This window comes from Galeopterus variegatus, unplaced genomic scaffold (genome assembly GCF_000696425.1).
Source record: "Galeopterus variegatus unplaced genomic scaffold, G_variegatus-3.0.2 Scaffold6, whole genome shotgun sequence".
Lineage (NCBI taxonomy): Eukaryota > Metazoa > Chordata > Mammalia > Dermoptera > Cynocephalidae > Galeopterus > Galeopterus variegatus.
In genome coordinates, this window is record NW_007726117.1 from 1151195 (window position 1) to 1221549 (window position 70355).

Sequence of the window (70355 nt, forward strand, 5' to 3'; positions counted from 1 at the left end):
TTCCAGGAAAGGAGTGAGAGGAGCTAAGGCTGGTATGAACACAGAAGTCTCCATTCATGACAACCCTGCCTTCCTGCTGCTTTGGGGCAGTGGTGGTTGTCTTAGGTAAGTCTTACAAAAAGTGATATATAAATCTAGGTAAGCATCAGTGCTCTGACTGAAGTAGAGATGAAAAACCTAGAGTTCTGCCCACTCAGTTTTACCCTCAATCTCCATGGCAGCTCCTAGAAGAAGGAGCAGCCTGAAAGTCACTGAGCCCAAACCCTCTCTTCACAGATGGCCCGGAGAGAGGTGGATGACTGTGTGTGGAGAATCAAGACTAGAACCCAGACCAAGTGTTCCTTCCCACCCACCATATTACCTAACCCTCCTCCTGGACAGGTGCAAAGCAGAGCAACAGGCCCAAGAAGTCTGACCATTCTCCATGGGGCCAAGACAGACTGCACCCCAGTTAAGAACAACTCCTGCAGGCGGGCAGCGGGTAGGCTGTAGTGGGGAAAGCTCCAGCCTACAACGGCATCGGTAAGGGCCTGGTCCTAGCTTTGCCAGAGATTCACTGTATGAATTACTAACCTCCCTTTCCTCTCTGGCCTAAGTTTCCTCATCTGTCAGAGTTAAGCTCTTAAGAGTCCCTGCCTGTGCAATCCTATGAGTTCATGGAAGCTTAAGGAGCTATCTGGGGGCCGATTCCTGAGCACAAACTAGCTGTATTCTGGTGGGTCACTGATTCTGAAATACCTCATCAATTTTAGGTCTGAAGCTTGTTCCATTTCATCATGCTGTCAGACAACTGTCCTAACCATAACCCCGCCCCCAGAAACCTAGGCATCTGTGTGCCAAGCTGAGAAGTGATCAGACCCCTCAAAGGTCTTGTCTCATCCATCACCCTTGGGAACTTTTTAGTGGCCCAGAGTGTTATGAAAAGAATATAGCTACTATGAAATTTTCTCAAACCTTCTGAACCTCTTCTTCTGTGAAATGGGGATACCACCTGCTCTATCTACAGCACACTATGGACAACTTTAAATTAAGTAATGGACACAAAAACCTACAATAGAGACTGGGATTCAGTGAATATTGGCACTTCTCTTACCAAGTCTTCTGCCTTGCCCACCCCTTGGGCCCTACCTCCACAATCTCTCTGATCTCACACTCATTCTCCAGCCGCTCCAGTTTCAGGTGTGCTGTGCCAACAAGCTTGTCACTTCTGAAGAAGGATCTGGGGAGACAGGAGGCAGCAGAGGACTGGACTGGGCAGGGAAGGCAGGAATGAACTGGCTGAACCCAGTGCAGGAAACCTGAGTAGTAGCAGGGGCAGCCGCAGTGACAGAAATGCTATTCCTTTCTCCCAGGCCACATTGGCATTGTGACTGACAGGAGCCTTACCCTTTGTGGAAGATTTCAAACTTGATTCCTTTGCTTTGAATCACCCTTCTGAAGCCCCGGTGATTTCGGTTGATGTTTAGTTTGAAGAGTTGATCAAATTCTGTAAGAGGCAGAGAAGGCAAGGAAGTGCTTGGCTTCCAGGGACTTCCTGTGGAAGTGGAAATGGAGGCCCTGGGCTCACTTCCCCTCTCAATTTCTCTGCCTGCAATTCAGGGTGACTGCCACCAGAGGAGAAGAGAGCATCTAAGGCCTGGCCTTGGAAGCAGAGTGCATTTGTACTCTTGTTACACACAGTTTATAACCAAGTGGGAAGGACTTGGAATTTGGAGTAAGGATTCTTGGGTTCAAGTCCCATTTCTACCACCTCTTCACTATAAGCCCCTAGGTAAGTCCTTTTACATCTCTAAGCCTCAGTTTCCCCAACTATATATTAGAAGTGTTAATAGTACCTGCCTCTATCTCCCAAGTTGAGTGGACCAAGTAAGATAATATACCTGACAGCACTTTGGAAACACAAGTCCTGCCCACATAAACAGAGTGATACGGAGGAGAACGGGGCCCTCATGTGGTCCTCACCTGGAGAGTTTGTGTTCTTCACCACAGCTGTTTTGCTTTTTTGAGCCTGGTCCTAAAGCAGTGAGAAGGGAGAGAAGTCAGGACAGCTTATAAAAACAGAGATACATAGGTCCAGGAACTCTGGCCTAAGTCACTGTTGAGGAAAGGGACCCCTGTAGAAAATGGGTCTGAGGGCCTTCAAACCTCTCCCTATAGCCAGTCCTCCCAGCGATGGGGAGAAATTGAGCACAAGATCCTGAAACTAAAGATGGGGTTCAGAGGATCCTACCTCTACCTGAACCTCACCGAGTTAGGGTAGTGAAATTCAAACCGCACAAAAGCATCCAAGTCATCGGGGGTCACCCCTGTGAGGGAGAAAAGGGAGTCGAGTTAGAGTGGACAGGAGCCCAGTGCTTGGAGTAGAGTGTCTGGGCAAGAGCCTCCTTGTGTAGGGGTGGCCCTAGGGTTACCTGGAGGGGCTGGCAGGTTCATTCCCCGGACAATGATCAGATGCATTTCTGTGCTGTTGAGTTCTGAGAAGATCCTATAGCCAAGGAGAAAGCAGAAGAACTCAAAATGGAGGACAGTAGTGGAACAAGGTCCTCTCTTCCAGTGCCTGCCTGCCTGCCCAGCTGAGCGCTGACCAGGAGAGAGGGCCCAGGGAGGAAAATCTTGTCTCAGCTAAAAGCGGCATAGCTCGTATGCAGACCTTGGTCTCTGACTCCTGGTCCAGAGCTCTTCCCACAGCAACCACATAGCTCTGGGCTCCTCACCAGCAGGTGCCGTGTCCTACTCTTCACTGGCCCCAGTGCCTACAGCAGGGCCAAGCCTGGGAAGTCTCACTAAAGGGACAGAAGCCTCCAGCCTCAACTCCCAGATCCTTGCCCCATCCCTGCATAGAGCCACTGTTTCCCTTCAGCTTTGGCACCTCACAGTCTGGAATGTCTTCAACTCAAAGTGGTGGCTGGGAGGGTCGAGGCCCTGGGCCTGGGCCAGCTGTAGGATCTCAAGCTGTTTCTTGCGGTCCTGAGCAAGTTTCTCAAACCTGACAGGGATGCGTACACACGTCAGCATGGCAGGACTTGTTTTCTGCTCCCCATCTCACAAACCCCAGCCCCAGCCCTGCACTTACCGGGTAGTCTCAGCCACATTGCCCTGGTGCATGAACTGCTTGGAGAACAGCAGGCACTTCTGAAAATAGGAGCCCAGAGTGACTTCAGAACCCAGAGCAGGACCCGCCTCACTTGGCACTTAAAGCCTGACTTCTCAAGCTCCAACCTTCCTTTGTAGCCTCACCTCTCTCCTTCCCCAACACATACCCCAGGGACACACTGTTCCCAAGCCCCACCACACTTTTCTGCCTAAACTTTTGCTCTTTCCTCTCCTCAGAATAGTCATTCCACAGAATTCACTTATCAAACTTCTATTCTTCTTCAAAACCTAATTCAAACATCACCTCAGAAGTCAGACTTTCTAGAAGAACAAGCAGCAGTTCAGACAGATGCATACATAAGTATACATGTATATCTATCTCCCCTCCCATCTACTAAGTCCTTTCCCTTCCACTCGGTTTGAACTTTGTAACCACCCTGAAAGAAAGGTATTATCATCCCATTTTACAAATGAGGAAAATGTGAATCAGAGAGAAGTAACCTTCCTAAGTTTACACAACCATTAAGTGGAGAATTTGAATCTAGGCCTGTCTGGTCAGAGCCCCACACTTTTCCCCACAGGAGGCAGTGGGCACTGAAAGGGGAGGAATGGACAAGTGACCAACTGACCTCATGTTGCTCCATAAGCATTTTTTGTAACTGGGCATACACCTCATCAGCCTTCTGGCAGTGTCGTAGGTCTTCATGGTGGATGAGGATGAAGTCACCCTCCTCATCCGTTAAAGGTGAAGGCACCTGCCCAGGTCACAAGGCCCCTCGGGCCCCAAGAGTCAGATTATTCCTCTACTGAGCCCCAAAATTCAGGAATCCAAACTAAGTATTTCTTCAGTGATGGGAACTAATCTCCAGTGATGGGAACTCACACCTTCTACTCTATCACAGGCTGCTGGAACACTCTGCCTCCCACTGGCCTTGCCGTCTCTGACCACAGCAGCCCACCCTCCCTTCCCCTGGTCTCTCTTGGGGCCATAATGCAGAGAGAGGCATAAGCAAAAGGCTCTCTCCCAGATGACACTACATCCTATCCAAATCCCACCTCCTCCCAGACGCTGCCTTAGTTCACAGACCTGCCTGTGAAGCCTGCCACCATCTCCTCTGCCTAATGTTTAACCATGTACAACTCACCTTGGAAAGGTCAACAGGTCGGCCAGCTCGGGCCTGGGTGATCTGAGCCTCAAGACATTTAGCTACCCGCAGATGGGCTTTGGCCTGCTCCAGGTCCTGGCCCCGTTTGGCCTGCAGGGCTGCCCGCTGGTACTGTAGTTTCCGTGCCTCTAGCAGTGCCAGCTGCTCCCGCACTGAAGAGAGAGGGCCACTGGTTAGGGCCATGACTGCCCCTCTCTAGACCCTCCACTTCTCCATCCTGTTTGTCCCCAACTCACCAGATGGACTCAGTGACTCCTTAGAACTCAAGGCCTTGGGCTCAGTCAGGGGCCGGGATGAAGGGACCAGAGGCTGCACCGGCTTCTTGGCCTCTGGGGCCTGTGCTGGGGGCTCACCCTGCAGGTGCCCAGGAGGCTGTCACAGGGGATCTGTTCCCCACCCTGGCCGTAGCAATTCCCAGACTTGGGTGCTCTTCCTAACGCTGCACTAACCATGTGACCTGAATGGCTTTCTCTCCTGGGCCGTAAAAGATCTGAGGTAGAAGCCACCTGAAAAGCTCTCTGATCTAATCTTCCCAATAGGAGAGAGCAGGGTAATGGGGATGAAACCTGGGCTCTGAAGTCAGAAAGGCCTTGGTTTGAATCTTAACTCTGCTATCTCCTAGCTGGGTGACCGTGGCCAAGTTTTTCCGCTGTTAAGTGGAGAAAAGAATACGTACCTCACTTGCTTATTAGTATGGACAACAACAGGGTCTGGGTTTACCCCTCATCTGCTGTTTCCCCCACCAACCCCTGGAGTCTTGGGCCCTCAGCCAAACCTCATCCTCATCCTGGTCTTCATCTGCCAGGACTGTATCCTCTGAGGAGACTAGTTTCTGGGCAGCTGCCAAAGTCAGAGCCACTGCATCATCCTTGGTGCCCACAGTGGGTTCCAAGCCAGGGATGGGGGGAAATCCTGGGGAAGAGAGAGACAAAGCTGGGAGGGGGTGGAGTAGCCTCAGGGAGGCACAAGACTGCCATGGGCCCTGTCTGGCTCTGCCTGGGCATGGCCAGGATGGGTGGCTTCCACAGGGTAGAGGTAGACACTTGAAAATCATTTCCCCAACCCTCCCTTCTTGTTCAGAAACCTCCTCATAGAGCCCCACTCACCTGGAGGCACTGGCAACGCAGCAAAGTCAACTTTCAGTCCTGCTTGGTGTGCTCGAATAGCATCTTGATATTGCTGCAAGGGAAGGAAGGGGGAACCTGTGGTGGGCAGCAGTCCACAAGCTCTGTGCCCTCCATGACACGGAGAGGCAGGGAGAGGAAGACTGACGGACAGATGGCAGGTCTTTGAGAAAAAAGAGCCCCGAGACAGCAAGAGCTCCACGGAGAGAGAGGAACAGACAGACAGATGAAGACTCAGAAATGACCAGGGATAGCTAGAGGAGCCGAGAGAGAGTAGCAAGCTTGGGAAAGGGGCAAACACAGGCCAGGGGGTGGCACGGCCATGGGCCCACCTTGGCAATGCGCTCATGCATCCGGGCCTTGCGCTCATCCCCACTGCCCCGGGCCTGGGTGCCCGCCTCACGGTACTTGTTCAACCTCTGCTGCAGGGCATCCAGCACCGTCTGTGGCTCTGTCGGGGCCACTTGAAGTAGGGGGAGGAGAGGGAGTCAGCTCTGCCTGCTCCTCCCCTGGTCCCCCCTCCACAGTACCCCCCGTCCTGTCCTACCTGGAGTTGCTGGGATATCAGAGGCCATCACTGGCTGCACTCGCTCCACTGCTGGGAGTATAACTGAGGATGCTGTGGGGGCCTTCGAAGCCTGTGGAAGGAGCTTCAGATCTGGGAACCCAGAGCAGAGGTGCAGGTGGAGGTGCCTGGCCAGGCTCAGGCCTGATACTCCTCCCTAACCCCAACCCCAACCCCAGCCTGAGCAGAACCCCTGCCAATTCCCAGACTTACCTTCAGGTGCCGGGGGCATGGCACTCAGGTCCACAGGCTGCCCCTTTTGCAGGGCCTCCAGGACAGCACCAAATCTCTGCAGTAGTAAGAAAACCAAGTGTGGATGTAGCCAGGGAACCCCAAAACCATGGGCTGAATCAACTCCCCCTCAGGCCAATTCATTCAAGCCAAATCCAGCTCCCTCTCTGAATCTTAGTTTTCCCCATCTGTAAAATGAGGGGTGGGCACAGGACTTCTGAGCCAGATGTCATACCTTCCCAATCCTCATGAGCTCTTGCGCACGGTCCAGATCTCCAGCCCGCTTGGCACTGAGGGCAGCCACTTTGTACTCTCTCTGTCTGACCAGCAACAGGTCCCGTGGGTCTGGGTCTGAATCAGGCAGGGCAGAAACACAAGGACTGCCCAGGAGGCTTGTCTCACATTGGGAGGGGTTATCTACAGGGAAACAAAAGCCTACAGAGAGGGCATGAGGATCAAAGAAGAAGATGCCTGCTTTGGGTTCCCAGTACCCACAGGCCTTGCTGGCTGGAAGAACTGTTGTGGGAGGTGTGGCTGGTGACAGTGGATAGTTGCAGTCCAGGGAGGCAAGCCATGGGCTCTGACCCTGGGAACTAGGACAGGATGTGGATGTCCCCAGATACCTGACTCCATGGCAGGGGGAGCAGGGGGTTCTGCCTCAGGGCTCCTGTCGGCTGTTTCCTGGGAGGTCGGGGGCCTCTTGCCCAAGGCCACTGGAGGTGGTATCTCATCCTCATTGATCCTCCTGCCTTTCCTTACAGCGGCTAGCTGGGACTCCAGAGTCTGAGGGAGAGAACTAGTCCAGAGACCCAGCCAGCCATCTCGGCCCGGACCCTGCTCTAAGACAGGCCGGGGATTCATCACCTCCACAAGTCTAGTGGGGAGGCCACCCCCAACTGGTGCAACCTCCTCCTGCTGCCTGTCCCCCAGCCCCATAAGCCCCGCTGCCCCCAGCCCTGCCCTCCGGCCCAGCCTGACTCACCTTCAGGCCACGCTCACAGCGCCTGGCTTTGGCTGCTTCACCTGCCTCCTTGGCACTGGCCGCAGCCTCCCGGTAGTTGTGGATCCGTTCCTCCAGCAAAGCCTGCAGCCCCCAAGGCCCTCCAGCCTGCAGATACTTCAGCTCAGGGCCTGGCCACTCGAGGGCCACTGAGGCCCTTGGAATTCCCTCCCTGTGAGGAAGCTGCCCCAGAAGATGAAGCTAAAGAGCCTAAAAGCCTCAAGGTGGGAAGCAAAGACTCATTGGAGAGGCCAGAGGCCATGTCACAAGCAAATACAGAGGCCCAGTAAATGGCTTTGAGGGGGGCCTGGGAGAACAGAGAGGTCTTTGAGGCCCGCCCGCCCGCCACAGAGGAGATTTTCATGCTCAGTTTCTGCTTGGGGCAGCTGCTGGGGGAAGAGTCCTGGAAATGGTTACTGCAGTCTTGCTGGGCAAGCCATGCTACATGCATGTTACACATGGACATGCAGGAGCACGGAAGGCCCACAGGACCCTCCTACAGAACCTACCTGAGCCACTGGGACTGAAGCCGTTAGGAGGGCTGTCTGCACTGGAGGGTCAATGTTTTCCTGTCCCTTCTCCTTCTCAGAGACGCCTGGGCTAGCTGCCTCATCGCCATCCAGGGGCCCAGCCTCCTCATCTGCACCCAGGACCTCCTGCAGCTCAGTCTGGGGAGACACAAGTCTCAGGAGCTTGGGGGCTTCATGGCCATACCTATGATAGGACCTGAGAATTAAGTACCCTCTCCCCACAGCAATATTTCAGTCACTGTGCCTGAAAGTCCTCTTTACCAAAACACTTCTTTAATCTGGCCACGGATAGCCTTGAAAACAGTGAAGACTCCAAATCTGAGAATCCCCAACTGCAGAGCTCAGACCAGATGTCAAAGGAGACGTCTCACTATACAGTCAGGAAGACAGGCCCAGGAAGGGCAAGGCACTCACACAAAGTCAGAGAACACAGAAGGACAAACCCCAGGCCTCCTCTCCACAGGCCCAAGCTTGACCGCAGAGCCCTTGGAAACCAGCCTGGAAGACGCACCAGTAGGTCTGCATCCTCCTCCAGCTGTTCTTCCTCCTCCTCCTCCTCCTCCTCCACATCCTGCATACAGTCTGCTGCCAACTTCTCAATGTGAGCCATGGGCAGGGGGGCTGGGGGAAGAGGGTCACAGAGGGTCAGTGTAACTCAGATAAGGTCCAGAACGAATAAAGGAGGGTCTTCAATCCATTGTATCAGGGGATACACCCAGGCAGAAATCCCCCTTCCCTCCCATAGCAAAATCCCACCTGGAAAACTGCTCTTCCTTTATGACCCAGCTCAAAAGACCCTTGTCAGGGAAACCTTCCTGGGCCCAAAAAGAAACAATCTGCTGCTTTCTCTGCACTTCTGCCTATAGGAGTTATTCACAGACATATCCTTCCATTCCCCCCAACCACACCTTCCACCTCTCTAAAGATTTCTAAATCCCAACTGACCTTCACAACAGTTCTGCAAGATGGATAATGTTATCCCCATTTGATTTGATTTGATTGATAGACTGATTGATTTTGGCAGCTGGCCGGTGGAGAGATCCCAACCCTTGAACTTGGTGTTATCAGCACCACACAATAATAACCAAGTGAGCTAGCCAGCCACCCATCCCCATTTTATATATTGAGTAAACTGAGAACTACCAACATTCATTTTCCTACCACTACAATCCTAGTCTAACCCCAAAACAGGGCCAGACCAGTGAGCCCTTTCCCAGGTCTTCCCACTGTCCTCAGCTCAGGGGCACATGGGATGGGTGATGGTTCTCTCTGAGGGTTCCTGGTGGGAAAAGAGTAAGATTTAGACCCCCTGATCCTCCCAGGCCTAAGGTCTCTGTCCTCGTCCAGGCTGTGGAGGTAGATTTCACATATTCATTTGACACAATTTCTGTGCACTTACTACGTGCCCAATTCAATCCATGCTAACCAGGCCCCTACTCTACACCAGGCCCTGGTTAGGGCTAAGGACAGAGGCTGAGTCAGCCTGAGAATCAGACTTGCCCACAATGGTGATGGGGCAGCCTGGGGTGGGGGAAGGGGGGTAATGGGGGGAGTGAGCTCCCCTCACACAGGGTTACATGTAAGTAGGGTGAGATGGCCTCTTGGAGGAGTGCTGCAGAGGGACATAGATGTTAGAAGGACCAGGGGATCTGGCTGGCTCCTCCCAGCTGCCAGGCAAGGACCCTCTTGAGCCTTCACTCATCTGGTCCCAGCACCAAGCTCAGCCCAGTGTTGCAAACTGACCTTGCCCGTTGGGTGCTGGCTTCCTGCCTGTGGTCCCTGCTTCCCCAGTAAGAGTCAGCAGCTCAGCCTCCAGGTCCCCATCATCTTCAGTCTCATCAATCCCTAGCAGCATGTCCTCAGGGCTGAACTCCACAAACAGCCCCAGCTGAGAGCAGAGAAGGATTCTTAGGAACCACACAGTAAAGCAGGATGGAGCCAGCCCCAGAGCCAGACGTGCGGATTCCAATGCCCCAGTCATTAGCCTCTTTAGTCTATTAGGCCCGATGTGCAGAAAGGGAAACTGAGGCCTGCAGCATTACCCCTTGGTACACTTATCTCCCTGGGGACTCTACGAAGAACCCAAAAGATTACACTGCTTTTATTATAACTAATAATAACAAGCAATAGCTGCCAGGCACCGTCCTTGACATTCTACATGATTATCGTAGTCCCACAATCTGTGAGGTAGGCCTTACTTTTTTTTTTAAACTGCGGTAAAACACACATAACATGAAATTTACCATCTTAACCATTTTTAAGTGTAGAGTTCAGTGACATTAAATACATTCACATCATCATGGTACCATCACCATCCACAGAACTCTTCATGTTGCAAAACAAACTCTCTACCCCGTAAACACTAACTCCCCATTCTTCCCTCCCTTCACCTCTGGTAACCACCAGTCTACTTTCTGTCTCTATGAATTTGACTGCTCTAGGTAGAGGTAGTTCCTATTTTTATCCCAATATTCAGATGAAACTGAGACAGCCTTGTAAGTGACAGAGCCAGAATTTAAGGTCTTTGTGACTTGAGTCTGTGCCCTTTACCCTACCACCTCCCTTAATAGACTAAGAAGTCTTAGGACTTAGGATCAGAAGAAATAAAGGGAGAAAATTAGAGGACAGACCCCTTTAGTCTCCCACTTGGGCCACAGCCCTCAAGCCCTGGCATCCTTAGCAGGTGAGCAAAGCTGTGACCCTAAATGAGGAACCCATGAGAGCACTGAAGTCCCATCAGAACACTAAACTTTAGTGGCTCTGGAACCCTCCAGATCATTCACGTGGAGTGATCATGGCAGAAGCCTGGGTTGAAACACAGGAGGGAAGTTCAGGCCTCCTCTCCTGTGTTTGGCAGGGGATAGTTAGAGCCTCTAAGGGCTCTGCCACCTCCAGGAGGTACTGCTCAAAATCTCTGTACTCATGGGGAAACCACACAGGTGACCCAGTTTACCCAAGCTGTCTACAGATCCCCCCCATCCCCAAATTGGCCCAGGGGTATAGGAGGCTATGTCCATACCTGCTTGGCAGCTGCCACACCCTGGCCACTGGCCTGAGGGGACTTCCGAGGTCTTGGCCTTGGCATCTTGGCAGCCTAGATACCTGTCCAGTGGGGAGTTGAAGAGACTCAGACTGGAGTAGCCTATAAGCCCCGCCCCCAACGGTGCTACCTGTGGTAAGGTGTGGTTAGTAAACTCCCAAAGAAGGCAATGCTTAACACCAAAGGATATAATACTAATTTTGGAATTACAGCACTGAAGCAAGTAACGTGGGAGATAGAAGGGATGGTACTGCCTGTTAATGGGTTTAATGGGAAGTGTGGACACACAATATAAAGTTATTGAACTGACAAATTTGGAAGGCAGATTAGGGGAAGTAACTCTAGGTACAGGATGGGTACAAGGCTGGAAAGGATTCAGAAAGGCTCTAAAGCAGCGCTGTCCATTATGGAAGCCACATGTGGCTATTCGAGTTTAAGTTAATTAAAATTAAAATTTTAAATCCAGCTCCTCGGCCACACTATTTCAAGTGCTCAATAGCCATATGTGGCTAGTGGCTACCACTGCACACACTTCATCGTCACAGAAAGTTCTATTGGACAACTCTGCTCTAGAGAAACCTGACTCGGCATTCTGATTCCCTCCGAGATCTCACACTCATTCACAGGACCTACTATGTGTCGGACCCTGTGCTGGGCACTGGGAGTGCAGAAATGAATCTGACATGGTCTCAGACCTCCAGGAACATTTACATGGTGGAGACAGATCCATGAACCACACAGGGTTGCTCCAGGGGTTATGGGTGCCCAAAGGTGGCCCTTTATCCAGCCCCGAGAAAAGGCTTCTTGGAGATGTTGCCTCTGCTGAGTCATGGAGAAACTGAGGGGAAGACAGGGGAATAGGATTCCACGCAGAGGGAACAACCTGATCATGGTTCTGAGGTGACAAACAGCTTGGCCTGCACAAGGAAACTAAAGGCTGGTGTTACTGGGGCATAAAATGTGAGATCAGAAATGGTACGAGAAGATGGAAATGTGAACAAGGGGCAAAGTAGAAAAACCATTAAGACTAAAGGAGTTGGGGCATATTCTGAGAGCAATGGGGAGAGACGTGAAGGGAACACGTCGGCGTTTCAGAAACATCACTCTGGATGCAGAAGGGTAGGTGCACAGGAAGAAGGAGGAGGAATAAGACAAGAAGCAATCTCGGTACTGAGCATCTTGCAACAGTCCAGGCGAAGGAGTTGGTTGATGGAGCGTGGGGGTGGCAGAGGGGATGGAGAGAAGTGGACGGATTCCAGAATTAGGAGGAAAAATCAACAGGGCTCCGAGGTTAACTGGATGTGGTCGCATGGGAGCGGGGGCTCAGGATGATTCCAGGTGTCAGATTTCGGTGACTCGGGTGAATGGTGGGGACGTCAACTGAGCTAGGGCCACGGGAGTGCCCAGCTCCGGGGAAGGACGAGGTCAGTCAGACACTCCAAACCTGCGGCTCCGATGCTGGACCCAGGCTCAGGAGAGAGGTGGGCAGCGGAGTCCGCAGGGGGAGGCGAAGCCCTCCACTCCTGCACGACCGGACGCGCCGCCTTGCCCTGCCCTGCCCTGCCCAAGACGCCTCCATCGGCCCCGCCGTCCCCCCTTCTCCCCACGCCGGGGGGCAGGTACGCGGCATACCTCGCAGCGGATCCGAACCAAATCCGGACCTTCCCTCGCCCGGCACCGCCCTGGGCTCCGTGGCCCCCGGCCGGCAGCAGCGGCAGCGACAGGAAGCGCCCGCCCGGGAGGCGGCTCGCGCGCGACACGTGACTCCCTCGCCCGGGTGCCTCTCAGTGCGCTTGTGCGGGGCGAAGTGGGCGGGGCGCTTCGACAGGTGACCCCAAGGGTGGAGTTCGCAGCGCGCAGGAGCCATCGGGCAGGTAGCGCGAGACTCGCTGACAGGAGCGTTGGGCGGTCCCACGGCGGCGTCCGGCTGCTTGCGCAAATGCAGTAGGTGCGCCCCGCCCTCGCCCATTTGCCACTCCTCCGCCAAGCCTACCTCACTCTCAGCCCGAGGGATTGGGCGTCTGCTCGCCGGACCTACCGGGCCTCACGACGTCGCCCCGCCCCTCTGGGTCGGTGGGCGTGACAGGACCAGGCTCCGCCCTGGAAGCGGGTCAGGGCGGGGCTTCTCCGCTCACCTCCTTCTTCGTCCGAGTCCTTCCCAACTAAGTCTCCGGGAAAGTGAAGTGGAGCTCACGGTTTTTCTTAATAATTCCGCACCTGAAGATACCCCTTTTCCAGTCACAAGGCGATTGAAAACTTCAGGTAAGACAAGCAGAGCTCGTGGCGTTTCTTGAAGACATTTAACGCTAAGTTCTTACTCCTACCCCGCAGGGCAGTTGAATGGGGTCGGAGGGTGGGCGGGGGTGGTGGTGAATAGAGAAATGGAGAATGTGACTGTTTTCTGCCAAGCTTGTTCCAGTCACTCTTCATAATGGATCTTATCCAATGCACAATCTGTCTGTAAGGAGCTTTTTCATCTCCTTATTGCTTTGGGGTGATTTCCCAGAGAAGAAGACTGTACCATTTTAAAATTGAGGTTTCACTTAAATATTTCTCATTCTTTTTAAAATTCTTTTTAAATTTTATAATGAAACATTTAAGATATATATTCAGTATTTCGCATTTCCTAGAATGCAAGCTCCACAAAGGCAGGAATTTGTTTCTTCTCTCAGGTATCTCCAGTGTCTAGAGAAGTGCATGGTACATAGTACCTCAGTAATTCCTATTTTTTTGTGAGAATTAACATAACAACTACATGGTCACCTGTTAGAGTTTTAAGAACAAACATTACAATACACCTCCCACTTCTTTCCTAAAGAGGTACCCACTATCCTAAATTTGGTGTTTTTTATTCCTAAGAATTTCTATTTCTGGGCCGGCCCGTGGCGTACTAGGGAGAGTGCGGCGCTGGGAGCGCAGCGACACTCCCGCTGTGGGTTCGGATCCTATATAGGAATGGCCGGTGCGCTCACTGGCTGAGCAAGGTGCGGGCGATAGCACACCACGGGTTGTGATCCCCTTACCGGTCACGAAAAAGACAAAAAAATAAATAAAAAAGAATTTCTATTTCTACTATGTATTTACGTATCCTTAAGCAATACATAGTATTTGTTTGCAAGCTTGTAAACATTATATCATTGGTATCATACTGTGTAATTCTTCTTCAGCTTCTTTTCCTATTCAACCCTATGTTTGTAAGTTTCATCCAAATTGATATCTGTACTTTATCTAGTTGGTTTTTCCTTTCTGTATGGTAATACATACTATGAAAATAAACAAGTCACTTTTCCAGTGGCTTGCCATTACAAACAATGCTATGAACATTCTTGTATTCAACTCCTGGTGTACCTATGTAAATTTCTCCAGGGTATATACCTAGGAATGGCATTGCTGGCTCACAGGATTTCTTGCCCATAGGATTTTCTTTTCTGGACTAAATATTACCAAATTTTCTCCAAAGTAGTCATTCCAAGTTCCATTCCCATCAGTGGGGAATTTGGGTTCCAACTGTTCCATACCATCATGGAACGGTTTTCTAAGAGATGTGAGATGGTTTTGATTTGCATGCCTTTTACTATGTTTCCATTTTGTTGGTCATTTGTCTTTCTTCGCTGGGTTTTCTTTCTTTTAATTATACAAGTCTATAAAATAGCCTGATATTTACACTCAGTCATTATATTTAGTTATAAATATATACATGAATATATACATATCTTTGCTGAACTACTTGAGAATTAGTTGCAGATATTATAATTCTTCACTCATAAATATAAGGGTACTTCAGAAAGTTTGTGTGAAGATTCATATTATTTAATTCTTTTTTTCCACAAACTTTTTGAAGTACTCCCATATTTAATCATGAATCTAAAAAAGTATTCTACATAAGCACAGATTTATCATGAAATTTTAACACATAATACCATTATCTAGTATGAATATAGTTCATAATGTTTATAATTGTTTGTATTTCTTAAATCCAGGACCCAATCAAGGTTCATACATCGCATATAGTTTTCATGTCTCCATTCTCCTTTTGTTTATGGCCAGCTGCACATCTCCCCTCCCACCCCCCAAATCTATCCTCCTTTCATCTAGAATAGTTCCTCCATGTTTTGGGCTTTTTGTGTGTGTGTGTGTGTGTGTGTGTTGTGATAATATTCTCACTTAGAGCATGGTGTTGATAACACCAAGGTCACCAGGTTCGGATCCCCCCATACCGGCCAGCCGCCAAAATTAAATAAGCAAATAAATAAATAAAAATTTCAGTGAGTGGAGCAGTGGCTTTGCAGAATATTTCTGCCACAATTTGGATTTGATAATTTCCTCATCTACAGATTCAGACCAAACACTTCTGGCAGGACAAATTACATGAGTGAGGTTGTGTTTTTTTCAGTGCCTCTCTAGGCTTTAGATGTCAGTTTGTACTGTTGTTGGTTTCTATATAAATATTAGAATTAACTAACTAGAAACCCTGTCAGTGTTCTGATTGGGATTGATTTGTACCTAGAGATTAATTTTATATTTCTATTAGATTTATTCCTGGGTACCTTAGTTTTACTGTGCCATATAAATCTTTATGTATTTTATATTTAAAGATTTTTTTAATAATAAATGGTACCTTTTTAAAATTACATTTTCTAGCTATTTGTTGCTGGAGATTACTTGTCACTGTTATTTCCAGCAGTTCTTTTTTATAAACAAATTATTTCATATTGTTCACAATTTAAAAGATACGTAATGACATATAGTGCAAAGACCTCCTCTAACCCCTGACCCTAGCCATCCAGTGCTTTCCTGGAGGTAACCAAAGTCTTACATATTTTTCCAGAACTATTTCATACAGATAAAAGTGTATTGTGTACATATATTCATATACATGGTATGCTACAATTAAATAAATGGCAGGGCTAGTAACAGAAATAAAAGTCAGAGGGAGGGCCTATTGTAGAAGTTTGGTTTTACAGTTTGATATCTGTCATGACTATAAACTTTCCAAACATTCTGGAAAAAGAAAATTATTTAATGGAAAATCCCAAAATGCATGACAACCATTTCCATTCCGTATACTTTGCTACAACAATTCCAGTGCTTAGAAAAAGGAAATTAGGTTCTTAAAAAAACAGCAGACCCCAGTTCTTTTCTGGAAGCCCTTTCACTCTTCTTTCAGGGCATACAGCACATCATCCTGGCTGACATTGAGCCGCACACGAAGGAGCAGGTCGTTCCTGCTGGGCTCCACGAGGAGGAGGCGGCAGGACCCCAGGCGAGAACACACAGCCATGGTCTCTGACATGGTGGGGTATGGCAGTCCCTCCATTCTGCACAGTGCCACATGTTGGCTGTATATCTAGACACGAAAAGCAAAACAAAGGTTAAGAGGAAAGGCAGTCCTGGGTATGTATCTGATCACCTATTTCTTCTTTTGGGAAAATCAGATACTTGGTACCCAGAGTATCAAACACTACAGAAGGCATCAATGGGTGCCCCAATGATGCACGAATGCAGAGGCAGAGTGGAATACTAGTCCTGGAATCAGAAAACAGCAGGTTTGGGAATCCTGGTTCTACCATTTACCCAAATATGCAGCCCTGGACAAGTTACTTCATTTTGAGCTTCAATTTTATCTACAAAATGTACTGCACATTCCTCCTGAGTTAATGGATAAAAAATGATTAGTAACTGTTACTGTTTTTTTTTTTTTTTTTGTCTTTTTCGTGACCGGTAATGGGATTGCAACCCTTGGTGTGCTGTTGCCCACACCGTGCTCAGCCAGTGAGCGCACCAGCCATTCCTATATAGGATCAGAACCCGCGGCGGGAGCGTCGCCGGGCTCCCAGCGCCGCACTCTTCCGAGTGCGCCACAGGCTCGGTCCTAACTGTCACTGTTATACAAAGAGTCCTGGTCTTCAGGGGCTGAGAGTTCCACAATTGAGACTATCAGAATTCAAGTCAGATTTTGTTACCAAGGCACTTTCATTATCAGATACAGTGAGCAGATACCAAAGCACGATGCTTGGAAAAGCACAAAGGCCCAGAGAGAAAACTGAATAAAGGAATAAAGGGAGGCAGGAGGACAGCTGAAAACACATATTCCTACCCTAAGGTTCCCCAAGAGGCCAGGCAAATCTGTACAACTTCTGGTTACTCTCTATTCTACATATTTTTGAGTCTGTCCTCCCAACCAAGATTGGGAGGCTGTCAGGAACAGGGATATTAACCAATTCAGCTCGGGGTTCATGGCGCTGATGGCACACTGGATGTTCAGGAAATGTTTACAAAGTAAAATGAAAGTCATTCTTTGTGAAGAGCTGTCTTGGTTCAAAAAGGAGAACAATAATGGGCAAAATGTGACCAGCAACCAAATGTTTATAAAAGATCTTAGGACCAACCCATTAAAGAAGAAGCTGAAAGGAGAAAATGTTTTCCTGACCCCTCTATGTTAGTTAAATAAGGTTGTCTAAAACAGACACACAGTTTCAGGTACACATGCATAAACACCTTTAACGATTCATCTTCTAAGGCAGCCAATACCTATTGACACCAGTCTTAAGTGAACTACTAAGACACAAGCCCTAATGATTCCTTTTACTTGATCTAATTGAAACTATGCTGAAATAGTGTTCGGGTTGATCTGTGTTTTGTTTTGAAACATGGCCTCCTTCTGAAAGCCTCGTTCCCACTGCAACACTAGCTGGGGAATTACTTTGTCTTGTTTGTCCCACACCTTGAACAGTGCCTGGCACATAGTAGATCTTCAATCCAACATGCAGAAACCAGTTGCTAAGGTCTCTTCTGCAACTCAATAAAATATCACATAAAAGTAGGTGCTAGTCTGATATTCTTTAACATGGTCAGGGTGACAACAAGAGAGACAAATTGTTACACAGATTGAAATTTCTACATATTTTAAAAGCCCCAGACCAGAATCTACAAGGATTTGAAAAAAGGAGATCATTACCTGCTGAAATGTTGCTTCCTCCAGTCCCGATCGATGGAACTCTGCAAGGATGGCTCTCAGGAAGCCCTGTTCCAGAATGGAGGCATTTCTTAAAGGAAATGAGGAGATGTGAGTTCTTATAAGTGGCTGTACCACCAACCCAGAGGAAAGCCAAACTAAGCTTTTCTGCATCTTTAGGGAAAACAGAAAAAATGGGAAAATACTTTGTTGTATATTATTTGGCAAGGTTCTTCTCTCACCCGAGTCTCAAGCTGATATAGAAAATGCCACTTTGGAAGTGAGAGAACATAGCAACTACATCTGGAAATATACCAGTACTTCAGAAATACCTGCACCCTCATTTCATGAACTGAGTGCATCATTCAGTGTGGGAGAAGTAGCTGCCTCCTTCTTGTTCCCATAGCACTGTTACTCACAAAATACCTACCATATAGCTCAATAAATGGCATATATTCTCCTATTAACCTAGGTTTATGGTTCTGTCTCCCTGACTAGACTATGACCTTAAGAAAAAGAACTGTGTCTTTAGTAAGTGCAGGTTGAATGAGTAATAGCTTAGAAACGGAGGTGTTTCCATGGCCTTCCCAGGCTGTGGACCTCTCCATTGGTCTTCTGGAAAGGTTCAGGAAGCGGAGCATCTTACTTGATGGCAGTGATGTATGACGATGAAAACATCTCATCCACAGCTTCCATTAAGTGGGCTACAGTGACCAGGCCAGGGGAATCAGGCTTCTGGTAGGAGAACTCGCAGATTTCTGTGGCACGCCTGCAAACGTCCAGGCAGCGTCGTGCGTCTCCAGAGAGGGCTGCTACCTACAAGAGGGAATATTTTATTCCTGAGATCCCCTTGCCATCTTAGTCTAGGTGACAAACCAATAGATTCTGTATTCAGCTAAAAAACAAAGACAGTGATGGGAGTGAATTTGAGCCTAAAGTCGAGTACTTAGCCTTGGGCAGGAACCTTTTGTAAGTGGAGGAATAAATTATATATTATGCATGGAATTCTAATCTTTAAGTCCAGACCTTTGTCTTGGTTTTATGGATAACTCCGCAATGGAAAAGATAGAAATTCTCAGCTTTATTTATTATTCAGGAAATGAAATCTAAAAGAGATCCTTCACCCAAGATTATTGTTGAACCATCTGGAAACACAGGGGTTCTCGTTCCTTCCATGGAGGGAGAAGTGTGCCCCCAGAAGCAGCCAGCCAAGGCCAAGAGGCTAAGGTGGAGCCTATCTGCAGAGACAAAAGAAAAAGCTAGGGCCCACCTAAAATGGATTCTAATAGGAGACCCTGCATGAACTTGGAACTACAAGTTCCTCCACTACAGCCTCAGTACGCAGAGGAATGGGACTCTTCACGCAGAAGGGAGAGCAGGAAAAATTGCCTGTTTTGACCTTGGTGCTAGGTGGGTTTGGGGTTAAAAAAAAGCAACTCTCTGAGTTCTTGCAACCACAAGCCCTCACATGGATTTGTGGCCCAAATTTATATTGTGTCTCCTAAAATCCTCAAGTGGAAAATTTTATTTTAAAAATGGTAATAGATGGCAGTGCCTCTAAGTAACTGACAGAAGCCAAAACAAATCCTAAATGAACTCAGTTCAACCCAGGCCTTGATTAATTTTCAGATAAAGGAAAATGATCATATACTAAAAATAAAATAAGAATCAAGACACAAAAACAAGAAAACAAGGCCATATATATGCATGGGAACCAGCAGAATCAAACAGATATCAGAATTAGACCCACAGGGCCGGCACTGTAGCAGTGCGCCACTTGGGAGCGCGGCAGCGCTCCCGCCGAGGGTTCGGATCCCACATACAGACCAGCCACTCACTGGCTGAGCGAGGTGCGGGCACAACACCGAGGGTTGCGATCCCGTTGCTGGTCCCGGTCCGGTACGGGTGCAACACTGAGGGTTGCGATCCGATGCCGGTCACGAAAAAAGACAAAAAAAAGAATTAGACCCACAAAGACTTCAGATATAATATACAGAATATAAACTAGGTATGTTTTCTTATATGTAAAGAAATAAAAGAGAGGTTTGATATTATAAGCAAGAGTTTTAAGTAAAAATGCCATTCAAATTTGATGCCTTCTGAATCTCATTAAAAAACCAAGAATGCCTAAAAGGAAGGGAAGCGTCTAGAGAAGAGTAAACAATTCTGGAGTTGGATAGAGGTAGAAGAGTAATGGTGACTTAGCAGACTAGAGAAAGCCATATCCTAAGCCAGTAGTGAGGAATCCAAGAACAAATCAAAGTTGCATTAAAAATCTTCAAAATGCTCAGGAGTTAGTGGTACTGGAACCGAAGGTAAAGGGGGATGTTTGGCTAAAATAAAGAAGATGAGTTGAAAAGTAAGAAAACCTGAGAAAGTTAAGAAATTGACTTTAAGATGCTCTAGATCAGGAGTCAACAAACTATGGCCCACCACCTGTTTTTGTAAATAAAGTTTTATTGAAACACAGCTATGCTCATTCATTTACATACTGTCTGTGGTTGCTTTTCTGATGCAAAGGCAAAGTTGAGCAGTTGCAACAGAGACCATTATGGACCACTGTGGCCTACAAAGCCTAAAGCATTCACTACTGGTCCTTCACAGAAGTCTTTTGACTCTTACCCTAGATCCTTCCTCCATTTCATACTGTTTGGTAAACATTAGGGCTACTGAAGGAGGGAGGCTCTATAAGAAAATTCGGGGCCTTGGTAATTTGTACTATTCTCATAAAACTCTGCCCTGGAGATTATCCCTCTCCTATCAAGGCAGAAGACCAGAGGTTTATTCTCAAGCAAGGATAAACAAAAAGTCTCTGGACCCAGGGACACTACGTATTATTGCAGGAGTGGGGGTGTCGCTTGCCAAAAACAGATGATAACTATACACACGCTGAAATTGAAGACCTCTACCCTCCGTGGCACCAGCCCACCTCCATCACTCCCAGAACACTGCCCTCTAGGCAGGAGGTGGGAAACAAATACTTAACTCACTCTGTTCCTCAGTAGCCCCAGGGACTAGTCTGTGGGGGAACCTCAGCTGACATCCTCCTAGTGAACTTGGAGGATGTAGGCATCCAGGACCTCATACCTACCCTGGAGTGTGTACCTTGCTAGGCACATTATAGACATGATCTCACTTAATTCTCCTAATGACTCTATGAGGTAACTATTGTTACTCCCATTTTCCTGAGAAGAAAACTGAGGCTCGGAATTTCTAAGTAACTTTACTATAACTTTCCACGTGCCTACTAAGCGTTAGAGCCAGAATTCAAACCAGGTTTGTCTACCCGCTACACTGCCCTTTTCATTACACAAAACTGCCCGCTCCCTTAATCAGCTAAGGTTAGTTTGTATGTAAGCCCACAATATTGATGACCTTCTAATCAATCATACAAAAAGGTTAAGAAACTTTTCAGAATTTTGTCTCTTTTTTTGGTATTTATTTTTACAAGACTTCCTAAATTTCTCTTCATCCCCAGAGAACCCAGCACAGGGCCCCCACACCCAGCAGGTACTCAGCAAAGACTTGCCAACTGGTTTGTAGGTGCACCTAGGAGCTGTGTGAAGGTGACTTACCTTTCTGGCTACCAACTGGATGGCATCATCTTCAAAGGCCTTTAAATGTTTGAGTCGGGACCCAAGGATCTGCTGCAGCTGGCTGTGGGTATAGGGCTGGAAGGACATCCTGGTCAGACCCTGGGGAGCCAAGATGACAGGGAAACAAGCTCACTGCTTGCCATTGATTGTTCAGGTGGAAAGTCACCCTCAGGTCCCCAAACCTGACTCCCAAGTTATATATGACAATTTATACACTTCATCCCAGGACTACCACTGCTTTCAGCTACTGCTGTTACTGACAATGTCCAGTGGAATCCTGCAGGGCACCGTTTTGCTACATCAGAATCCTTTAGAAGTAGGCAGAAACAGGTGCGCTGATGAAAGTGGGTGGGAGATCTTGGGATCTGTGCTAAACATTGCCACAGCATCAGCTTTGCTTATCATGCTTTTCATGATTTGATGTTATGCTTCCTGCTGAACTGCAAGGCCCGTGAGGCAGCCACCGCATTTGCCTGGTTCACCGCTCTACTCCAAGCACCTAACACTCCCTGGTAGGTGGTAAGTGCTTAAACATTTTCTTAAATAATTAAACCTACAGGGCTCTGTGCAGCTTAAAAGTACACAGCAGAAAACCAAGAGGATATGATATTTGCAGAAAATCATGCAGTGGTGATATATTTCATTCCACCATAGAAATAATAAGCACTTCAGCAGTAGCATTTCTTAATTTTCCGTTTATTTTAGTTTTCATTTTTGCAAAACTCCTTGGCCCAGCTTATGGATCTTTAATAACAGGATGAGAACTGCCTTAGGACCTACCAGTCGGCTTGACACCCGCTTCATCATGATTCGCTCGGGCAGGTCCATTGTGTTGGCAATGGTCAGGACCACAAGCCGGGCCTCCTTGTGAGTGGGCCAGTCAAAGAGATTGTACATTACGTCTTGTTTGTGAGTCCACAGAAGGTCGAGCTGCCAGGGAAAAGGAGAGAGATGTAGGGTCCATCAGAGAAAACTAGCCAGGGCCCAGAGTGAAGCCCTGTCACCACTGTGCTAGCTGTGTGCATTTCCCAGGTCACATCACCACACCAGCAAGGACAGCAATGGACACATGCCTCTCACCACCAGAGACTGGGTGAATGCTCAGATGAATGCAGAAGGGAGCCAGGACTTCCCTCCCACCTGTACTTGCTCCTGGAACATTACAGCAAGCACTGCTGTTTTGTCTCCTGTCGTCCTCCCGTGGGCCCCTCACCTCATCCACAAGCAGGACAGTGGTCTCCTGAGGGGACCCTTGGGTGCGGAATCGCTTTGCCAGAAGTTCTGCCGCGTGATTAGCTGTTGCCTTTTGGCCTGTTAGCTTCTGCATTAGGGAAAAACAATTGTGGTAAACTGTAAGGACTTTACTCCTCTGGGCTTAAAGTTAAATCTCTAAATAGAGGAAGCTATTAAGTTTGAGGACATCAGTATCTTATACTCTGCCTTCCTCTGTAGTCTTGACCTTAACCTGGAAGGACAAGAGAAGGCACCAAAAGAGAAGATAAAGTCTGTGTGTTTGAAATACAAATGAGTCACAGGCTGGTCCTAGAAGCCCCTTTAAAATCACTATTACACAATTCTATAAGGACATTACCTGTTCCAAGTATAAGAGCTAATGAATGAAAGAGCGAGGTTCACCCTCTGGTCTACCTCACCTTTTTCTCCTAGTTTGCCACACTGCCACCATGGGCTAAGGTGTTCACCATGTTGGTAAGCACTGGCGTCCAGTCATTCCTTATCCATATCCTAGACTTTAAGGTCCTTAAAGGTAAAAATTCTGTATTCCTTGCCCTTGCTACCTCTATACAAAGAACAATGCCTGATATATCATAAACGTGTGAAATACACACAAAATTAAGTATCTTTCCTTTTTCACGTGCCACTAAGAAATGGTATTTTTCCAAAAGCCCCAACAGCTTTGCCTACCTGCAAGATTTGCACATAGACTTGGTGGGGCTCCGTCAGCTTCATGCCATTGACCTCAATGTATTGAAAGGGAGGAACATGACTTGCTTGGGCTGCCTGCTGCAGACAGCGTATCACTTCATGCACAGTGGCAGTCTTCCCTGTCCCAGGGACACCAGAGATGTACATGCACCTACGGCAAGAAGGGAGGACCCATGGGCTAGGTCTGTGCCAGCCACCTCATGCAATAATCTGTTAGGACTGGGGGAAGGAAAAAGACCCCTGAAATGTGAAGGTAGGTACAGTAAGGACCATCCTTGGAAGCTAGTCACTGTAGGGCTTGTTTATATAGAACCATTCATTCCATAAGCAATGATGTATGCAAACTGACTACCCAAAGGCCAGTTTCAATTTTTCTGCATGTCAGAATTTCTATTCCTATAGAATTACTTTGGCAATAAAAGCTGCAGTGGTTTTGTCTATTCGCCTGACTGGGGAAAGATGTCTGGCTGAACTGTAACACCTGAACTGAAAAACACCAGGGCCTTCTTCCCTGAACTCTCTTGCTGGCCGCAGCATGACTCACCCTCCAGTACGGTCAAGGAGTTTGCTTTCCACAAAGTTGTAGATATCTTGAAATTCCTGCTCCCGACAGGGAAGAGACTCAGGTATAGCAGAAACATGTAGCCTACAGTTGATGGTAAATGGGAGAAAAGGAGGACTTTAGAAACATTTCACCATCTACTCAGTAATAAATGGAAAAGACTTGTCTATAGCATCTACATGAAAATGCAGTCTCAAATGCAAGGGCATGCTTTCATTCTCTAATCCCTCCATTTGGCCTCATAATCCTTGGCCTCCCTTTCTCCACTCAAATTACCCAACTCCGTGGTTCTAACCACAGGAGTTTCCCCAAATCACATGGGTGGACCTCATCCCGCAAGAGATTCTGATAAACTTGATTTCTGGCAAAATCTAGACTTACATATTTTGAAAAAATCCCCATGTGGTCCTAAAGGGTACCATAATCGAGAAGCAGTGTCCTGACTAATCATCTTCTATCCCTGAGAAAATGACGGCAGTAATCTTGGTTACTTCCCCCAGAGCCTGTCCACATTAGCTCACCCAGCATTCATTCTACATTCATTCTACATTCTACATACATTCATTTTACTCTCTTCCTTTACCGTGCACACTGCTGACTACAAATGACTCCTGTTGCATGTGAGTGAAAGCAGAGGTCCCATCATTTCTGCCTATCTGAAAGTGGCCCAAGAGCCTAGTACCTCAGCCGGGCCTCCTCCAGCACACTGGCTGGCTCCTGGGCAGCCGGGTTCCGGCTGCGGATCTGGGGAGTGGCACGACATGGTGTTCTAGGCTTGGGCTGCATTCATAAAAGAGAACATAATTCAGAAGGAAAAAGCAAAGCAAAACATCACCCAGGACACATCAGCAAATTTGATTCATGCTATGTGATAAGGGGAGAGAGGTGGTGAATTCCTTAGCTCCTTCCTGTGGAAAGTACCATGATTCTCCCTGTCTCACCTCACATTATACATACAGTTTGTTCATAGTCCAAACATGGTTTCTTTTTTCTAAGTTCCGTACAGTCTCAGGATTTGAAAACAATGTCAATTCGAGGAAAGAATGGATAAAAGTATGGATTAAATACTACTATTTTTTGTTTTAGTTTTGGCAGCTGGCTGGTACTGGGATCCAAACCTGTAATCTTGGTGTTATAAGGCTGCACTCTAACCAACTGAGCTAACCAGCCAGTCCTGTAAATACTATTTTAAAGTAAAATATTATCTTGAAAGATAAGAAATTAACTCTCTGTCCAAATACAGGGTAGAAGAGGTGGCATAAACTGGATTTGATTTGTAAGATCTTTTTCTAAGTTTGTTTGAAAATAGCCAAGCTTTAGCATAGGACTTCCACAATCCATGGCACAGTACTCGAGGAAACCTTCCACTCCAAACCCAGGGTCACTGCTCAGTCTACAGGCCAACAGGCCTATTCTCTTTTCTTCCTTGCTACTAGCTTGCTAAGGCAGGCCAGGTACTGCCACCCTCATCATCATGGTGTTTCTGCAAAGTGTCCCCTTCTGTGAGGGCATTTCCTTTTACCCACTCCTGCTTCCAGCCTGGCTATTGAGTGATAATCTCTCCACCTCTTCCTCAGGCAAAAATACTTAGACCCTGTCTGTTGAGAAGGTTTTACATCCAAGGTCCCAGGTTCAATCCCTGTACCAGCCAGCGGCCAAAAAAACCAAAAAACAAAAAAAACAACCAACAGCAACAAAAAATAAATAAATAAAAGGTTTTACATCTATCAATTTTGGAGAAAACAAGAAAGGAATAACAAATCCTTACTGAGAAGGTATCAAGAAGCCTGGTGGACTTTTGAAATTCTTTTTATTATGCTGAAGATGCCCCATACCCTCTATCTCTTCTTTTGGGTGGGACTCAGAAGATGACATGAAACCAGAACAAAGGTGAGATTTTTGCATATTTGAGGAACTCCAGGTAAGATGGCCTCTAGGCCAAATACAATCTATCAGATTCCCTTCCCAAGAGGTTTTTCTGTGACTTCAACCTGAGTCCAGTCACATCTTGGTATAGAAAAATGGAGATCAGCTTTAGAAAAAGTCTTTCAATTAAGCATTTCCCAACTGTGTTCCAAAGAACAAGATGCTCTATCAACTTAAGCTGTTTAATCCAATCATTTCTCAAACACAGCTGAACCTGAGAAGACCTGTTTTTCTTAATACCTTTTAATGTTTTGCTAAAGCTCCACAGGAAAAAGAAAAGATGTCAAATTTATCTCTTCCTTCTATCTTACTGTTATACAATTCATTATCCACACATACATAGTGCTTCCAGTTTCTCGGGTGTATCGAGTGGGACAACAAAACCCACAGCATGGCTCATCAGCCCTGGATTCAATACCCACTAAGCACTGATTACACACAAAGCTCTCTGCTAGTGCTCTTTGTGGGAAATGCCGAGATGAGGAGTCAGTTTCTGTACTTCCCTCAGGAAGTTTGGTTCTTGGCCATTGGATTCTGTACCTTAAAAGGAACTTGAATTCAAAAAACCACTGTCTACTGGATTCATTTTCAGTCCTAGGATTCACTTAGGTCCTATCCTCCATGATATTCCAAGAAGAATGGCTTTGAGTATGACAGACCTGTACTTAAAATCTACACACAAACTGTGTGACCTCAGCACTTGTAACTTTTAAGCTGGGAGAGGGATGCTTCACTGGAAAATAAACTTAAAAGAACCTTACAGTTTTCTTTGGTGTCTTGGAGGGGGCCTGCAAGGATGACTTCAAGGAAGATTGTAGGATTCTGGACATACTTCTGTGTGTTCTCCTTGCAAGGGGTGGTGTGGAAGCCTCTTCCTCCTCACTGCTAGAGTCTGAAATATCTGCTGCTAGCAGAAACTCTTCCTCTTCTTGGTCTCTTTTATCATCACCTAGAAACCTGAATGGCGGGCACATATTATTTTCTAATATTCAGTATTCAAGTTTAAATAAGAAGGTCAGTGTGGATTAGAGGTATTATAGTCTCTCCTTCATCAGGCAATATAGGATTCATTCCATCTCTTGAGCGTTTGCTACTGAGACACTCTGCTAAGGGCATTATTTATATTATCTCATTAACACCCTCAACAACTTTGTACATTATTATTCCTATTGTATAGATGAGGAATTGAGAGGCTTAGAAAGGTTAAGCAACCCTCCCAAGGTTACACAAACATTAAATGACAAAGCCCAGATTCAAATCCAGGTCTGTCAGAACCAAAGTTCATGCACCCCACACCCACCACCAGTATTGCTGGGCACGATGGTTATGGGGCTATGAAAGCCACCTGAGCCCAGGGCAGTGTTTCTTGCCCCTTTTAAACTATAACATTTATGTGAAACTTAATTCCAGACATGCTGGTAAGAGGTTAATTTCAATGAACTGGCAAGTAACAAATATTTTAAGAGCCTTTAAGGGATAAGATTATAGATGTCATAGATGGCAGCAATGTTTTTCTGCCTGCCAAGGAGCAGTCTTACCGAAGCTGTTGCCTAATACGATTCAAAGTCAAGAGAGAACTCTTTCTGCAGATACGATGGGAAGTAGAGGCAGCTTCATTCTGAGCTTCTGGTTCTTTTGCCTGCCTGCAAAATATCACAGTGAGGTTATGGGAAGCAGTTTTGAGCACCAGGGTTGCTCAGCAGGTACTAGAAGATAGCCAGGTTGCCTGGTTGGCTCCTATTCCTTTGCCAGTATTTTGGAAAGAGCTAATTACACTTTGCTATAAAAAAGTTTATATTTGAAGCTTGACTCAAACCCAGAAATCAAAGTTTGCCTAAAGTTAATCATTTAAATCAGACTCACCACCTCCCCAACTACAGACCAGAACATACTAATTCCAGGCAGTTTCTTGTCCTTTTGTTTCTGATGCATCTATGAATTTACTCTCCACCCAGTCTCAAGGTTAGCAGAAATGCAGCTGTGTATTTATAGGCAAAAAACACTGAAATGTATGATTTCAGGCCTGTCACATTTTTATTTTGTACAGTCCATTATCTACAAACATTATCTGGTGTCAAACTGCAAAGTTTCTTCTAGATGCATTATTTTCTTGTATTACATGTAGTTAAGAAGTTTCTAGTTTTAAAAAGACAACAAAACACTGATTTTAAAAAACAACTTAAAATGTGGCAAAGAGCCACAGCAAGTAATGAAATCCAGAACTGTGAAGAAATGCAGGTTTGGGAAATTATCATCTATATCAGCCATCTCCAAATGACAGCTGGGCATATCAGAATCATCCCAAGAGGATTTCAAAGCACAGATTCCTGGGCCCAATGCTTGCAGCCTGACTCAGTGGGAAGAGGCTTAGAAATCTGTATTTTGGAAAAGCTCCCCAGTGATTCTGTGACATAGGCTTGCAATGCACTGGTCTAACTTTTTTGACTATGACCCACATCATGTGAAGGATCTCGATTTGATCTGTGGGAACAGGGTAATGTCCCTGGTCACCTGTTTTTGATGTTTTCTGGTTTCAGAACCACAGAAGGCACCTCTGAGGACCTCTGTCCCCGCCTTATAGGGTTAAGTCTTCTCTCTTCACACATCTCTGTGGTTTTCAAAGCCGGGATTCGGGTTCTCAGGATCATGTGACATTCAGGTGAAGCCGCATTATCATCCTTGGTACAAGAGAGTCGAACCACCGCGGTTTTCTCTGGGGCTTTCAGTGCTGGAGACGAGGTCTCAGTTCTGTCAGAGTGAGACCTCTTAGAAGGTGAAGTGACCTCAGAGAAGGCCACTTTCCGTTTAGTTCTTCCTGGAGAATCCAAGGAGGCACATGAAGTTTGCTGGGACATCCTTACATTAGGTGTCCTAGGAGAACCTAAGTCCAAGAGAAATTACCATAGACAACGTGTGAATTTTATACCTAGCAATATGTAAACTCCCAATCTCATTATAGTTAAACGCATCCACTGAGGTTATACAATGACATGAGTTATCTATATTTTGAATTATTCCATGCTTTATTTTTCCAGGCCAGGTAGCTCTAATCATTTTTCATCTCTCTCCTAAATTTCACAAGTGATTTTCCTAGTTAAAACAGTAAGTCAACTTTTAAGTCAGCTATTGGGGATAAAGGCTTAGCAATCAAGTTTCCCCACAATAATACACCAGAAAAGTGGTTCTCAACCAGGAGTGATACTGCATGCCCTCCACCCAAACTCAATGGCATTTGAACAAATTTATACTAGTGATACTTGAGTAACACCGAGCCTACACTTTTCTTTACCCAAATGCTATCTGCCAGTAGAGATAAGAGGGATTCCTGGAGGCAGTCAGCACAGAACCATGTGGATCTGCTCCTCCCTCACCAGAATCGCAGGCAGCAAGGACCCCAGCCATTCCTTCATAGATATCAACTGAGCTGTTAAAATGGCAAGGTATGTGCCAGGTGCTAGGAGGAAAAAGAAGTTGAATGAAACTCAATCCTGGTCCCCATAAGCAAGACACTCTAGTCTACCAGGGCAGATGACATACATGAGTGTCTATTATGTGAAGTAAAGTAAGTGTCCAAAGCACCTAAGTGCTAATAAAGATGGGTTTTGAGGTAGACCTTGAAAGAAAGGTAAAATTTCAACAAAGTTGAAAGGGGAAGGAGAGGAGACGTGAGGAGAGTATAGGAGAGATGGATGTGAGCTATGGCAGGAGGCAGGAGAGCCCTGGGCACTTTAGTAATGGCACATGGAATGTGGGGAGCAGCTGCAGGTCAGTCTAGAAGAGTTCCCTAGTGCCTGTGTGTCAGTCTTCACAGCAGCTTTATTTACAGTCACCAAAAACTAAAAACATCCCAAATGTCCTTAAGTTGGGAATGTATAACTGGTGGTGAATCTACAGAATGGAATACTACTTGCAACAAAAAAGGAAGAAATTAATGACAAATGAAAGAACACAGATGACTCTCAAATGCATGAAGCTAAGTGAAAGGAGTCAGACTCAAAGGCTACATACTACAATTCCAACTATGTGACATTCCAGAAAAGGCAAAGCTATAGAGCCAGCAAACACATCAGTGGTTACCAGGGGCTAAGGGAGGAGGGAAGGGTGGTTGACTTGTAGTAGAAAGAGGCACAGGTGAATTTTGGGGTGACAGAAATGTTCTACAGCTTGATTACTGTGATGGTTATGCAACTCTATGTATTTATAAAGACTTAAAGAACCATACACTAAAGAGAAATTTTACTGTATGTTAATTATACTTCAGTAAATCTGACTTTATTTATCTAGGGCTAGATCTTAGAGGTCTTTGAAAGCAAAGCTAAAAATGTTCAGTTTTTTTAGTAGATACGAGGGTAACTTATGTCTAGTTTAATATAAAAATGTCCCAATGTCCTGGCCCCTGTCATACATCAATTCCTCATCGTTCTGTCAAAATAATTCACATAAAATGTTTTCACCTTATCTTCCCTCCTCTAATTATGTAACTGTATGTAATAAGTCTAAATTTTTTGCTCTTTCAAAGTCCTACATACTCAACAGTCAAAAAATATTTATACTGCAATAATTTTTGAAGGTGATATTACAGATTTACATTCAGCTTCTAAAACACATATGGTACTACGGAGCTAGCAAGATTACAAATAACTTACCCCTAAAGAACTTGGTACAGGGCCGGCCCGGTGGCGCACTGGATAGTGCGCCGCTTGGGAAGCGCGGCGGCGCTCCCGCCCGAGGGTTCGGATCCCACATACAGACCGGTTCCCGCTCACTGGCTGAGCGAGGCGCGGGAGCAACACCGAGGGGTGCGATCCCGTTGCCGGTCCGGTCCGGGGGCGACACTGAGGGGTGCGATCCGTTGCCGGACACGGAAAAAAAAAAAAAAAGAACTTGGTACAGGGCCGGCCCGGTGGCGCACTGGATAGTGCGCCGCTTGGGAAGCGCGGCGGCGCTCCCGCCCGAGGGTTCGGATCCCACATACAGACCGGTTCCCGCTCACTGGCTGAGCGAGGCGCGGGAGCAACACCGAGGGGTGCGATCCCGTTGCCGGTCCGGTACGGGGGCGACACTGAGGGTTGCGATCCGTTGCCGGACACGGAAAAAAAAAAAAAAAGAACTTGGTACATATATAAAAAATTCAAAAGGACTAATGACACATAACAGGATGAGTTCTTGGAATGGCCATGGAGTGAGCTTCAGCAAAGGAAAAAGCAAGTGGGAAAAGAATACATCTGGTATCCTATCCTACTGGGTAAGAAAGAATTAAAAATATAAATATTTGTATATAGGTACACAGGTATGCATATATATCTGATTTTCCAAAACAAAACAAAGATAAACAAGAAAATAATAAAGTTAATTACCGATAGGAGGTGGGGTAAACAGGGTGAGAGAGTAATGAAAAGAGCAGGGCTTCTCTGAGTACATTTGTTTTAAGTAGCTTTGACTCTTTAACTGTGTTAATGTTTCACATGTTTAAAAAATTAAATCAAAGATGGGAAAAGCCCTGAAATTAAAGACAAACAGAAATAAAAGAACCAAACTATTTTACAATGATCAGAAGAAAAAAAAAATTAGTCAAAGTAACTTTACTCAGCAGAATATATTCTAAAAGCATAAAGAACTGCAAATAAGTTTTGAACTTTACTTGGTGAGTTTACTGTTAGTAGTGCTGTTGCTACGGCAACTGTGAAACTATTTTGTGTGTATCAGTATTGCTCCTAGGAACCAGGGTTCTTCTTGAAGAAGAGAGACATAATTATTGAATAGGGCGATGAGGGGAAGAACCCTGTAGTACAGATTAGAAGTATCAGTATGAATTCAAGAGTTTTAAAATGTATGTATTTCCTGGCTCTTCCACTGAGGATCTAGAAGCAATGTCACCTCAGTAGCAGGGCTCTTAAACAGCTGATTGCAGGGCTCAACATCACTAATCCTTAGGGAAATACAAATCAAAACCACAATGATGAGACAGCATGGATGAATACAGAGGACATTATGCTAAGTGAATAAGCCATGCACAGAAAGACAAATACCACATGATCTCACTTATATGTGGAATCTAAAAAAAAGTTAAATTCATGTAAGTAGAGAGTAGAACGACAGTTACCAGAGGCTGGGGGTGGGGAGGAAAGGGTGGGAGCGAGGGAATGGGGAATTGCTGGTCAAAGGGTACAAAGTTTCAGCTAAAGAGGAGGAATAACTTTTGAAATCTATTGTGCAGCAGAGTAACTATAGTCAATAATAATGTATATTTCAAAATAACTAAGAGTACATTTCAAACACATCACCACAAAAAATGTTAAGTGAGGTGATGGATGTGTTAATTAGCTTGATTTAACCATTCCACACTGTATACACATATCAAAATATCACATTGTATCCCATAAATGTAATACAATTATACCTTGTCAATTAAACATATTAATTTAAAAAATTGTATTGAATAAAGAATGTTTAAAAAGAAAAAAAAGAAGAGAAAACCCACCACAGTGAGATACCACCTCATAACTATGAGGATTGCTATTATCAACAAAAACAAAAAATAACAAGCACTGGTGAGGATACAGAGAAATTGATACCCTTGTGCATTTTTGGTAGAAATGTAAAATGATGCAGCCATTATGGAAACAGTATGGCAGTTCTTTAAAAAATTAAAAATAGAATTATCATATAATCCAGCAATTTCACTTCCGGGTATATATCCAAAAGAATTGCAAGCAGGATCTCCAAGAGATACGTTACACTCGTGTTCACAGCAGCATTATTTGCAATAGCCAAATGTGTCCATGAATAGATGAATGGGTAAACAAAATGTGATCTACAAATACAATGGAATATTATTCAGCCTTTAAAAAAAAGGAAATTCTGACACATGCTACAAAATAGATGAACCCTAAGGACATTAGTCTAAGTGAAACAAACCAGTCAGAAAAAGGACAAATATTGTATGATTCCACTTATATTAATCATCTGGAGTAGTCAAATTCATAGAGACAGAAAATAGAACGGTAATTTCCAGGGACTGGTGAAAGGGGTAGATGGGGAGTTATTGTTTAATCTGTGCGGAGTTTAAGATTTCAAAGATGATGGTGATGGTTGCACAACAACATGAATATATTTAATGCCACCTAAAATATGATTAAAATGGTAAAATGTATGTTATGTATATTTCAACATGTGTCCAATCAGTACCTGGCCCACTGCTGCACTAACTCAATACTGTCACATGAATTAATATTTTATCATATACCTTTAGCCCGAGTATTGCCCCTGTGACCCATTTCACACTTACTGCCAAGGTCCAGCCTCTTCCTTGCCCTTGGGGTGATGGGATGGGTAGGAGTTTGGTGAGATTTGGAGGCAGAATGCCTTGATTCAATCCTTTTGACCACATGTTCCACGGTGGTCCAAGAAGCGTTTCTTGGGCTCTTAGTCTTGGCTTCCTCAGGCTTCTGGCACTTGGGGCTGCCCTCTTGTAGTTTATCTAACTCTGCAAATAGCTCTGGGGACAGTGGTCTGAACTTCTTTTCATTCCAGGATTGTTTCACAAAGAGTGTCTTCTCATTTTTCAGGTGCATAGGTACCACTTCATCTGGGGCTAAAGCTATTACCTGAATTTAGGGAGTACAGGTAAACAGAAAGAGATGAGGACCAACGGCCAAGGAATAATCCATCAGAGCTATGATTAAAAGCCACTTAAGTCCACACCTGTACCAGGAATGTTACCTTTCCGATCTAAAAAGGTACAAACATGGCATAGCATATTGATAGAAAAACACGTAAGGATAGTTAATGTTTACTGAGCATTTACTTATTTAATCATTAATGGCTTTAAAGATGTCAATGAAATATAAATTATTCCTTTTGTTTCAATTTTTATTATTTTTATTTTTCCATTTTTTAAATGTTTATTGGCTTCACCTTTTAATTCTTATTACTATCACCCTGGTTCAAGTACACTCCTAGATTATTTCCAGTCTCCTCCTAACTAACATCCATACCCTGCAATGCTTTCTTTTCCAGTCCATTCTATTTACCCATGCCAAATTCTACCACAAAAACTTCTCTAAACATGCTCCTTTGCTCAACAGTCAATAATGGCTCCCCAATGTAATATGATCAGACTATTTAAACCAATTTTTCAATGCCTTCTAAAATCTGATCCCATCTTACCCACAGAATGCTCAGTACTCCTCAAAATGGCCTTCTGTCACTAGTGGAGCTGGGCTTGTCACTGTCCTGCTCATTCCTGCTCATTCCCGCTCATTCCCACCATCATGCTCCTGCCCGCACATCCCCTCCCCTCCGCCTTTCCAAATCCACCCAACCTGCTACTTCAACTTCTGCACCTGCCTTTCACTCCTTCAGCTTTCTCTCCTTCACTCATTTAACTCAGAGATAAATTATTATAGTCATGCCAGACCAGAGTCTCCCTGCCCTACCATTGAACCAAACACCATACATCCACATTCACATCACAATCTACTCCCATTCTGGGGGCCTGGAGTAGCTCCAGGAATAACCCATATATTTAGTCTCCAAACCAGTGTCACACTACAGCCTACAAACCAGCAGCTCATTAGCATCTGATTTATTACAAAATCCCACAACACAAATTTGCCTGTAGCAACTAGCACTCTTTGTACTGCTTGACTCAAGGTGAAGTCCTCATCTAAGCCAGCGTAGTCAGCCTCACAATGCTATATGCCTCCCACAGTCGTAGCTAAAATATATCTTCCCACTGAGATACATTTGCTAATTCCTGCTCATCCCTCAGGTCACAACCTAAATGTCATTTCCTTCAGGAGGCTCCTACTACATGGTATGCTCTCAATAAATATTTGTTGAGATGAAAATTTCCCACAGGGTAAATTAGAACCAGTAATATTTTGAGGTCATACATTTTTTGAGGCAGACAGAAATAAGCTTCAAGACCAAGGCACCACCTACCCGGACAGGGCCAATGATGGTCTCGGCATTAATGTTGTCATTGCAGGCGGGGTAATCATACCAGAATATCTCTTGTGCAGCAGGTTTCCGGCCCAACAGATGCTGTTTACAGACAGGGATTTCACAGAATCGGATAAACCACTGTACTTGAGCACGTTTCTTAGAATAAGGGTCAGAATCTAGGTGGGAATAGGTAGAAAGGGGAAAGTTAAGAAAACATGAGAACCTTTTATTGAATACTTCCTATGTGCCAGAAACTGCCTAAGCCCTTCATGTATATTATCTCTCATCCTCATAATAACCCTACGTGGTAGGTACCATGACTATCCGCCTTTTACAGGCAAATAAATCAAGTTACAGGGACCTTATATATGTCCAAACAGGACCAACAAACAGCAATCTGACTCTACCCCACATCTAGGCTCTTCTCACGTCGCTCCACTTCCTAATGATGCTATCAGAAGACAAAGGAATTACAATAGGCATTTGAGAGGAGCTACTCTAATCACAGCCACTGAACAAGTTATCAGTGGACAAGTCTTGCAAATCAGTGATTATAAAGAAGTTATCAATGAAGAGCAAAACAAAAATCCTAGCAAGAGTTAGAGCATTGACCACTGAGATGACTTCTGGCAAAATGTAAACTTGCAATCTTCAGCTTTATCATTATAACAATGCCATTAATGTCACTCCATACCAGCATTAGCTCCAAGTGGAAGGACATACACTCATCAGTGCCATCATCAGCATCATCAACACCGCCTCTTCCTTCTTAGCTCTCTTCAGAGACTGAAGCCATCCAATGGAGAGCCACATGATTCTAAAATCTATAAAGCCCACCTTTCCACTGATGTGCTCCCCCTAGTGGATAGTAGTTTGAATATCCCTCCCATCTGTGTATACTAGTCCTACCTTACTGCATGGGGATAAGTCCCAAGACTCCCAATAGACGCCTGATAGTACTGAACCCTATAGATACTATGTGTTTTCCTATACATATATATTGTACAGTGTGGCTGTGCTAAACAAAAGAATGATTCACATCCTTGGCAGGATTTTGTCGCGCTACTCAGAATGGCACACAATTTAAACCTTATGAATTGTTTATTTCTGGAATTGCCCATTCAATGTTTTCAGACCATAGCCAACCACGGGTTACTAAAGCAGCAGAACCACAGATAAGGGGGGACTACTGTAATGTAAAACATTTTTATCTGCTGACTCTATCAGTTTCTTCTCTTAGGCATACAAACTACCACAGGACTATTCATCATGTCATTCTTCTCCTATCTCCTGGAAGAGGCAGTTTTGTGTAGTTTCAATTGCAGTCTTTCTTCATAATCCTTTTGGAGCTCTGCCCCAATCCCACCTTTTGGTGCCCTCCTCTTTTTTTGTGGAGGGTCAGAAGCTCAACAAATCAGCTGCGTCTTTGAGTGTAGGCTTGTAGGCTCTGGTTAACGCTGCCTTCCCTTTTGCTCCTCCAGCCTTGGGCAGTAGTGGCTTCCTGCAGTCACTGATCTCTGGGAAATGTCACCTTTTCTTCCAGCCTTTACAACACTTATACACAAGTCCCTATGGGTACAACACCTAAAATATTTTTGTTTTCATGACTGAATACCAACTGACACACCTTTCCAATCCAACTTACCTCTTCCCTTGTAAAGAGCTTGCACTTGCAAAATTTATTACTAACTTCCCCATGCCAAAATTAAAGGACTCATCTCTGTCATAGTGCAAATCACCTATTTCTTCCTTCTCCCTTCCTCCCAAATTCATCCTTTTTCTCCATCCTGAAAATCCTACCTTAATAATCATTCTTACCAACTCCTAGAAATAACAGAAAAGCTAAATTCTTGAGACCTCCAATTCCATTTTACCAATTACTGCTCTGGAGAGTGAAGAAGTTTTCTAGATGTAAGAGGGTACAGCTAGTGCTTACATGACCCCACGTCAGAGTCTCAGGTGCCCCGCATGTTGCCGTGAACAGAGGAATCAGCAACCTCCCCTCTTCCCCATTTCCCAATCATTCAGGAATGGTTTTCATTGCAGCCCCAAACTCACCATCTTCAAACAACCCAATCAATTTAGCAACATATGGGTTTTCATCATCATCCCCTTCAATCAATACAAACTGTCCAACTTGGATGTGCGTCTCAGTCGAACAGCCTTCTATTTTTACACACATTTCTCTACGAAGTAACACAGAAACATATTAAGAAATCACTCAGGTGGGACCAAGCTCTTCAGATCCTCTGGGCAAAAAGGAAAATGCTCTCTAACCAGAATATCCCCTAAATAGTGACTCTCCACTAACCAACTCTCCTACTGGGAAACCAATTCACCCAGTTATGTGTAAGAGTAGAGAAAATGGACTGCATGAATTGTTTTCACATGAGTGATGAATCTGGAGGCCTTAATATGAACTCTAACTTCTCTCAGCTATTGACAAAGAACAATAAAGACTTCCCAAGGCTGGAAAGCTGCCCAATAACAATATCAAATTGTTGAGAGATCTCTAGGACTGGGAAGGAAAGAGTAACAACATCTATCATCTTGTTATCATGAAGAATTACACAGAACTCACCTTAAATAAATATGACATTATCATACATATCAAATTTTATTAACCCACCATAACTTCACCCCATCATTAACTGCTATATTTATGCTACCATCTTCTTACATCAGACAAAACTCTTCCTTGCAATCAATTTATATCTACTGTCCCTCAATCCTCAATCTGTAATAACTAGAACAGGTTGGATACAAGTAATTAACAGTTTAGCTTGAGAAGCTATATTTTCAGGACAACCAAAGGACCCCTCACTCACCTGTATGTTTGGTAATGCAGTTTTCGATCCAACAGTGGCCTGCCAACCCACGAATGAGTTTGTCTGGTCTTCAGCCTTGTGGAGTAGTACGCCATGGCTCCTGTGAGAAAGTCCTTAACTCTGAGTTACTATGACAATGCTCTGATGGATTCTAAGACATTGTTAGTCTGCCTTCAATGAGTTCAGCATTTTTTTCTGCCCCTGCTATATTCCCACACATTTTAGACTTAGAAAACATTTTCTTTAAGGAAACAGTCAAGCTCTGTGAAGATTAAACATTAAGTAATTTAGTATCATCTGTATATGTCTTGTGCTATGTCTTATCTCTTCCCATCCAGGGAAACAGGAGGGTCAATACGTAAGGAAGGAGATTATAAATGTTTAGAAGTATTTACTAGGAACAAGGAACAATAGATGTGAAACAACAATATGAATTAAAAGACAGTGATATAGTAGTTGTAAATGTTGACAGAACACTTATAATCCAGGTAGGGATAAAATATAAATGCAGTAAAGGACAACTAATAGTGCAAAGAGCCCAGAGAAACTACTGGAAGTTAGAGGACCAAGTCTTGTAGCTGTTTGGAGAGCAAAGGCTTCCTAAAGGGGTTTCCTGGGCTTAATATTGAATAAGTAATAGATACTGATAAGATGGAATAAAATGAGGGATTCCAAAGGAAGGAAGGAGAAACATGCAAGCAGCATTTGGGGGAATGGCAGTGGGTTTTATCAAGTGTGTCACTCCACTTATATTAAAAAAAAAATTATCAGTGTTACTAACCTGTACTGCTCTGGCAGTTGGTAGGGGTATTTTTCCCTGTAGCTGATAGGTCCCAGATATGAATACTGTGAATAGCTACCAAAAAAAAAAAAAGCTTGTATTAAAGTATATAGAAAAAAAGACATTCTTAGTGACAAAACCAGAAATGTGAATGAAAAATCCAAGCATAACCCTCTTTAAAATTCGGAAACTGCAATTTATTAGTCCTAATAATAATGCCAATCAATTACTGTAAGGTTAAGTAACTTAAAAATTAATAAACTTCTCCTCTGAATTCCATGCTTTTCTTATGGAGCTAAAACTTGGCAAAACTGGGGTTAAAAAGAAAGAAGGAAAGAAAAAAGAAAATCCAGTCTGATAGAATTACTGTTACTATTTTTTTTTTTTGGTGGCTGGCTGGGGATCCGAACACTTGCCCTTGGTGTTACAAGGCTACACTCTAACCAACTGAGCTAACCGGCCAACCTAGAATTACTCTGAATTACTGATAGAAAAACTGGTAATTTCAGTCTGTGTTGAAGACAACAGAATTAGAATAGCATATCAAGATCGAAATTAAGCCAGTTTCCTAAAGTTCAAAATCATTATGTCCTACATCCTATTTGGGAACATTTTGATCCATAAGATTTTCTGCTTTTAAAAAAAGTATTTTTTAGTAAACTTTGAGGAAACTAATAGCAAAGAGAAGAGAAGATATTGAGTCATTAATAAATAAACTGCTTACAAATGATACATGAATGTTAAGTACATTTAGACTATAATTCACAACACATTATTAAAATCAATCTAATTTTAATTAAATATAGTATAGAAATGAACAAATATCAAAGATTGATGAATAAAAACAAGAAGACTTGTGCTCAAGTAAAAAATGAATTGTTTGGGGTTTTTTGTGTGTTTTTTGGTGGCTGACCAGCACAAGGATCAAACCCTGGAGCTTGGTGGTATCAGCACCACACTCTAACCAATTGAGCTAACCAGCCAGCCCTAAAAAATGAATTTGGATTCATAGTATCTTTTGGTCAAAATTAGTAAAAGTGTTTGAATCTAAATAAATGTTCAAGGAAATACATTACACTAACATACCTTCAATATATTTTGCTTTTAATGGATGATGTAACACAGAACTGTCAAAAGTAAACTTGGAAGTTTTCACCTTTTCCACAATGAGGCAAAATATGCTGAGATCCAGACAAAAGATTCAAATAAATTGCAGTACTCACTAAGCTCTCATTTAAAAAATGGGAATATTACTGAGAGTGCTTTGTAGCAAATTGCTATCTCCCAGCCAAACTTTCTACTTGAAAAATCTAACTGTAGGATAAACGGCCTGATCTGTCACTTTGACTATGACATTTTATTTCACCGGCACAATAATCTCATTTTTTCAAACTAAAAATTGGCATATGAAAGGACTATTTCCATACCTACAAGGTACTCATATATACCTAAGAGCATCAAATCCATGCTCTCAGTTCTTTTAAATCCAGACCATATTTTAGCTTACCAAAGCAGGCACCTCCTTCAAAAATCAAGCCAAGGTGAAAATTTAACATCCTTTTCTAGGGAACCGTGGACTGTGGTCAATGAGACTGGTGTATGTGTGCAACGGTGGGTGATTTCACCCTAGGCTGAGAAGGCAGGGTTACCGGAAGGAAGGCTACCAGGACCTGGATCACATAACTTGCCTTGCCTCTATCACATTGCTCCAGGCTTGCTTTTCCAAACCTTGAACAGACCAACATTGTCAGACTTACACAGATGCAGTTCACACTCCCTGCATCTTTCCAAGGAAGGCTCAGGTTTTAGCACCAATGAAACTCCCTCAGGGAGGCCTTCACTGACACCCAGTAGAAGGTTACCCACCCCTCCTTACTCTACCCTCCATCATACCACCTATTAACATAGCAATAACCATTATATTATTTTCCTATATGTTGTGCTTCCCACATTAGAATGTTAACTTCCAAAAGAACAGGGACCTTTGGACCTTGTCTATCTTGTTCATAATTGCATCCCCACGGCCTGGGTCAGGACTTGGCACATAATGAGTAAATCAATGACTGAATAAATAAATGAATGAACTAGTTTTCTTTCTTTCCTTTTTTTTTTTTAAATGAAGTTCCCTCTGCTTAATTCTTTCTTTAATTTTTTTTTTTTTTTTTTTTTTGGTGGTGGCTGGTCAGTACGGGGTTCCAAATCCTTGACCATGGTGTTATAACACCGCACTCTAACCAACTGAGCTGGCCAGCCAGCCCATGAACTGGTTTTTAAAATCGTCAGGACACAAGCAAACAGAAAGGACATTGTTGGGTGGGAGGGGGGATAGGGAGGAGGGAGGAGGGAAAGGGAGGAGGGAGGGGGGTTTCGGTGGTGGGCCACAATAATCAACCTCATTGTATATCGACAAAATAAAATTAAGAAAGAAAAATAAATAAATAAAAATAAAATAAAATCGTCAGGACAATACCAAGTATGGTGAGGATGGAGAGCAGCCAGAATTTTCACACACTGCCAAAGGACATGTAAATTGGTACAACCACTTCAGAAAACTGGCAGTATCTATGAAAGCTAAACATATGCATACCCTGTGATCCAACAATTCCAACAGAAATAAGTACATATTATCAGAAGACATGAACCAGAATGTTCATAACAGCACTATACAGCAATGAAACTGAACCAACTACAACTGCACACAACAATATGGAGAAAATCTCACAAAATGATACTGAGAAAAAGAAATCAGATACAAAAGAATACATACTACATTAATTCTATTCATATTAAGTTCAGAAATAGGTAAAAGTAATCTGTTATTAGACGTCAGAATAGAAGGTAACCTATGTGACTGTAAGGGGACACAGCAGGGAGAGGGGTGCTTTTCTCAGGATGCTGGACATTTTTTGTTTCTTGATCTGAGTGTTATCTATATGAGTATGTCCTCTTTAACAAAACTCATTGAGCTGTATATTTATCACTTGTGCACTTTTCTGTACTATGCTATTCAATGAAAAGTTCAATGAAGAGTTCAAAAAGCACTCTTGCTTAGCCCTCACCATGTGATATCCTACATTGCCACGGGACTCTGTAGAGTCCCCACCAAGAAGACTCTCACCATATGTGTCCTCTGGACCATGGACTTCCAGCCTCCCCAACAGTAAGAAATAAATTTTGTTTCTTCATAAATTAAAGAAAAGAAAAGCTCAAAAAAGTTAATCAGGGGCTGGCCCGGTGGCGCAATGGAGAGTGCGCCGCTTGGGAGCGCGGCGGCGCTCCCGCCGAGGGTTCGGATCCCATGTGGAGACCGGTTCCCGCTCACTGGCTGAGCGTGGTGCGGGCGCAACACCGAGGGTTGCAATCCCGTTGCCGGTCCCTGGTATGGGTGTGGGTGCGACACCGAGGGTTGCGATCCCGTTGCCGGTCGGTAAAAGAAGACAAAAAGGAAAAAAAAAAAAAAAAGTTAATCAGGAGTCCTTCTGAAAAGGCAGCATAAGGAAATCATAGCAGATGTCAGGCCTCTTGTACTGTACCCCACTTTCTCCCAGTATGATAGATGGTTGAGCCAAATTCTTTTTTTTTTTTTTCGTGACCGGCAACGGATCGCAACCCTCAGTGTCGCGCCCGTACCAGACCAGGACCGGCAACGGGATCGCAACCCTCGGTGTTGTGCCCGCACCTCGCTCAGCCAGTGAGCAGCCGGTCTGTATGTGGGATCCGAACCCTCGGCGGGAGCGCCGCCGCGCTTCCCAAGCGGCACACTGTAGCAGTGCGCCACCGGGCCGGCCCGAGCCAAATTCTTGACATATTTAATTCCTACAATAATCCCAGAACAATGCTGGTACATAGGCAAGTGTACAGTAGGCACTCAATAATAAATATTTGCTGAGTGAAAGGTAGATATTATTATCATGTCAAGGCAGTAACTTGTCCAATGTTATATAGGATGGCACAGCCTTAACTCAGACCCTGAACTGCCAGAATGCAATGACTATGCTCTTAACTGCGTCATCTTACAACACTGTGTGAAATTGGATAATGTTAACATATGCCTGAGAGAACTTGCTTCCGGTGTGCTTGTTACACTAAGTCAGGCTTCCTAGCCACTGACTGAGAAGTCGACAGGTCTCGATTTCCTTACCCCTTTTCTTCAGCCAATATCTATTAAGCACCCATTGTGCGCTAGGCACTGTTCTAGGATTACAGGAAAGTGAGAAAATGCAAAATGGTAAATCCATTCCCCCACTTCCTTAATCGCTTGCATTTATTTGTAAAGGACAGTGGTTTTATTTATTTTTAAAATACTGTATAACCTGAGGAATGTTATGGAACTCAATTCATGCATTCAATTTCAGGGGATTCACAAACCTTCTGAAGTCCACATATTGCCCTCTATTACAGTTAAAAACTGTTGCAGAGGGACTTGGTAAACGATGTTCTCACACTGGAAACTCCGTTGGCACTCACAACCTACCTAATACAACAGCACCATTATTCATTTTACAGCCAACTAAAATCATACATAGTTATTGCAGTTTCACAAATTGTAGATCAAGAGAAGAATCTCGCATCTCATCTCTCTAATCCAGTGCTTTTTCCAACTGTCACAATAGAAAGCCCTTCTATTCCAGGGTTAGACTAGAGAAGTTAGAAAGGGTGCCATTAGACTTCTCTCTTGAAAAGGAGGTGAACAGGCGTCCAGTAGTTAAGAGCAGCTCATCTGGAAAGAAGACCTGAGTAGAAGCCCAGGCCGCGTAGTCAAAAAAAAAAAAAAAAATCAACCTAGAAAAGTCCCTCTCTAGGCGCAACCGCTCCATCCGTAAAATGGGGTAATAACATCTCCGCCTTCTCTGTAGTGCTTGCTACACTATGGCTCAAAGGAGGAAATTATGCGAGTCCTTTGCTAAGGCAATGCAGCTGGAAGGAAAGGCTAAGATCATTACTGAAAGTCTCAGGGCGCTGAGGGAAGAATCGCTCACGCTTCTTTTCTGTTGACTTTCGGCTTCCCCACTGCAAACTCAGTCCCTGCAGAGCGGGAAGCCTTTAAGGAGTCGGAGGTGGTAAAAAGGAACGCTCCTAACGGGCTAAGAGCAGTGCCTGGCACTTAACAAGCGCTTGGTGCATGTCTGCTAAATGAATCAGTAATTAGTGAGTCTATAGAGAACAACGTCCTCAGTTCCAGAGGCTCAGGTCCCCCTCCAGGCGCAGAACGCCACACTCACCGGGCGCCAAAGCTTTCTCCCGCAGACCGCAAGCCCTCCGCTTCCCACCGCCTCCGCTCGGGAGCTCCGGGGCTGCAGCAACTCTAATCTGCCCCAGCTAAACTCTTCCTTATACAACCAACGGGCCGCAGGCCAGAGCCAGAGCTATTGCCTCCCTAGGAATGGAAAGAAGGTGGAGAAAAGAAAATTCGCGCCAAACGGCATGGCCCCGCCCCCAGGCAGTCTCTTCGTACGTCACCTACCCGCCCGCCCCGCCCACCAAGAGACGCATGACGTATATCCGCCAACGCGCAGCAGCCATCATTGATTCGATAGGCGGTGCAGTTCACGGAAACGTGTCTCACGCTGCAGTGTTTCCGGTTTCAAGACGGTCGCCGAAGCCGTTTGTGAGACATCTTCCACATTACTCTGTCCGGCTCGTGGTTTTTTTTAACCTGGATGTGACGTATTAAAGGACCCGACGGAAATAGAGCTGAAGGCGTTCTAAAATGGCCAACCGTACGGTGAAGGATGCGCACAGCATCCACGGCACCAACCCTCAATATCTGGTGGAGAAGATAATTCGTACGCGAATCTATGAGTCCAAGTACTGGAAAGAGGAGTGTTTTGGACTTACGGGTGAGCAGGAGCGCCCGGAACCCCTCTCGGCCGACTCATGGCCCATTTCTCTTGTTGTTGGGACTGGAGGGGAGTACGTCAGTTATTCAGAAAAACTTGAACGCCGCCTGTTTGCCTAGTCTTGTGTTGAGGACACAGATAAATCTGATAGGGTTTTATTCTGAAAGGCGTATCAGTTGTGTTCTTTGAGCCATTCCATATTTATTGGTAGCCTGCTGGGTTCCAGTGTTAAACTCAGGGACAGTACCTCCTTGACAATAGCCTCTTTAAGATCTTAATAGAACGTCATAATGCCCGAAACCAAATTCATGATTCTACTGTCCTTAAACCTGGGCCAGTTCCGGTATTCCCACGTTGGAGTCCTAATGAAAATACCAGTCTTCAGAGAAGTCTTCCAGGTAGTCTTCCGATCTTTCTTCGAATTCTGTCCTGCGACACTCTGACTGTGAACCTTGAGCGAATCACTTAACTTTTCTTAGACCTCATTTTCCTTACCTGGCAATAGGGACAGTGCTAGAATTTTCCACATGGATTGTTGTAAAGATTAAATGAGATAATATGAAATACTTAGCAGAGTACCTGACATATTATCGTTCATTATTTATTAGCTGGTACCATTCAGTGTTTATTAGCTCATATCATTATTTTTACTATTATTAGTAAATACTTGTTCTCCTAATTATAAACCGTTGAGTATTTAGAAGCACCAAACCTTGAGCTCTTTCAACTCCAGACAGGAAAAGCTTAATATGTCTGAAATGTCAGTCTGTTTTTGTTTTCTCTTTTTATAGCTGAACTTGTAGTCGATAAAGCTATGGAGTTACGGTTTGTTGGTGGCGTCTATGGTGGCAACATAAAACCAACTCCCTTTCTGTGTTTAACCTTGAAGATGCTTCAGATTCAACCTGAGAAGGATATTATTGTAGAGTTTATCAAAAATGAAGATTTCAAGTGAGTGCAGTGTTTACTACCTAATATAAAAGTTTCAATTTTGATGGTTCAGAATTGGACTTTGGTTAAGAGGTGAACACAATGTATCTCATTTCCTCAGAGATTTTCACTTTAGGTTTTTGTTCTTTAACCCTTGAGTTTGTATTTTGTCTGTTCTGATTATATTAATCTTCTACTTTAGTTTCTCAGTCTGAGTAACTTTCCCTCCAAAATGATTCCACAAATTCACTGAACATATACTTGAGTACTTCAAAAAGTTGATGGTGGGCCAGCCCGGTGGCGCACTGCTACAGTGCGCCGCTTGGGAGTGCGGCGGCGCTCCTGCCGAGGGTTCGGATCCCACATACAGACCGGCCGCTCACTGGCTGAGCGAGGTGCGGGCGCAGCACCGAGGGTTGCTATCCCGTTGCCGGTCCCGGTCCGTATGGGCGCGACACTGAGGGTTGCAATCCGTTGCCGGTCACGAAAAAAGACAAAAAAAAAAAAAAAGTTGATGGTAAGATTCGTATTATCTTTTAATTCTGTTTTTCCATGAACTTTTTATTATTTTTTTTTTTTTAATTTTTATTTTTTTAAAGATGACTGGTAAGGGGATCTTAACCCTTGACTTGGTGTTGTCAGCACCACGCTCAGCCAGTGAGCGAACCGGCCATCCCTATATGGGATCCGAACCCAGGGCCTTGGTGTTATCAGCACCGCACTCTCCCGAGTGAGCCACGGGCCGGCCCTTTCCATGAACTTTTTAAAGTACCTTTGTATTAAGCAGAATTGAGTGCCTAATATGTTGATAAGCACTGGATGCTCAGGGGTGAAGAAAACAAAATATGGTGGTAGTTAAGAGATATTAGTTCTGTGTTCATGTCCAGACTCTTGTTACTCATTAACTGTGACAGTGGAGACGTTACATGATTTTCTAAGCTTTCCTTTTTTTTTTCTTTAAAATGTGGACAGTAATACCAACTTATAGGATTGTTGTGAAAGTTAACGAAGAGAGTGCATGCAAATCTTTCAACACAGTGTTACAGTTGCACAGTAAACAACCAGAAAATGTCAGCTTCTCTTTTTATTTTTTTATTCTCAAGGAGCTCACAGACAAGCATAGGGGACAGACATAATACTTGCTTATTATGTGCCATGCTTTGTTCTAAGGGTTTTACATATAATAATTTATTGAGCTTTCACAACAACCCTGTAAAATTACCTCTATTTCACAGAGGAGGAAATGAGGCATAGAGAGATTAAATACTTTACCCAAGGTCAAACAGCTAGTAAGTGGCAAAGCTGGCTTCAGAGTCTGTATTCTGTGCTACGCTATTCTGTTTCTCATATAAAAAAAACTGTTGAGTTTCAAATACCTGCTAGTTATTGAAGTGGAGATTTGAGTAGGTAGTTGGATACAGGAGAAAGGGAAAGGAAGGAATCTTACAAAACATTAACATCTAGAAGATAGCTAACTTTTGTTAGGCACTAACTATGTGCTGTATGCAGAAAATCATGAACATTCCTGCCCTCAGTGCCCTGGGACTCTCGGTAATGATCTTAGCGTTTCTCTCCAACTGCATTGGTTTTGTAAAGCACACATCATTTCCTCCTTTGAGCCATAGTGTAGCACTTTACTTGAATTTCTTATTTAATACCAAGCCAATAAATTAGGTGGCATTATCTCCATTTTACAAGGATCGAGAAAACAAGTAACTTGCCCAGTGTCACAGAGTTGGTAAACTATGGAATCAGAATTTGAACCCAGATTACTTAGACTTTTTTCTAGAATCAGCAATCATGTCTATGTAGTTTTTTCTTGTTATTAAATGTATCTTATATCTTCTGTTAAATTTGGTGTCTCATTTGATTCTTAGAATAATCCTGTGAGGTTTTTATCCTAGTTTTACAGATAATATATCTGAAAGTTGAGCAAGTGCCAAGAGTGGGAACTTGAACCTAGGTCTCCATATTTTAGCCATCTTTCTTCTGCTTTATGCTTCCTCCAAAATTGCAGTTTTCTTGTCTGCCAGAGAGAAGAAAGAACATGTTTACCCACTACTGCCATTGGAAAAGCCAGTTGTAAAACTCAGGAACTTCTTAGGATGGCCTATTGTTTCACTGTCATCTCTCTGTCAGGTATGTGCGCATGTTGGGGGCGCTCTACATGAGGCTGACAGGCACCGCAATCGATTGCTACAAATACTTGGAGCCTTTGTACAATGACTATCGAAAAATCAAGAGCCAGAACCGAAATGGGGGTGAGTATGGTGACAACTGTCTGGACTGTCATTCCTAAACTAGTTTTTATTTCACCAGTTTCTCTACCCTTCAGTTGTCACATACATTGTGAGTGCTCCTCTTCAGCTGTATTGTTATTGCCTTCATCTCCCTTATGGGCGTATTAATCTGACCACTAGCTTCCTGTTGGCCTTACCCAGTCTGCCCATCTGCCTCCCTTTTCAACTGCATCTTATGTTAATCCCTGCTTTGCATCATGTGCATCTTCCACATGTGCTCCATCCCTCAAGGTCTAGTTTCAGAATGTCTTCCCCATAAAAGCCTTCCCCAACCCTCCCAGATAAAGCCAGTGTTAAATATGTTACATCTTAACACCTCTTTCTACTGACCTCTCCTTTAGCACTGTACTTCACACTGCCAAATGTAGACTAAGTGTACTTATACTTATGCAGGAATCCCACTGAAAAATAATAAGTATATCCAGGAGGGGCAGCTCCATATCTTTAAGAAAGAGACACTTTCTGTGCTAAAGAGCGATTTCAGGGTATAACAATCAAAACGGTTGCTCACTTAGTGTTATAACAAAAGATAGTAACATGTGCCTTTCCCTTCTACATGTATCATTAAACAATAGAAGGTTAAGAATTTACTTTAAACTTTTATTAACTTATTAATCCATTCATTGAATAAATACGTATTAAATGCCAGTGACATACCAGGTACTGTGCAGTGTAGTGGAAATAACAGTGAACAAGGTAGAAATGGTCACGGCCATCATGGCGTTACTTATTTATGATTATATTGTGTTCAGCTATGACAGGGTTTCTCAACCTATGGACATTTTGGGCCAGATAATTCTTTGTGGTGGGGGTTGTTCTGTGCATTGTAGGATGTTTAGTAGCATCCCTGGCCTCCACCCACAAGATGCAAATAGCAACCCCTCTAACTAGGGAGGGTGGAGGCATACAAAATTGCCTGTGGTTGAGAACCACTGTACTAAGGTAATGTTTACTATGGAAGTTCTAAAAGCTGTTACTCCATGTGCCATATGTGTTCTATATTCAGAAACATTGTGGGTTCAGATGAGAAATTGCACTTGACCCATATGATCTATTCAAGATCATCCCTACATAATTCAGAAGTATTTGTTCTTGTTTTTTCCTCCTAAATGGGATAGCTTCATTCATCACTTAATCTCTTGCCTCTTACGAGGCCTGGCATAGATGGCTTCATATAAAGTCTTTCACTTATTTTTTGGCTATCTAAATCTGATATTTTCAGTTTTCTTGAGCTAATGATTTTTTCTTTCAGAGTTTGAGCTGATGCATGTAGATGAATTTATTGATGAACTATTGCATAGTGAGAGAGTCTGTGATATCATTCTGCCCCGGCTACAGGTAAGTAATAAAGGTCTCTTATCAGAGTCACCCTTCCCCTCCAAGACAGGCAGGCAGACAGACAAACACATATACATAATAAAACACTGAAGCTCGTGGACATTATGGGTCCTCTTAATAAGTAGTCTTTCTGTCTATGAGAAAGGGGATTGAGAGTAAGAGGAAAACATGAAGTATTTGAAAGGTAAGACTTTAAAGTGAATAGTTAAGAAAACTTTCTTCTTGAGGATGTTATATCAAAGTATCATAGATAGAGTAGTGGTTTTTAAACATTTTGAGCATCTTTTTTCAAATTGATCTTTATGTAAAAAGCCAAGATATAAAACAGATAAAAAGAGGGCCAGGAGTGGGAAACTGAGCCCTTAATTCCTTAAACTTCCTCTTTGTCATCTTGCCTCCCTTCCCTAGTGATAAATGATTGTCCATGAGGGCCTTTTGGGTATGGGTTTTGTGATTTAAAAACCACTGTGGAAAAAACAAAGGGAAAATAGATACAGCAACTAGCCTAAAGAGAAAAGGAATGGGCTATAGTGGAGAGAAGATGACCAAATAAGAAATTAGGAGACCTAAGTTTCTGTGTTGTTGTTACAGCTGATCAGCTGTGCCTGGTTTTAGTTTCCCTGTCTATAAAATGGGGAAGTCATACTACATCAGTTGTCTTTAAACCATCTTGTGTGGGACTGTTTTAGGGATACTGAGAGGAGTAAGTGGAGACAGCCCCATATATTCCAACCAGAGTAGCTCCTTTTTCTTCTAGGTTATATTTGGACTTGAGCAGTGAAATTTCATTTGAATAAAGGCTTTTTTTTTTAAATGGCTTTATTGAGGTATAATTGACATACAATAAATTACATATATTTAAACTATAAAATTTGATGTTTCGATGTGTGTGTACTCTTGAAACTATCACTATGATCAAGGTAGTGAATTCTTTTCTCCTACCCCTCTCCCTCAACCCCAACCAACACTAACGTGCTATGATATGCTCTGTCATGACAGACTAGTTTGCATTTTGGAATTATACAGTACATGTTCTTTTCTGTTTTTCTTTTTACTCAGCATAATGTATTTTGAGATTCATCAATGTTGTTGCATGAATCACTACTTTATTCCATTTTATTGCTGAAAAGTGTTCCATTGTATGGATATACCAGTTTTTTTACACAGAATTGTGGTATACAAGGTCAATATACAAAAGTTAATTTTATTTCTATACACTAGCAACAAGCAATTGGGATTTGAAATTTTATTAAAAAGATACCATTTAGGGCCGGCCCGGTGGAGCACTCGGTACAGTGCAGCGCTTGGGAGCGCGGCGGCGCTCCCGCTGAGGGTTCGGATCCCATATAGAGACCGGTCCGCTCACTGGTTGAGCGTGGTGCAGGCGCGGGGCCGAGGGTTGCGATCCCGTTGCCGGTCGCGGTATGGGCGTGACGCCGAGGGTTGCGATCCCGTTGCCGGTCGCGGTATGGGCGTGACGCCGAGGGTTGCGATCCCGTTGCCGGTCGCGGTATGGGCGTGACGCCGAGGGTTGCGATCCCGTTGCCGGTCGCGGTATGGGCGTGACGCCGAGGGTTGCGATCCCGTTGCCGGTCGCGGTATGGGCGTGACGCCGAGGGTTGCGATCCCGTTGCCGGTCGCGGTATCGGCGTGACACCGAGGGTTGCGATCCCGTTACCGGTCACGAGAAAAGACAAAAAGGAAAAAAAAAGAAAAGATACCATTTACAACAGCATCAAAAAATATTAAATAAGATATGTAAGACTTACACACTTTCAAAAGATATGCAAGACTTACATACTTAAAACTTTCAAAAGATATGCAAGAGTTACATACAAAGTCTATAAAACTATAAAACATAGCATTACTGAGAGAAATTAAAGGTCTAAATAAATGGAGATATATACCATGTTGATGGTATACCTTATACCAGTCTTATCAAGTTAATCTACAGATTCAATGTAATCCCAGTCAGAATCCTAGTAGACTTTTTATAGAACTTGACAAGCTGATTGTAAAATTTATATGAAAATTTAAAGGACCTAGAATATCCAAAATAACTTTGAAAAAGAACAAAGTAGGCCAAACAATACCTGATTATTAGACTTATTATAAAGGTGTAGTAAGCAAGACAGTGTTGTATTTTCATAAAGATAGTCAAATGAATCAATTGAACAAAATAAAAGGACCAGAAATAAACCCAATAGATGTATTCAACGGGTTTTCTAAACAGATGTCAAGACAATACTATTGAGAAAGGATAATCTTTTCCACAAATGGTACTGGAATTGAATAGCCACATGCAAAGAATGAATCTCCACCCTTGGCCCATACCACATATAAAAATTAACTTGAAGGGATCATAGATTTAAATATAAAAGCAAATGCACACTAAAGATAGCTGAAAATAAATATAAAAGCAAAAACTATAAAACTTGTAAAAGAAAATGGGTGAAAATCTCAGTGACCTTGGTTGGGTTTGACAAAAATGTCTGTATTAGGACACAAAAGACATGGGGCCGGCCCGTGGCTCACTCGGTAGAGTGCGGTGCTGATAACACCAAGGCCCTGGGTTCGGATCCCACATAGGGATGGCCGGTTCGCTCACTGGCTGAGCGTGGTGCTGACAAAAAACATGAACTATTTTTGAAAAACCAATAAGTTGGCCTTTATAAACCTTTTGCTTTTTAGAAGGCACTTGGGTTTATTTCTGGTCCTTTTATTTTGTTCAATTGATTCATTTGACTAGGATCCCACATAGGGATGGCCGGTTCGCTCACTGGCTGAGCGTGGTGCTGACAAAAAACATGAACTATTTTTGAAAAACCAATAAGTTGGCCTTTATAAAACTTTTGCTTTTTAGAAGGCACTCTTACAGAAATAAAAAGGCAAGCCATAGACTGGACAAAGATATTCTCACAACATATATGACAAAGGTAAAGAACTTGAGCTTAATAACAAGACGACAATTCAGTGGGAAAATGAGCAAAAGATTCTAACACACTACAACAGAAGATACATAGTTGGCCAGTAGCACATAAAAGACCCTCAACATCATTAATCATTAGGAAATGCAAATTAAAACCATAGTAAGATACACTGCATACCAGACACTACATATTGGAATGTATAAAATTAAAAAGATCATATTGAGTGTTGGGAAGGATGAGGAGGAACTACAAGTCTCTATACACAGCTGGTGGCTATGTGAAATGGTACAACCATGTTGGAAATGTTTGGTAGTTTCTTAAAAAGTTAACCATACACCTAACCATACAATGCAGCCATTCTACTCAAGAGAAATGAAAGCACATGTCCACACAAAGACTTATAAACAAATATTCATAATTGCTTTATTTGTAGTGGTCAGAAACTAGAAACAATCCAGACATTCATCAACAAATGAATGGATAAATTGTGGTATATCCATGCAATGGAATGCTACGGAGCAGTAAAATAGAACTATTAATATGCAAGGACATGGATGAGTTGCAGAATAATTATGCTGAGTGGAAAAAGAAAGAGTATGTACTTTATAATTCTGTTTATATAAAATTTTGGTAAGTGTAAATTGTAGTGACAAAAATCAGATCAGTGGTTGCCTGGGGACAGGGCAAAGGAGTAGGGAGGAGAGAAAAGGAGAGATAACAAAGGGGCATAAATAAACTTTTGAGTAGTGTGGATATATTCATTTTGCTGCACTACAGTTGTATATAATACATGTCTACACATGACATTATATACTTTAAAAATGTATAGTTTATTGTATGTTAATTATACCTCAATAAAACTAAAAAAATATTGCAAAAATCACTGAAATAGATGTAGACTAAAGGCCTCTGGATCTTCTAGCTCTACTTTTCTCTGATTCTGTATGTCTGTATATGTTAAACTGGTAGCATTAACTAAGGGGTACCAGATACAGTTTTTAGATAGAGAATGGGAGTATATTCTTACATTTTTAAACAACTACAGAAACCCCAACAAGGGGTTCACTACCTCAGGGTTTCCTTTTTGATGCTACCTGCAGGTTAGTAATTCTGAAGCACATGCTGTGAGGTGTTTGCTTCCATGTTAAATATAAACCAAAAGGGATAATTTAAAGATAAAAAGTAACATAGTGTATGTTTTCTTTTATATGGTATATCCAGACTAGGCAAATCCATAGAGACAAAAAGCAGATTAGTGGTTATCAGGGAATGTGGGGAGGGAGAAATGAGGAATGATTACTTAATGGGTATGAGATGTTTCTCTAGCATGATAAAAAACTTTTGAAACTTGTAAGAGGTAGTGGTTGTACAACATTGTGAATACACTAAAAGCTACTGAAATGTTTGTTTCAAAATGGTTAATTGTATGTTGTGTGAATTTCACCTCAATTAAAAAAAATCAAAGGGATCAGAAAAACTTCAGAGTAGGGAATTGAATGAATGTATTGCTGATGTCTGATAAATGGGTGAGATGAGTCTGCTTGAGCCAGCAAACCAGCTGGATAAAAGTAATTAGTTGATGGGTGCTCACACTTAAATGCGGTGAATTACCTGTTCCTCCACATTGACCCCAGTAAAATCCTATAAAAATTCTGAAAGTGGGTGTAGTATCTCTCTCCTGTTCCATATTGGCTACTGTAGAGAATGTGAAGCAAATGAGACTTCAAATCTGAAAACCTGCTTTCAGGGCCCAATTCTCACACTAACTCATTGCGGGTTACATTAGCTACTGTTATCTTTAGCTATTATTATTATCTTTAGAAATACTGCAAGAAATGGGAAAACTTACACGTGCAATCAGGTTGTAGCTATGGGATCTCAAAATCTATTTAGCTCTAAGCAACCCTATTAATGTAAATGGTGTGGTCTGCATGGAGTATAGAAGGAAAGACCACAAGAAAAGAATTTGCTAGTGTTTATCAAGCCCCACTAAGGAGAGAGAAATTGAAACCTAACTGATGAAATGTTGTATCACCAAGAGGTGTGCTCTGATATGGGCCTCAATATATCCTGGATTAAGTGACTCTTAAGACTGCAGTTTGCTCTGATTAGTGTTATTTTTAAGCAATTTATAGGTCATCAATTTAGCTTCTGATGTGCCCTGATATTGGCAAGGGGTTGTTCTGGAATGTATTCTCATTCCATCAAACATAAATACTAGGAATTCATATATTGACTTACATCTGTTCTGAGTCTGGTAAGCATGAAGTATTCTGGATGCCCTGTCTTAATGTAGTCCTAGATCTTAAACTCTGGTGATCATGTGACTGTCTCATTTCTCCCAACTTTCATAGAATTTTGCTGAAGGATGGGTGAAAGCATAGTAGTATACAGATTTTACTAGTTATTCTAGGGCTGTCCATCTATGCTGTTCAACATTCTTTGTGTCTTTGGTGTAAGAAAATGGTAAGGGGTCTTATGACCCAGTCAGTCCATTTGGCAGATTTGAACTCACCTTTGCATCTTGGGTCCTTCACCACTCAAATAAGCACTTCTGTGCCATATCCCAGAAGATAATAGAACCACGAGATGGATTGTTTATATCTTGTGCTCAGTACAAAATGAATCTCAGTAGCTCTCTGCTACTCTAGGGCTAAGCCTTTTCTGATGGAACTACTAGCCAACACAGTCTCAGCCATGAACTTATTGGCCCTTGGATTTTCTGTGTATATGAAGCCCATATTTTTGGTTCTAGGCTGTACCTATACTGATTGATATTCTAATGACCTTAGAGTATAAGGTCACAAGGAATAGAGCCAGTAGAAAATGAAGACATTCCCTTCAGCTTTGTATTTATGTTTATAGGGTGACTTAAGAGTGTAGATTCCAGCTATATTAAACTCCTTAGGAAAATCTTGAACTGTATCTGAAATGACATTGCCTCAGCTTTTGCTCCCTGGCTTTTCTGTCAATCTCAGAAGTCCAATGTGTGGCTTCAGGACATAGAGGAAATGGCAACAACCCCTAACTCTTATTGTGTTCTCTGTAGAAACGCTATGTGCTAGAGGAAGCTGAGCAACTGGAGCCTCGAGTTAGTGCTCTAGAAGAGGACATGGATGATGTGGAGTCCAGTGAAGAGGAGGAAGAGGAGGATGAGAAGGTCAGGCACCTGACAATTTAAGAGTTGGGGAAGGGATAATTATAGACGGTGGGAATGGTCCTTTTTTATTTTCATTTTCAGACTTTAGTTTTTTTCTTTAACCAAAAAAAACCACAATATTTTTCTCATTAAAAGTATGAGATTTAGAGTCAAACAGACCTTGATTCAAATCTCAGCTCTCCCATTTACTAGTGGTATAATCTTGTGCAAATTTTAGTGTTCTCTTCTGTAAAGTGAGGATAACAATACTTTTCTCTCCAGACTGTTATGAGATAATACACATAATAAAGACCTTAGCATAGTATTGGCACATTATAATTGCCTAATAAATGATAGCTATTAAAGTAAATACTTGGGGGAAAAACACTTTTCATAATTAAACCTATCCTAAGTAATAAGTCTAGTTTAGGTGGAAAAAAAATGCCTACTGTGTGATCATATTTTCAGTACTAGTTACAGTGCTAAAGTTGAAATCAAACAAGCTGCCTATTAGGAAGCAGTCAGATAAATTAAATGTTGATCCACTTTCTTTGAGAATTTTTGTTCTCATGAGTCCTAGACTTCTTCTGTGCCTTGGTGCTTGCACAAAACTCATTTTTCCTAAAGCACTGTAGCTATTGGCATTCGTGTTCTGGCAACCCCACTTTCCTGGATTCTTGCTGCTCTGGCCCCAGCACATCATTGCACAAGCACCAACTCACTAAATCCATAGGGGTTGTAAAATGGTGATATTCTCGCTCTTTAATTTCCTCATCATTTGTTACCAGGAAATACTTCCTATAAAAAGAAACCTCCCAAATCAACATTTGATTTTCCATAGGTACATTTTATAATAGAAAGGCAAAATAGATATTTGATTCTTTTTCTTTACTAGTTGGCTCCATAGTTTATACTCCCGAGGTGATAAATGCTCTTTTATCTTTGGTAACATTATGAACTCATGGATTTTAAGCATATTTGATGTTTTGATCCATTATTAATTATCCTTGTTGATGCTCAAATTATCTCATCTTTGGCCAGTGAGAACTTCTTTAACTTGACTCCTGAGACTTTCTGATGGAATCGTAGTAGTCTTTGATAGCTTCTTTGCTTTCTCATGACAATATGTTCCAGTCACATCTTGTATGCTTCTGCTCCACACCTGGAATTAATCATTTCTCTAAGAAGCCCGTGGTTTCTTTTAATAGGATATGATATTTAGATACCACAGTCTGGGCACTCTGAGTGCTCATTGCTACTAGGTTGATCAGTGTTGCTGGACCTATAAAGTTGGCAGAGCTGGGGAAATTTTTTTTTAATATTAAAGTACACTGTGAGTTTGTACTTTACTGATCTTACATTTGTTTCTCTTTCACATTGGAAATCCAGCTTCTTAAGGAGATACACATAATTTTTTATTTCTCAGTATACTCACACAGTCCCAGAATTTTTTTTTTTTTGTCTTTTGTCTTTTTCCGTGTCCGGCAACGGATCGCAACCCTCAGTGTTGCCCCCGTACCGGACCGGGGACCGGCAACGGGATCGCAACCCTCGGTGTTGCTCCCACGCCTCGCTCAGCCAGTGAGCGGGAACCGGTCTGTATGTGGGATCCGAACCCTCGGGCGGGAGCGCCGCCGCGCTCCCCAAGCGGCGCACTATCCAGTGTGCCACCGGGCCGGCCCTACACAGTCCCAGAATAATGATACTAACACTAGAGCAAAAATGGGATTCTTGGGGGCCGGCCCAGTGGCGCACTGGAGAGTGCGCCGCTTGGGAGTGTGGCGGAGCTCCCGCCGAGGGGTCGGATCCCATGTGGAGACCGGTTTCCGCTTACTGGCTGAGCGCGGTGTGGGCGCAACACCAAGGGTTGCGATCCCGTTACCGGTCACGAAAAAAGACAAAAAAAGGAAAAAAAAAATATATATATATATATTTATATATATATATATATTATTTTTTACATTCAAAGATGTGGAGCAATGGGAGGAGCAGGTGGGAGGGGGTAGGGAAATGGGAGCAGGGCAGTGTTATTTCTCTATGTAGTCAAATTACTGTGTTGTTATTAAACTCACTTGGAGATGGGCTTTGGGACAGGATGGGAAGGGGAGTGTAATCAGTGTTCCTAGAGGGCTCTCTGTAAGCCTGTGCCCATGATTGACCCATCCATCTCTTCTTTCCAGTTGGAAAGAGTGCCATCACCTGATCACCGCAGGAGAAGCTACCGAGACTTGGACAAGCCCCGTCGCTCTCCCACACTGCGGTACAGGAGGAGTAGGAGCCGGTCTCCCAGAAGGTAAGACCCTAGTCATTGGCCTCTCAGAGAGAGACTTTGAGTGCTGTGGCCTAGAAGTTTTGATTTCAGGGAAGGAAAAATGCCAGCCTATGGGGAATGTGTGCCCAGTGTATACATTATCTGTTATTAGAAAACCACCCACAAAAACCTCATTGGCAGGCAGCAATAACCATTTTTTTAGTTCACAAGTGTGTAGTCAGTGATTTAAGCAGGGCTTGAATAGGCAGTTTTCCAAGTACAAGCTATGTTCACTCACCTATCTTGCAGTCAGCTGTCTGTTGGCTGGTATAGGATGGCCTTAGCTAGAATGACTGGGGCAACTTATCTCTTCTGTGTGTCCCCTCTCATCCTGTAGCAAGCTAAGCTGGGCTTGTTCTCATGGCAGAGGCAGAATTCAAGAGCAAATAAACCCAATCATGCAAGTGTTTTTCCTTTATCTGCTTGTATAACATCTGCAAGTATCCCATTGGATAAAACAAGTCACATGGCCAATCCCAGAATTAGAGTGGGAGGGTGCTATGTTTGCAGTCTGTAACATTCAGTGCATCAACCTAGGCTCTCTTTATTTTCTCCATAGGCGGAGTCGATCTCCCAAAAGGAGAAGGTAAGCCATCAGTCATTTGTGATTAGGGATAGGGTTTGGGGGAGGATGTTGTGTGTATATTGCCAAACTTCTGGTAGTCTGACCAGTCTTTTCCACAGTCCCTCCCCCCGCCGAGAAAGGCATCGGAGCAAGAGTCCAAGACGTCACCGCAGCAGGTCTCGAGATAGACGGCATAGATCCCGCTCCAAGTCCCCAGGTATAGCATTTAAAGCCTTTTGCCGTTGGTTGTCCTAACAGAGACATGTAAGATATGCAGCTAGTCTCCCGTAAGATAGGAGTGCCTGACTGTAGGAGGGCACTTCATAAAGTTCATGGGAAAACAGAATTAAAATATGAATCTTTCCATAAAGTTGTGAAGTACTCTTGTACTGTTGTAGCAAAAAAGGACATGGACCGGGAATTTGGAAATAACAGTTCACATCTTGACTGTCACTTCAAAGCTTTGCTGAAATGACAATGGGCTTCAGTTTTTTCATCTGAAATTACAGGAATAAGACCTAACAGAGTAGTGGTAAAAGCCCAATGTGATATTTGTGTAATTAGTCATAAAGTCCTAAGTGTATATGAAGTGGTTTCATTACTACTTTCCCTGAGAGTGAGACACACACAGTCAGTTCAAAGATGCTACCAATAAGAGGTGTCTTTAACATAGGCCAAAAAGTGTTAAGCCAATGGAGGGGGGGATGAGGGGAGGTGACAATGACAGTTTACGAGTAGAAGGGTAGAGGCTAGCTGGTTAGAGCTGATAACACCAAAGTCCAGGGTTCAATCCCAGTACTGACCAGCAAAAAAAAAAAAAAAGTAGGAATGTGGAATCTCATTCATCCACTGGCCTTTTCTTCCACAGGTCATCACCGTAGTCACAGACACAGGAGCCACTCAAAGTCTCCTGAAAGGTATAGACTGACCTCTATTTTAACTTAAGAATTTAAATCTTTATTCAGGAATTAAAGTCCTGATTTCAGCCAACTTGGACCTGAAATTTTGTTTTGATGGTGGTATTAAGAATTCTCCTTCATTGTAAGACAAAATTGGCCTATTGCCCTGAGAATTACCAGGATTTTATATATGTTTGGTGTTGTGTTGTTTTGCAGTTTTAGATAATGGATGAGCTTTGGTCTCAAGAAACCTGGGGTTTAGTCCCAGCTTTTAAAACTTAACAGTTGAGTGACCTTGGACAAGTTCCTTTCATTAGAAACTCCTATATGCTGCACACCATTAGGTACACTCCTAATTTCTCAGAGGTCATTTCCTCAGTGATAAATTTTAGATAGTAATGCATAACTCAGAGTATTGCTCTGAGACATAAACACCAAGCACATTTAATGAATATTGTCACCTCCATTCCCATCACTGTCACCATACCATGGTTGTTCTCAAAAGTCCTTGTCCAGCTCTTTAATGTAATGATTTTTATGTGTTGCCATTTCAGGTCTAAGAAAAGCCACAAGAAGAGCCGGAGAGGGAATGAGTAATGGACTCAGTTTGGTTTTAATCCAAATGGCCTCCTGTGGATATGAGTATCTGTCTATGTGGAAGGATTAAGATCTGCTCCCCAGGCAGCTATAAGAATATTTCAGTTTTTTCTTACCAAGTTTCTCCATTTTTTTTTTAAATGAAAGAGGTGCTGAGTTTTTTATCTCTTTTTGAATCATAATTAACATCTTTGAGGGATGACAATATTTCCTGAGGTCAGTTTTTGACCCAACCGACCTTGACTGTATTCAAACTTGAGTGGTAAATAGGATCTGGGAATTGGGGACGTGAATGACAAGAAAAGGATGTGGCCACCTGGTGACCCTTTTGTTTTTATTAAACCTGACATAGCCATTTCCTATTTTTCTGTAGTTCAGTTTTTGGTTTGCTCTATTATTAGAACAGCCTTGAGAATTCTGGGATTTGTGCTGCTCCTATTATTCAAAGGTCAAATCAGTAAAACATAGCTCCTAACTTTTTTCCCAGCAGCTGCAGGTGGTAATAAACAGTGAAGGCTCACTAGTTAGCAGTTTTGCAAGACCAGAATCATTTGAACATAAGGCTGCTTCTGGATCATATAATACAGTTTCATCAAACAGCACAACAGACAGAAGCACTTAGCACCCTTTATACAGCACATTCTTATGTATTGCCATTTGTTCTCTTAAATTTCAGGTTAAGGTGCTCAGCCATTATTCTACAAGGATTGACATTATCCAAGCCTAGTCAATAGCAGTAGGGCTGCAGGATTGAAAAAGATTTGATGGAGAGGAAAGTATCTAATACTACTCATGGTTTTAACCTGAATTGCTAGACAATAGTGCTATTCACAAAGTTAGAAAATATAGCAAGAAGAGAGCTTTTAGAAGAGCAGGGACTGAGAGGGTTGTGGTGGCACTGAAAGTGATGCATTCAGTTTAACAAGTTTAATCTGAGACAACTATAATATAGCTAAAGACAGGACAGCTGGAAATAGAGATCAGAGTTCAGCATCGTGATCTAGGCCAGAATTGACAATGTTTGGGTAATTGTGGAAGATGTAGGTGAGCTTACCCAGGGAGTGTGTATATTATATGTGTGTGTGTATATGTATATATATAAGAAAAGCAAACAGAAGCATAGACAACACCCAACACTGGTGACAGGAAGAATTACAAGTCACCTATTGAAAACTGGAGTGAACCACTCAGAAAGAAAGGAAGGCGAATTGAGAGAGTGGGTCAAAGAAGCCAAGGTAAGGACTAAAAAGTCTCCATCCATGGGCAATGATAATCAAGAGAGTATTAGGATCTCTTCTAGGAGTGTTCTTTTTACCTGCACTTCCTTTTTCCTCCTTTAAAAAGGGAAAAGTGATTGAATGACTTGCTGCAACTCTAGTCTCAGCAGGAATTGTGAAGACCAGCTACCTTACAAGATGCAGTTTCTTGCGAACAACATTTGTTGCTCTCTATTGAACTGAGGGACTTTTGCAGTAGAACTCATATTAAAGCATTTTTTAAAAAATCTATTTGAGCTTTCATATTCTTCAGTGATTTCCTCTAATAATGATACCTGAGTTAATAAAAGTTGGCTACAAGAGCTATTATGGTTTATAATATAACTATACACAGGACTGCCTTTTAAAATTAAATATAAACATTTCTATGTAAGTCTATTGTAGAGTCCTAGCAGTTATTGCTTTACTAATGATCTAGGTCAAAAGAAATGTCTTCTGGCTAAATAACCCACGAACCAACCAAGTTGTCATCAAGTATATTATTAAAATTTTTTTATTTTAAAATAATTTAAAAATAAAAACCCACACAACAAATCCTACAAATTTAACAAGAGAAATCTCTCCAAACATAAACTTTAAAGTATACTTATTTAGACATGCAGCCTGGCCAAAATTGCAGCATGGCCAACAAGCAAGCAGAGTGTCCCTAGTCTTTAATTAGAACAAAGAGATGAGTGAGTGAGACATGTTGAACACCTCTAGAGATCATTTTGATAAATCAGAATTGTAGAGGAGATGGAGCTTAAGGAAAAACGTTGGTGAAGGGCCATGTCATCTATGTGCTAGCCTAGCAAACGAGGCCTGAGTACAGCCTACATTAAGAAATACTGATAACACCAAAGGCAAGGGCTTGGATCTCTGTGCCAGCCAGACCCCCAAGAAAGAAAGAGTAGGGCTAGCTGGTTAGCTTAGTTGGCTAGAGCATGGTGCTAATAACACCAAAGTACAGGGTTCAATCCCTGTACCAGCCAACTGGTATTAAAAGATATTTGACATCTTAGCTCTGTACTAAAAGAAATTTCAGGAAAGAATTCTTATTCATTATGCAAGATGCGTTATAATACTTCCTACTCAATATCAGTTTTTAATATTGGGTGTAAACCACTAAGTTGATTTCACTTGCCGCAATTTGAAATACACTACCTTAAAACCTTTGCCATAGGGTACAATAACTGTATTCCCAAGATGTGTTCCCAAGGGCAAAGGAAATACTGAATTCGGTGAGTAACAAATAATAAGCCAACTTAAAGCTCATTCTTATAAACTCTTCCTATTATTCTTCAGTAGATCAAACTAAGTTTGAATAATCATTAACCAGAAAAGAATGATCACAGATGCTGCTAACTCCCTCAAAAAGGATAAAGTGACAAATTTTCCACAGACTCATAAAAGACACAGCAGCATAAATCTGTTTTTAAAAAGTACAGAGGTTCAAACGAGAGTAAAAGATAAGGAACTGAAGATTTTAAAAGCTGGAAAAATGAAAGCCTTATTAGAATCCACAAAATATAAAACAGAAGGCACAGAGAAAATAGGCTGGAGGAAATAAAACATGGGAAAGAGATAAAAGCTACAGATAATATAGGAAACGCATGATTTGGATCCCCCTACCGACCAGCCACAAAAAGAAAACACATGAAAGGAAATCCAGTAATCTACAAAGAAATGTCCTGATGAATTAACAAGATAAAGAATTATATGGCGATCCAAGCAGAGAAATCAAGTCATGTATAATGTGAGGAAAAGTCAATATGGTCTCAGATCTTATAACAAACTTAAAGGCAGTGAAGCAAAAGGTTCTAAAGTTTGGAGAAAAAGTGCCAGGAATTTTATACTCTGCCATAGTTGTCTTTTTCGTGACCGGTAAGGGGATCGCAACCCTTTGGTGTGGTGTCGCCCACACCATGCTCAGCCAGTGAGCGCACTGGCCAGTCCCATATAGGATCTGAACCCGCAGCAGGAGCATCGCTACGCTCCCCGCGCCACACTCTCCCAAGTGCACCATGGGGCCGGCCCTGCCATAGTTGTCTTTAAAATATAAGGGGAGCACGCTACTGACAGGACCAACGTCAAGGGCTCAGATCCCTCTACCACCCAGCTGCCAAAAGAATAAAATATAAAAGGGAATAGACATTCCCAAGTATATAAGAACTTCCAAATATACAATCATGAGCCTTTGGGAAAAGACATTGAAATCTAACCGAACAAGAAATGAATCAAATTAAGGACTTATAGAAGCAACAAACGGAGTGACAGTAAACACTTCAGAAACTTTCAATAAAAAATGGGAAATGAGTGGGAGAAACTACGATGAGAGAAAGAAAAAGCTGCTCTGAGCATTTCGGGCCGCGGCTGCTTTAAGGCTGGAGCTGATGAGCACATGGAGCAGGCGCTGGCAGAAGCCGCAGGTGTGCCCTTCAGTTGGAGTTACTTGGAGGCGGCAGGGGAGAAGAGGTCCTTGGCGGCCCCCAGGACAAGACCACTAATAGGGTTCACATGGACCCACGCAGGAGCGAGGAGCCAGAACAACTGAAAAAAGGGAGCCACTCAGAGGCCGGTGAGTCATCGCAAGGGACCGGCGCAGGGCCTATCCCATGGGAAGTGTTTGCAGCACGGGTGGTGGGGGAGATGTGCCCACCAGGGGAACACTGGGACACTGCAAGGACAGCTGATCTGCCCCCCAATCAGCATAGGACGACTCAAAGGAGACTGGTCAGGAATGCAGAATTGCATGGGGTGCAGTTTGGTGAAAAAACTCAGGCCCAGATCAGAGATTCTACAGAACACAGATCCACCGGGTCTCTGGAGAGCCGGAAGTAACCTATAAGGTCAACCATTAAACCCTGAGCTGCACAAAAAGCCTTCCCTAGGGAAACAGCAGCAAATAGCAATTTGAACAACCACACAGCTCAAGTACTGGTTCCCACAGGAAGTTCCCCCATGTTAGAAGCAAAGGACAAAAAATTAGTTCCGGGCCAGGCACACCACCAGCACCTTGGGGCCTGCCTGGGAACTGGAGGCTTGGATCTGGGGACTGGACCCCACTCCCACTTCTAGGCAAACTGCACCAGTGCCCCAGGGCCAGCCTGGGGACCTGAAGCATGGAGAAGGGGACTGGACCCCCCTCCCACAACCAGGCACACTGAGCCAGTGCTTCAGGGCCCACCTGGGGAACTGAGGCGTGGAGAAGGGGACTGGACCTCTCTCCCACAACCAGGCACACCACACCAGCACCTTGTGGCCCGCCTGGGGACCCAGGGCATGGAGAAGGGGACCGGACCTCTCTCCCACAACCAGGCACAACATGCCAGCAACTCGGAGCCCACCCAGGGACCTGGCACAAGGAGAAGGGGACTGGACCTCTATCCCACAACCAGGCACACCGCACCAGTGCTTCAGGGCCTGCCCGGGGACCTGAGGCATGGAGAAGGGGAGTGGACCTCTCTCCCACAACCAGGCACACCAAGCCAGCGCCTCAGGGCCTACCCACAGTCCTGCGGCATGGAGAAAGGGAATGGACCTCCCACAACCAGGTACACTGTGCCAGCATCTCAGGGCCTGCCCAGCCCAGAGGCATGCAGAAGGGGACTGGACCCTCCTACCACACCAGGCACAAAATGTCTGTACCTTGGGGCCCACCTGGGTACCTGAGGCATGGAGAAAGGAACCGGACCCTCCTCCCACAACCAGGCACACTGCGCCATTACCTCAGGGCCTGCCCAGGGACCCGGGACATGGAGAAGGGGACTGGGCCCCTCTCCCACAACCAGGCACATGGCGCCAGCGCCTTGGGGCCTGCCCAGGGACCAGAGGCATGGAGAAGGGGACCAAACACACCCCACAACCAGGCATACCACCACTGCCAAGGAGCATGCCAAAAACAGCACCTCCATGTGGGTGGCCCACAACAATAACCGTGGCTGCTGCAAAAGTGGCTAAACTCTACAGCCATCACACAGATGGTCCACCAACCACTGGAGTGCATTCACACAAGAAGAATCACCAGCAGAGACAAAGAAAAGAAGAGGATGTCTCCACAAAGCCCATTCCAGTGTGACAGAAGAAGCATCTGCTCTATGATAATATTGGGGACCTGATCACATCTCCCAGCATTGGACAGATCATCTAGGCAACAAGTTAACAGAATAACCATTATTCTTTCAGAAGGAGAGAAGAAATCTAGGGCAATTAGATTGGGGAGTGGGAGGGAATGGGGGACGGGGAGAGGTTGGACAAGGGGCATAAAGAATAATTACGATTTGTAACAATATATATGCTAGTAATATTGATTTAATCAACATGTCTCAATGTTCAACCCCCAAAATATGTATAATCGATTTTGATTCAATAAATAAAATAATAAATGGATTCAAATCCCATTTTTAAATCTAGTAAAAATGGGAAATGATTATAAGGTTCAAATTAAGTATTATGAACATTACCTATAAAGAAATAATATAACTGGAAGTAAGAAACTCTTGACTGTGCTGGTTTCATCTCTCATACCAGGACTCACATAGTCTAATCAAAACTCATGAAACTTTTAAAAAAAAAAAAAAAAAAACTCCAGCCTCTTTAGTGTTTTCCACGATTGTCCTTAATTTTAGGAGGAATCTTTTAGAATTAGATTCTCTTGTGAAAAAAGTTATTTAAATTGAACAGTTCTTCAATTTCACATTTGTATTCCTTCTGTTAAATCCAAGTGAAATTAATTTTCTATATAAGAGTACTTCAGAAAGTTTGTGGAAAAACAATTAAAAGATAGTATGAATCTTTCCATGAACTTTCTGAAGTACCCTCACATTTATTATATGAGCCCACTTTTGTAAAACTATTTGTATATATGTCTATATACTTAAGAAAGATGGTTGAAATGAATATTCACAGTTATTAATAGTACTTATTTCTGGTTGTTTGACTTGTGAGTGATTTTTATACTTTGTTCTTTTATGTAATGCTTTTTTTTAAAAAAAATAAACATGTTAAACTTTTTTTCAAAGAAAAAACAGTTGAAGTTTAAAACTTTTTTTTTTTTTTCTTATAAAGATGACCGGTAAGGGAATCTTAACCCTTGACTTGGTGTTGTCAGCACCACGCTCACCCAGTGAGCTAACCGGCCATCCCTATATAGGATCCAAACCCGTGGCCTTGGTGTTATCAGCACTGCACTCTCCCGAGTAAGCCACAGGCCGGCCCCTAAAACTTTTTTATAAGAATACAACACATTTTATATATTGTTTGTTGGAACTGCATATTGGTAACCACTTTTCTGGAGAGCAGTTTGGCAATATGTAATGAGAACCTTAGAACTTTTATCCTTTTACACAATAGTCCCATTTATGGGAATTCACCCTAATAATTAAATATACACACAAATAGCTTTATCCTACTATCATTTTACGTGTATTTTATATATGAGAAAAGCTGGAAAAAGCAAAAATGTCCATCTGCAGGGAACTGAACAAATCAATTACATAGTTTATTATTAATATTTGTATTCCTGAACAGTCTTCATGGCAAGGGAAAATATTAATCTGCATGTCATTAAACATTATACAAAACCTTTCAAAACAATATGATCTTAAGAATGTGTGTGTTCTCTATGCATAAGATGGATGATTTCTTTGTACTTTTCAATTGTTCTACAATGAATCTGAATTCATAATCAACTTTGCAAACTTATAAAACTGAGTTACTTCTGTATAAATTATAAACTAAGATTATCCTGTTTTTCAATTTGGAACAGTTTTGCCAGTTAATGAGTGCTGGCAGTTAATGAAAAAGGGGTGAATGAGATGGTGAAAATTAGTATAGGTAACACTATCCTGTAAGTAAAACTAGGTTATTGGTTACTAGGTTACCCATTAATAGCTTTTGCCAAGTGGTATATACCGCCTGCCTTTAGGAAGGAAGGCTGACCTGGGAGCATTCTATGTTGTTGCAAGTTGTTTTCTTTTTAATGAAAAATTCAAATATACACAAAAGTAGGGAGAACAGTAAAATGAACACTCCTGTACACCTCATCACCTGTTCTCCAAGACCTGGAAGGAGATGAAATATTTGAAAGTTAATTTAAAAGAAGATCTTGAATACTCCAAGTCATATTTTAACAAAAAAGCATACCTTAGGTCAACAAACTAAATGAGCGGATCCCATCACTTAATAGGATTCTGAAGGATATTGAAGCTTTAATATGGAAAACTAACAGTAAATACAACTGGTCTTAACTCAGGGCAGTAAATTTGGTGGGAATACCCTTAACCTCCTGCAACAGATTTCAGGTATCTTCCATGTTGGGAAATACGGCAAAAGCCCAGGCAGTCTCTATAAATAATACATATCTGCGGAAATAGAACAAAAATAATACACTGTTCTTTTTTTTTTTTTTGTCTTTTTTCGTGTCCGGCAACGGATCGCAACCCTCAGTGTTGCCCCCGCGCCTCGCTCAGCCAGTGAGCGGGAGCCGGTCCGTATGTGGGATCCGAACCCTCGGACGGGAGCGCCGCCGCGCTTCCCAAGCAGCGCACTATCCAGTGCGCCACTGGGCCGGCCCCACACTGTTCTTAAAATACATTTTTATCTAGGTATTCTGCACATTTCCAAATAGATACATATCACCACTTAGCCTAAAATCCCTGGCAAATCTGGCTAATTAAGGGGTTGGAGAAAATTACCTCATTTTACTGTACAGTAACTTAACAGTTCAATAATATGCTACCAAGTCTGGATTCTAATACTTCTATAATCACTCATCACGAGCATTACTGATAAAACAGTTACCACCCTGGCAAGTATGCTTTCTAAGTGGCAGGACAGGATTCAGAATGCATAGAGACTGGCACATACTCGTTCCTCAGTAAATTAAGAATTATCTTCCCACCACTATAATCGCCAGTATTAGTCTCAATGTTTAAAAAACTCTCCATTTCAAAAGATCTGTTTTGATTCAAATTCCAACATGTAAGTGCTACCTTTAGAATTCACTTTATTGCTTTGTGTTTCAGTTTCATTTTCAATGGAGATGGCATCTTTTTCTATCAACTTCATATGGGTGTCGTGAAGATCCAATAAAATAAAGGACATGAAAAGATCTCGAATCTCTAACACTAAGTCTGTGATTTAGAATACTCTATTCACTGAGTAAATTGTTAACATATTTCTGTCATCTAAACAACCAAAAGAATTAACCAAATTTGACTCTTGTCAAAAAATTTTACTAACTTAAAATAGAACTACTTTACAGACAAAAGCAACTTTCCAAGTTTGAATATGTCTGATATACAAGTATGTAAAAAAAAATTCTGAATCGTGCTGTAGTTTTATTTATTTATTTTTTACCTTTTAAAAAGTTTTTGGCACTACAAGGTTCTGTAAAGAATAGAAGTGACAAATTTAAAACACATGAAATTCTTTCCTAATTCTTAAGAACAATATATATAAAGTTTGAAGCAACCAAAGTATGAATACAGCTAATAGAAAATAAAGAATGTAATTTTTAAATTCTCTCTTTATACAATTCATCAAGGTTAAACAAAACATAAAATTCCCTTAAAAATAGGGTAATAAAATAGATGAAATTTGTATCACTCAATTTGGTGATACTAGTAAAAACTATAGTTTATATTTATATACAAATAATACAGTCTTTAAAAACAGTCTTAGAATTTAAATAAGCTATCTAAACGTGTTAAAATTTTAAATCAGGACCTGATTTGTTTTGCTTTCCATTTAAATGTCACTTTTTCTGCTGAATGTAATTGACATTGAGGTACGGATACCCTTGAGACAGCAGGATTGGCTGGTTGCTGTGCATCAGTTGACCAGCTGAAAGAAAACGGACTCGCATTACTCCGACACGTTTCCTCGTGGTGGGTGGGGACAACGCTCTCTACACCGACGGGTGGCACATCTGTCTGTTGGATACAACACAGACAGGATACTGAAAGGCTTGTGCCTGTTTATCTGACAGCCTCTTAAAATTAACTTGTAGCTACTTCTCTTTCTATTTATATAATAGAAGATGAAGCATATCAAAACATTTAGGGGGTGGGGAAAGAGAAGAAAAGGCGAGGGAAATGCAGTTATGTGAAAGAAAGGAAAGGAGACAAAAAAGAGATGGAGAGGAGGAATCAAAGGGAAGAAACCCACCAGGAAAGACGTCAGAAACTCCCCTCCCAAAAGGGTTTGTATAACTGATGTTAACTCAGCCCTAGTTCTTTGCTCAGAAGAACACAACCATACTCAAGGTTCCACCCCAGCAGTGCATGGATGGTTTAGGAAGGCTTAAGTGTCTCAAGCCTGAGACTCATACCAGGGGCCCTCCCCTTAAAGTTATCATTTAATTCAGTCAACATTCCTGAGTGTCTGCCTCTAATCTCCGACTCCAGTATTTTGAACTCCCAGATTAACCAATAGGTAAAGGCCAGACTCAAACACTGCCTGTTAGAACAGATCCCTTTGGCAGGCAGCCTTATAACACCAAACTCCAAGCTCACAGGTTCAGATCCCCAAACTGGCCAGCAGCCAAGGAAAAAAAGGAAAAAGTAAGAACAATACGTTTTTAAGGCAAGTAGATTAAATATCAGATAAAATGCTCCAAGTTCCTTGTAATTCTTTTTTTTTTTTCCTCGATGGCTGGCAGATATGGGGATCTGAACCCTTGACCTCAGAGCACCATGTTCTCCCAAGTGAGCTAATCAGCCAGCCTACTTCCTTGGATTTCTTAGTTTATAATATTTCTCAGGTCAAAGCTATTATTGGTACTACTACAGCACCAAAATAATATAATAAATTTTAATGTTATTCAAGTCCTACTTTTACTAAACCTGACCATGTCTCTATTCAACTCAGAAATTTGTGCAATGGCACTTCAAAAAGTTCATGGAAAGATTCAGATCATCTTTTAATTCTATTTTTCACAAGCTTTTTGAAGTACTCTCGTATTAGATTCCCACTGCTCATTAAACCAAGCCCAAACTCCTCTCCATTATATGGTCTCAACCTACCCTCTTTCTAGCTTTATCACCTACACACCTTTCCCATATACCTCCACCCTCCAGTCCTATTATTTTCTTTTCTTCCTCATTATGCCAGGAAATTCAGTAATGTGCATATATTATTCCCTCAGCTAAGAACACCCCCTTTACTCTAATCTGTAGAAAAGTCCCAGGAAAAGCAATTCCTATATCTGTTTCAAGATCTAGTTCAAACATCAAAATCTCGTGTGATGTAATCTCTGATATCGAAATGCTGCCCCCTCTGCTCAGGCAATATTAACTGATTCTTCTAAACTCCTATTTTTGTCTATTTTACCTGTTTGGCTCTCTTAATAAAATGAGCACTAAGTATGCGGATTTTATTTTCATCTTGCTTGAGCAACAAGCACCTAGCACAGTCTGACATACCTTATGCTCTCTCAATAAATGTTTACTAAATGCATGACAGATCCTGGCCTTCACTGAAGCTCCTTGGCCCAGAATAAAACCCACCCAGCCTGTTAATTTATTTGTAAGCAATGGTACCTTGAGTATAGAAAGGTTTGTTGGGCTGAAATCTGGCATTTCCCTGATGCATGAAGTTTTGATGCAAACCATAAGGCCACGAAGCTGGGACAAGGGGAAAATGAGGACGTGGTGCATGTTCCCAAGGAATTGGAGGATTTAGTCCTCGAAAACCTGGCTCTGCATTTCAACAAAAAAAGAAAAAAACATTTTAAAACATTAGTTTGTCCATTCAAATATTCCTTCATCCCACAAAGGTATACTTAGTACCTACCACTGGCCAAGAACAATGCTAAGTGCACGATCAAACAATGTTATTTGCTGAAATTATTCATGAGAGATATACAAGAATATATATATTCAATGATATGTAATAATTGTTATAACAAACAGGTAAAAAGTGTTCTGAAGAGGGGGCTAACCCAGTCTTTGAAGATTA

At 43.0% G+C, this 70355-nt stretch overlaps 4 protein-coding genes across 16 annotated transcripts in view; 1 reads left to right on the forward strand and 3 right to left on the reverse strand.

Moving 5' to 3' along the window:
- Positions 1–8436, reverse strand: part of CC2D1B (coiled-coil and C2 domain containing 1B) — a 23924-nt gene extending 15488 nt beyond the window's left edge. For 6 of the 8 annotated variants that reach the window (XM_008577358.1, XM_008577428.1, XM_008577294.1 and 3 more), the window contains exons 1-20: positions 8221–8436; positions 7689–7847; positions 7162–7287; positions 6803–6962; positions 6415–6614; positions 6162–6237; positions 5931–6041; positions 5716–5846; positions 5366–5438; positions 5035–5171; positions 4496–4613; positions 4239–4411; positions 3723–3848; positions 3074–3132; positions 2870–2986; positions 2412–2485; positions 2248–2306; positions 1963–2014; positions 1387–1486; positions 1129–1219 (exon numbers count right to left, since the gene is read on the reverse strand). In XM_008577358.1, coding sequence (XP_008575580.1) covers positions 1129–1219; positions 1387–1486; positions 1963–2014; positions 2248–2306; positions 2412–2485; positions 2870–2986; positions 3074–3132; positions 3723–3848; positions 4239–4411; positions 4496–4613; positions 5035–5171; positions 5366–5438; positions 5716–5846; positions 5931–6041; positions 6162–6237; positions 6415–6614; positions 6803–6962; positions 7162–7287; positions 7689–7847; positions 8221–8319 — 2241 coding nt within the window. In that variant the 5' untranslated portion in view covers positions 8320–8436. Of the gene's footprint in view, positions 1–1128; positions 1220–1386; positions 1487–1962; positions 2015–2247; positions 2307–2411; positions 2486–2869; positions 2987–3073; positions 3133–3722; positions 3849–4238; positions 4412–4495; positions 4614–5034; positions 5172–5365; positions 5439–5715; positions 5847–5930; positions 6042–6161; positions 6238–6414; positions 6615–6802; positions 6963–7161; positions 7288–7688; positions 7848–8220 lie in introns of those variants that run through there. The other 2 variants (XM_008577623.1, XM_008577689.1) reach the window with 2 other exon arrangements.
- Positions 8437–15748: 7312 nt separating this feature from the next.
- ORC1 (origin recognition complex, subunit 1) lies at positions 15749–37604 on the reverse strand. 2 transcript variants are annotated; one of them, XM_008578030.1, is made up of 16 exons: positions 37510–37604; positions 36740–36867; positions 34679–34857; positions 33021–33339; positions 28244–28613; positions 27271–27375; positions 26494–26689; positions 24489–24586; positions 23789–23890; positions 23224–23395; positions 22514–22621; positions 22081–22230; positions 21280–21399; positions 18351–18520; positions 17708–17795; positions 15749–16096 (listed from the first exon to the last, which is right to left on the reverse strand). In XM_008578030.1, the coding sequence occupies exons 1-16, from the start codon at positions 37602–37604 to the stop codon at positions 15902–15904; spliced, it is 2595 nt and encodes an 864-aa protein (XP_008576252.1). In that variant the 3' UTR covers positions 15749–15901. The 2 variants fall into 2 exon arrangements, with proteins under 2 accessions (XP_008576252.1, XP_008576324.1); XM_008578102.1 differs by having other exon boundaries at positions 28244–28603; positions 33017–33339.
- A 6347-nt stretch (positions 37605–43951) lies between these two features.
- PRPF38A (pre-mRNA processing factor 38A) lies at positions 43952–60647 on the forward strand. The gene is made up of 10 exons (XM_008578207.1): positions 43952–44130; positions 44922–45081; positions 47200–47321; positions 48613–48698; positions 54678–54788; positions 56948–57060; positions 57638–57664; positions 57763–57860; positions 58512–58560; positions 59097–60647. Exons 1-10 carry the CDS (start codon positions 44001–44003, stop codon positions 59137–59139), a joined length of 939 nt encoding a protein of 312 aa, XP_008576429.1. The 5' UTR covers positions 43952–44000; the 3' UTR covers positions 59140–60647.
- A 7081-nt stretch (positions 60648–67728) lies between these two features.
- The window catches only part of ZCCHC11 (zinc finger, CCHC domain containing 11), a 123312-nt gene continuing 120685 nt past the window's right edge, over positions 67729–70355 (reverse strand). For 2 of the 5 annotated variants that reach the window (XM_008578504.1, XM_008578436.1), the window contains exons 29-30: positions 69938–70096; positions 67729–68329 (exon numbers count right to left, since the gene is read on the reverse strand). In XM_008578504.1, the coding sequence (XP_008576726.1) occupies positions 68262–68329; positions 69938–70096 (227 nt within the window). In that variant the 3' untranslated portion in view covers positions 67729–68261. The remainder of the gene's footprint in view (positions 68330–69937; positions 70097–70355) is intronic. The other 3 variants (XM_008578368.1, XM_008578308.1, XM_008578575.1) reach the window with 2 other exon arrangements.

Bases quoted from the DNA above. Each gene is read 5' to 3' on its own strand.
- ORC1 (XM_008578030.1), bottom strand. From the start codon at position 37,604: ATGGCGTACTACTCCACAAGGCTGAAGACCAGACAAACTCATTCGTGG. The intron at 34,858-36,739 runs GTGAGTTTGGGG...ATTCCCACCTAG, and splicing joins GATTGGGTTGTTTGAAGATG to ATTCTGACCCTTATTCTAAG. The intron at 16,097-17,707 runs GTAATGATCTCC...TTTCGTGTCTAG, and splicing joins AGGAAGCAACATTTCAGCAG to ATATACAGCCAACATGTGGC.
- PRPF38A (XM_008578207.1), top strand. From the start codon at position 44,001: ATGGCCAACCGTACGGTGAAGGATGCGCACAGCATCCACGGCACCAAC. The intron at 54,789-56,947 runs GTCAGGCACCTG...TCTTCTTTCCAG, and splicing joins AGGAAGAGGAGGATGAGAAG to TTGGAAAGAGTGCCATCACC. The intron at 57,061-57,637 runs GTAAGACCCTAG...TTTTCTCCATAG, and splicing joins AGGAGCCGGTCTCCCAGAAG to GCGGAGTCGATCTCCCAAAA.